Source organism: Diabrotica undecimpunctata, chromosome 9, assembly GCF_040954645.1.
Source record: "Diabrotica undecimpunctata isolate CICGRU chromosome 9, icDiaUnde3, whole genome shotgun sequence".
Classification (NCBI taxonomy): domain Eukaryota; kingdom Metazoa; phylum Arthropoda; class Insecta; order Coleoptera; family Chrysomelidae; genus Diabrotica; species Diabrotica undecimpunctata.
Genome location: NC_092811.1, coordinates 99,352,986 through 99,425,074, shown reverse-complemented (window position 1 = coordinate 99,425,074; position 72,089 = coordinate 99,352,986). Strand labels below are relative to the sequence as shown.

General features: G+C 34.5%; 2 long non-coding RNA genes across 2 annotated transcripts in view; both read left to right on the top strand.

The window, feature by feature from the left end:
• Nucleotides 1-11,539, top strand: part of LOC140449800 (uncharacterized) — an 18,558-nt gene extending 7,019 nt beyond the window's left edge. Inside the window, exon 2 of the long non-coding RNA XR_011951888.1 lies at nt 11,123-11,539. This is a non-coding gene — a long non-coding RNA (uncharacterized lncRNA). The remainder of the gene's footprint in view (nt 1-11,122) is intronic.
• A 27,889-nt stretch (nt 11,540-39,428) lies between these two features.
• Nucleotides 39,429-71,564, top strand: LOC140449798 (uncharacterized). The gene is made up of 2 exons (XR_011951886.1): nt 39,429-39,732; nt 71,238-71,564. It is a non-coding gene; the product is annotated as an uncharacterized lncRNA (long non-coding RNA).
• The last annotated feature ends 525 nt before the right edge of the window (nt 71,565-72,089 follow it).

Genomic DNA, 72,089 nt, shown 5'->3' with positions numbered 1-72,089 from the left:
AAGGACACACTATATCTGATCCGCAACAATACTAATTAATTTTCCTTCTTCTTATTGCACCGTCTCTTTTTGAAGGTTGGTGATCCAAATGGTAATTGTAGCTTTGGAAACTGCTGCACGAAAGATTTTTGTGGATAAGCGGTCAAACAATTTACTTAGGTCTTTTAGCCACAAGTTCTGGCGTCTTTCAACTGATCTTTTGCACTGTACTTTACCTTCCAATATGATTTGGAGTAATTCATATCTTTCGCCTCTCAACAGATGGCTCAAGTATTGTATTTTCTCCTAGTCACTATTACAATATCGTCTCCGAAACACTTGACCCAGATTCCTTGGTTGCGAAGCCCATGAGCGAGACCACCAATGACTATATTCCATAATTTTGGTGACAATACATCCCCCTGGGGGAGCTCAGGTTTATGGCACGTTCATACGTATCTGTGGATATTATTCTGTTCTGAAGGATCTGAATAATATACTTACATGTTGTGTTGTTGATTTTCTTCCCCACCATTGCACTATGATTGACTCGATAAAGGTGTTATTAAACTCACCTTACATATATGTCTAAAAATACAACAAGGGCGGCTTCTTTCTGGTGTAAACTTTTGAGTTCCGAAACCTGATTATGCAGGTCAGCTTCAACTGATTTTTCTGCTTAATACGCCCGTTGTTGCTGGTCCAGTGGTTTTTCCTTACGATTTGTTTTACTTGTATTTATTTAAAAATTTTTTCTACGTTTTTCCACATAAATAAAAGTCAGAATTACATGCCTATATGACTTTGCGAGTGTAATCTGGTTTTCCTGGTTTGGGAATAAACGTCACGCTCGTTCTTCACCAGGCTTTGAGAATGTATACCAAAGCATAGCTAGCTCTAAACCAGAGAATTAATAAATATTTTTAGTCTTTCTTAAAGTAGCCTAGGAAATATGCGATCCGGTCCCACAGTTTTATATGGTTTAAAAGTTTCAATAGTCCATCTGATATTGTCAAAAAAAAAAGATAACTTTGCCATTGGGCAATATAACTGACTTTTTTTGAGGATTCTATTAACCCTGGCACTTTCAGATACACTTTTAATGTTTTGACTATTAGACTGTTACTTAATTGACAAAATTTTAATTTTAAGTATAACTAGAACGTGGTACAGATATATTTTTAATGTAGTAATTGAAAATTATTGATAATTAAAGAGCGGATAAAATGCAAAGAAAATCTTCCAAAAATGCGCATTATAATGCACATATTTTTGTAAAAAAAGATAATCTTTATAGAATAAGCAAATATAGAGATGATGCAAATTTTTTTTTTTTAAATATTTGAACCATATTTAAAATATTTAAACACTAAAACTACTTTTTGAGGATTTTAAATTTTATTTATTTATAATCAATCATAAATCAAAAAATCAATTATTTCTACAACAAAAAAGGAGATATACTTATATAATTTTACTATATAATAAAGTAGATACTATATTAGAAAAAAACTAGAAATTTGTGTAATAAAAATGTTCACTCTTTAATTAATTACTTTTATTAATATAAAATGAGTTCACTATAATATGTTTTTTAAAATTTTATTCAAGAAATAATAATAGTCTCTTGATCTGTTAATTATATGTTTATATAAGGAAAAGCTTGGTTCCAGGACAACTGAAGTAATGGGAGCAAATTTTAAATGCGGCAATACATTTTCTTTAATTTTATGCAATTCAGAAAATACACCCAAAAAAGTTTTTGAAATATTTTGCAGTATTTCAAATCCTACATTATTTTTAATAACATTTTCATTTTTTTTTAAGTTTGTACATTTTAACAATTTGTGTAAAACTTGATCAAAAGTACATAATTGTTTATCTTCAAATAATTTCTGTGCTTTTAAAGTTGCCCGAAAAGAATAACTGAGTATATATATATATATATATATATATATATATATATATATATATATATATATATATATATATATATTAAAAGTGGTGCTAAGATTAATACTATTACCAAAAATTAATATTAAACTCACCAGTCTTTCGGGTTGACTGCGTTGATTATCATTGCGCCGAGCTTTCGACCTCTTCTCTGATGTCTTCTTCAAGGCTTCCGAGGTCTTAGTCTCCCGAGCACACAGACACTACTACACTGATGTCATCTTACTTTTTAACGACTGCTAATGACAATTAATCTGGAACAACAGAGAATGAAAATTATTTTTAGGAAAGCACTGCTTTCTATATAATTTCCGAATATACGATTTAATAATGAAGTTCCTCCTCCTCATTCCTTGAGCCCTTGTCAGGGTGTGGTGACACTTTGAATATTATTGGCTTGCTGCCTTCATTGGCTGCTATCCTACCTTTCCTTCTACTATCAATAGTTCCATGGTCCCCGTTCTTCTAACTCTGTGACCAAAGTAAATTAGGTATGCTCGTTTAACTTTTTTTAATAGCCTGCTGTTAATAGAATAGAATAGAAATATGCTTTATTGTCACCGAAAATTGTTCAATTTCGAAAAATAACAATAACAATTAAAATTTAACAATTCATTGCAAAATTTAAATAAATTGCAAATTGTAAAATAAAACCTTACGAACTAATAATTTTAAGTTGCTGCATAAGATACCTGTTTAGAGTGCCGTCTCCCTACGGAGGTTGGCAATCATAATGGCTATTTTTGTTTTTGAGCTTGCTGCTCTAAACAAATCAATCGATCTGCATTCATACCAATCACGTAGATTCTTCAACCATGAGTTCTGCCTTGGGCCAACAGATCTTCTTCCTTGAATCTTTCTCTGTATGATGAGTCTCAAAATTTCATATTTTGGTCCCCTTATCACGTGGCCTAGATATTCCAGTTTTCTGGTTTGTATGGTGGTGATTAATTCTGTTTCTTTACCAACCCTCTCCAGTACTTCTTTATTTGTAATTCTATCAGTTTACGATATTTTTAATACTCTGCTGTATAACCAGAGTTCGAAAGCCTCGATTCTTTTTAAATTGCATTTTTTTAATGTCCAAGTCTCAGCTTCATATAATAATATTGAAAATATATAACAGCTAATGGTACGTAGTCTGATCTCCAAATTTAGATTTTTGCACCTTAGGAGTGGCTTCATTTGTATAAATGAATCTGGCAATCTCTATTCGCCTGTTTATTTCTGCATTATGATGTGTATAGGTTATTCCACGAATATACGACTGTTTTGGATTACTTCGACAACGAATATTTTACTGTGCAAGTAGAAGTATGAAGGTAAATTGGTCTAATCATTATTCCAATAAAAAGGATCTACTAGTATGACATCTAAACTAAAATTATATCAGTTAATAGATGTTCAGATAGACCCAAAATTTATTGTGAAATTTAATCCGGAAATAACAAAAATTTTTACACAAACGCTACTATAAATGACAGACATTTGGGTAAGCTTTCCGTGAAATGTAAACACCAAAGAGGCGTGGCGGGTTTCTGTGATATTACACTATTTTATTACTTTATTAGGTACTACAACTGTAATTAAAATAAATATACTATTTTTAATATAAATGAAAAGAAATTGGCAGATCGATGGTTCAGAAACCAGAAAAAGAATCTAATATTTCACTTTGTTATTTTTAAATATTTGTTTGCTTTGAGTGGATGCACTCTTAAAAGTTCCGAAAGTAACGGGTATAACATACCGGCTATTGATAGTTAAAGTAACAAGTCGTTACAGATATTAAAAAGTAACGAAAATTTATTTACAGTTTCATATATCGCCGACTGATTATGGCTGTGAATCTGATCGTTGATGATAGTTTTAGGAGGTTAGGAGAATAAGAAAATAAGTAAGTTTTTTTGTTTTTTTAATACTAATTAATTATTCGACTAAATAAATTACACTATTTGATCACTTAAGTATTGTTACACTTCGTTTAAATAACTTAATTCAAAAACCAACTTGTTTACAATGATATTCAATGATAGTAATTATATACTTCAAAATCTGAATTACTGTTCTATAAACTATTAACTTTATATTTATATTATAACTTCATATTTAAATCCAAGGTTTAAATCTTTCATAACAGTATTTTAAAAATGCGGAGAATTTACTATTGTACAATTCAGCACATTGGACCATTTAAATCGATACCTTAAAGCGAATTTAAAACAGTCATATATTCGTGGAATGGAGTATATGTGATACCTAAATATATATAAAAACACACTCATGGACAAAAATATCGAATATTTTGGAATTTTCCAATTTTTTTTTGTAGTCACTATTACTTCAAAATAATTTTAGATTACTGATAATACTCATATAGTAGATTGATGTACTTAACTGGTTTGAAATATTTTGATGTTTATTTTGACGTTTATTCAGTGGTTAATGTCATTCGTACATTTTATCATAAAAATCCTTCTTCACGTAAAGGAAAAATCATACTAATTCGGTTATTTTTAGTTTAATTTATTAAGTTTAATTAAATATTGTTTTGATTTAACTAAGTTTAAAACAAGTATCCCACCAATACGGCACTGCGATGAAGTCCAAGTAGCACATATTGTAATTTTGTACGAGGAAGGATATGCACAAAAAGGTATTGCACAACGTCTCAGCAGAACTGAATCTATAGTTTCAAATACTCTAAAAAAGTACCGCGAAACAGGAAATTTTGAACGAAGGCCGGGTCAAGGACGCCCAAGGTGCACAACCGCAACTGATGACCGATTTTTGGTTCTTAATTCTACACGAAATCATTCATTGACATCAATACACTTCAGAAATGAGCTATTAAATTAAATGTTAGACAAGTTAATGTGAGTTCACAAACAGTTCGTTAGACGAAGATCGAAAGAAGCAAACTTAAAGCCCAGACGCCTCACCAAAGTTCCACGTCTTCTCCAAAATCATAAAGCTCGTCGTTTGGAATTTGCAAGAACACATATTTAGTGGAATATCGACAACTGGAAAAACGTTCTTTTCACCTATCCCTAGATTATCTTCATTATTGACGAAATGCCCCTGAAGATGATCTAGGGATCGAAAGTACTTGGGCAAGATTAAATTAAACTGTGCTCGATATATGCCTTTTATCTGATCAAAGTTCCTTGTAATTGTTCAATCTTTCCATATCTTAATCAGTTAAGCTGTTGTGGTTCAGGCCATTGCTAGTCTACGCTTGGTATCTGAGGAGCAATCACCATTGTTGGTTATCAGGGAGCCCAAGTATACAAATCTTTCTACCACTTCGAAATTCGTCACTTGGTGTATGTACGGTAGATTATTATTTGCTATATCTACGATGATTATTTTTGTTTTTTCGGTGTTGATTTAAAGTTCCAATTCTTCGCTTATCCGGCTTAGTCGTTCTGTGATGGTAATCACTTCAACTTCATTCGCTGCTAGTATAAGTATATCATCTGCGTAATAATGAAATTAGATTAATCTTAGTTAAAGAGGATACACAAAAGAAATAAACGAAACCACCTAAATACTGAACCTCGAAAGTTAACCTCGACAGCAAAGAATTCAAGGTGACCATAAGACAATGCTGAAGTCAGAATGGCGACTTATTAACAGCAAGGACAGATGTATTGAGTAGATGGGTGGAATACTTTAACCAGGCACTTAATATTGAGGAAGAAGAAGAAAACCTGGAAGACGAAAGAGATGAGGTAAGGAAAGCAGACGAAAGGGAAGAGGAACCACCAACGATTCTTGAAATTAAAGATGCAGTTGAAAAACTAGCCAGAAACAACTCACCCGAAAGAGATAATCTCCCAGCTGAACTATATAAAGAAAATGGCCATGATACCATTATGGCATTACAGCAGCTTATAAAAGAAATATGGACACAGAAATCCCTTCCCAATGATTGGAATATTGGAATACATTGCACCATACACGAAAAATGAGATATCTTTGAATGATCTAACCACAGAGGAATTATGTTTCTAAATGCAGCGTATAAAATATTTTCCACAATACTATGTCACCGTATGGCACCATATGCAAAACGTTTTCCGTTTCAGAAAATACCAGGCTGGGTTCAAAGGTGGTAAATCTACAATTCATCAGATTGCAACTGTGAAACAAATTTTGGAAAAAACACTGAAATATGGCATTGATTATCATCATCATCATCATCATCAACTAGCCTCTTACGTCCACTGCTGAACATAGGCCTCTCGCATACTTTTCCACTTAGTCCGATTTTGCGCCATCTCAATCCAATTTGTAGTCACTCTTTTTATGTCATCTGTCCATCTCGTTGGGGGGAGGGTCAAACTCTATTTTTGTTAGCTTGATACTCATGGCATTGATACTCATCACATATTTATAGACTACAAAACTATCACTCTGTGAATAGAAGAGAAATGTTGAAAACAGTGAAAGAGCTAGGAATACCAAATCAGTTGGTAAATTTATCAAAACTAACTCTTAAAAAAGTTGAATGTAGAGTACGAATTCAGGGGGAACTGTCTGAACCTTTTAAAACAAATAATGGGCTGCGCCAGGGAAACCCTATCTCCTGTATACTGTTCAATATGGCCTAGAAAAAGTAATATGTATGTCACAAATCACAACCACTGGTTCAATATTTAATAAACCAGTGCAAATCCTGGCTTATGCTGATGATATCAATATTGTTGGGAGAGCGGAAAACGCTGTACGAGAGGCGTATGTAGCATTAAAAGAATCAGCTACAAAAATGGGTTTAATAATAAACACCAACAAAACGAAGCACATGAAAATAAGCATGCAACCACAAATCCTACGACCACTCGTCATAGGAAACAACGTCATCGAAACAGTGAACGAATTTGTATATCTGGGAGCGCTCCTTAACACTGAAAATAATACTACCGTAGAGATAAACCGCAGAATTTGCACGGCCAACAGATGCTATTTTGGGCTCAATCTCCTCCTTAAATTCACAATTATATCGAGAAATAGAAAAATAAAACTCTGCAAAACAATAATACGCCCAGTCCTAACATATGGGTCAGAGACCTGGACTCTAACAAAAAATTATGAAAACGTGTTAGGATGTTTCAAAAGAAAAGTACTATGGAGCAAGGAATGACAATGGAGTGTGGAGAAGACGATACAACTTCGAACATTATAGAATATATATACCATGACCCTGATATCGTAAAACATATTAAGACAGGACATGTAAGGTGGATAGGACATGTAATGCGGATGGAATAAAATGACTCAGCTAGAAAAACGCTCCTTGTTAGACCCATTGGTCAGAAAAGAAGAGGAAGGCTCAGAACAAGGTTCCTTGATAACATCAATGAAGACATTAGAAATATGGGAACAACGCAGGGTTGTAAAGCCAGAATAGTGATGATGATGATTAATCTTAATTAACAGGGCCAATAAGAGAGAGTCTCTTTTCTAAAAGGGAAAAATAAAAAATTACAAGAAAAATGATGAAAAGATAAGGGATTGAACGCACGTCCTTCATTAATTCATTAATATTTTCGTTAAAGTTTGTCACTTTTTGTATTTAAATGCATATAATTTACAACAATTTAGAAATAGATATTTTAAGCTTATTTATGACACTTCTCTTGTTTTTATTATTTATCTTACCTGCATATATATGTAAAAAACATTACTAGTTTCGTGTACACGGTGCAAACAAATGTTCTCCTTCTACTCTCCGTTCTGAATACCTTTTGATCCACATTGGGTTACACTTCACTTTTGACATATTTAACAAACACAAGTGACTGCCTCTACATTACTGCTGGAAATAATGATTTTACAGCTTTTAATATTTAAGGAACTTTTATGATTTATTAAAATAGTATAACATTAAATGTTTTCGAAGATAAAAATACTAATCCCTTAATGACCTCCAGATATTGGATTGTAGGTACATATTTCGAAGAAATTCTAAGAATGAAATTATAGATAAAGTATGCATTATTAATTGAAAAGTCGTAAAAGCGATTTCGAAAATGCAAGCAAGCAATAGTTTAATCCAGTCTGAGAGACTTGCACATTAGGAGAATACAATTCATTATAGCGAAGAGGATTATCTCTCGTAAACAAGAATCACTCTACCCCGCTCCAATGCTCTAGACCATTCACTTCCCTACCCCGATAACGTTCTGATGCGCTATAGAGGCTCTCCGATCAGCAAAGTGTAGAGCACAATCCTGGGTACAAGGCATCCCTCCCGAAATCCTACCCCGAACAATGCAGGCCAGCGTAAGCCGCTCTATTCCCACTATCTCTAGTGACTTATCATCGATCTGTCTTGCTTGCTCGGGCCCCGAGTCTCCACTCTGACTCTCACAGGCCTAAATACGAGTGACTGATAGACAGACGACACGAGAGAGATGGCAACCTCGGTAAGGCAGGGGGGTTCAAAGTCTTTGGTGGTTCGTGTGGGTGAACGTGTGGAAGAAAGAATGGGAAACGAGTGATAGCAGGGCATCAGGAGAGATGTTTCCCTTAACCAACCACTCCGGTGACTCGACGCTCGAGGATGTATACTCCTTTTGCACGTATTTTAAGTTTTGTTAATGAGCTTGCGCCTTTTGTTAGCATTTTATTAATTTTTTCGTAGCCGAAGCCGTTTCTTTTGTTTTTTTCTAGATTTTTTTAAGCTGTTTAAAACTTTTAAAATCAAAATTAGTAAATACAGTGCCATGCCAAAGGTAAGCTCGTTTTCTTTATTGGATAGAGCTTCGATTATCTAATTATCTAGACTGTATTATCTGTTTGCTAATATTTGCTGTTTGGATCTTCTGTTTCCATCTATGGTACACATCATACCTTAATATCTCTCGTAGGAACTGGTTTGTGTGGTCGTCTAACTCAGCGAATTTTGTTCTTGCTTTTTTCTCCTTCTTGTCCAGTACCCTGATTTGTTTTAGTTTTCTGACTATGAACCGTTTAGTGATATATCTGGGCACAGTTGCAGCTTCTCTAAGGCAGTTGTTTTGTGCAGATTGAAGCTTCTTTTTGTTGCTGTGACTTGTGAGCCCCCATGCAAGAGATTCATATGTAATTATTGGTAGTATGATGCTGTTTATCAGTCTTAATTTTCTTTTCATAGCTAATTTCCTTTTTCTTCCTGCAAGTCATCTTATTGCGGCTCTGGCCGTTGCTGTTTCCTGGACTCCCGCGTTAACATGGGGTGTGATTGTTGGACCTTGGTCCATTGTCACTCCTTGGTATTTAGCTTCGTTTGGCATTCGATGGGTCTCTCTTGCAATGTTAGCTGTTCTTCTGGTTTATCTCTTCTCTTTTTCAAGATAACCGCTTGGGTCTTTGCTGGATTTATTGCTATTTTCCATTGGATACTCTTACAGCCATATCCAGATTCCTATGTTTTGCCGCGATTGCAGTGTCGTCTGCATAAAGGCTGATTAGTGTTCCAGGTGTTCTTGGAACATCCGCTGTGTATATGCTATACAGGAGGGTGATAAGACTGCCCCTGTGGTACTTCAGCTTCTGAGATTTCATGTTTAAATAGAACTCTTCCTATCTGGACCCTAAATCTCCAGTGGCTTGGGTACGAGGAGATAAGGTTCGTCATGGTCCCGCTGTATTCATAATATTTCATTTTGTATGTTAGTCCTTTAAGCCACACTCTGGCTGCTCCTGTGTATTGCTTGTCATTGAATCCAGTGGCTATATATTCTGTAAGTCTGAGTATTTGTAGTTTGCTGGAATGTTGAGCTCTGAATCGGAATTGTGCTTTTGCGTTTAACCCCAGTCTGTCTGTCTCTGATTAGAGTCTGGTTTGGAAATCTCGGTCTACTATCTTACTGACTGGTGGAAGTAAGCTAATTGGCCTGTAATTTTGCGGAAATATGTGGTTCTTTCCAGGCTTTGGTATCATGATTACATGAGCTTTCTTCCATCGCCTTGGGAAGAACCTATATCTTAGTATTGCGTTTGTTATATTTGCCAGATACACAATTGCTTTCGAAGGAAGATACTTCAGTACTTTGTTGATGATTTCGTTTGGACCAGGTGCTTTCTTTGGTGAACTTTTTTTGATCAGTTCACTTATTTCTCTTGGTGATGTGGGATTTATTATTTCTTCTTGTTCTTTGAGCGTTTTTAGTTTTGTTTCTTCAAATTCTTCGATAAAGTCTATGTCTTCATATTGGTTTTAATTCAATGTGCAATCTCTTTCAAGAGTCCTTCTCATCACCTCGGCCTTCTTTTCTACTGAGTAGACGATTCCGTTTTCTCCGTGTAGTGTTTGTTCTATGTTCTATTAGTGCCTGTTTGACTTGTCGATTCATTTGGTTTACCTATTTTTATCTTCCTGATTTTCTATTCATCTGGCGTTCTTTTTGGCTTTATTCTTTTCCTTTATCATTTTTTTTATAGCCTGACTAATGGGTCTAAATCTTCCTACCTGAATTTCATATTCTTCTTCAGTAGTGCTATTCCTTAGTGCTTGTTTTATTATGTTTTCTAGCTCTAGGACTTTTTCGTTTATTTCTTGTGGATTGTCAGTTGTAACAACGTTTCCAATTCCTATACTCACTAGTCGTTTGAAGTTAGAAAACTTCGTTTTCTTTCTTTTCCTCGTTGTTTTGTCATCTTCTTCTTATGTGCCTATTTCTAGGAGTATAATGTTGTGGTCTCCTGATACTTCGCCAAGGTTCGGATGTCTGTTTGTGTTTAGCCACTAGTATTATTATTATAAATCCAAATGGGTTGATAGAGCATTTTCTGGAAAGTAAGTTGGTTCCATAGACCCAATTGTCATGGTGTCTTCGTTGTTGATTTTAAAAATCTTTATTGTGCCATCATTAAAGACGTAAATATATTCTCCATGTAGAAATATCGTAAATATTTTCAATTGAAAATGTATAGTCTTTAAACGAATAACAAGGCAATGCATAGGTAAATTTGATAAAAAATGCAAAAAATACACTAAAATGCAAGTTATTATATGCAAGATAATATGTATATTATCTGCCCTTTAATAAAAATGTTAAGAAAAATAAATTTAGCCCACTAATAAACTGGAGCACCCACTTATGAATAGTGGGAGAAATGTTAAAAATATTTTCCTTTTTTCCTAAACAGTTTTTTATATATTTTTAATTTTTAAATTTAATTTAATAATATGCATTTTTAGCAAAAAAATAACAGACATTATGAATCTCCAGAAGAGGAAGGCAAGAGATTCGAAACATTCCAAGAGAATTTGCGACGACTAGAAGAATGCCTTAAAAAGTACAAAGGAGTAGGGAGCGTAGAAGATACGAAAAAATTAGATCATCCTTGTGGTATATATTCCTTTCCAGAGGATGTGACAGATGCTGAATTTGATGCTCAATATATTAAGAGACCAACACATAAATCGCACAAATTGTTTAAATGATTTACTATTAAAAATAAACTGTAGTTTTAAAATTAATTACTAGTACTGATAAAAATAATCAAAATATGTATCTTATTTTTAACTTTGTTTTGTAAATTTTAAATGTTTAAAATGACATTTTCTGTTTCAACGCAATAAAAACCAATAATATATATAAGTTTAAACTATGAATACTCGATTATTAGTTTACTCGTCCTCGGTACTCCTTTTTCTGTTTTATATACAATAGATGTAGCTGGTGCCAAGGACAGATAAAAGAGGAAGGATAGGGTAAGTAGTAATTCTATAAAAACAAGAATAGGTTAACCCAGCCCTGTAACAATTGTCAAATAACTGTCAAAGTGTGGTAACACATTTTAAAGTTTCTCCACATTTTAAAGTTTAATTCAAGTATTATTTGAACCTTCAAACGATTAGGACAAGCGATAGTGTGGTCAGTGAACAAGTTTTTACACCTTTTACACCTAAACTTTTAATTTTTATTGAAAAGACAATTAATAGCTATACACTTATAATTAATACAAATAATATTGGTCACCGATGGGGGACACAAATAAGCAAGGGACGTCTTTTGCGACGACAGATAGTGATATGCATATCAGTAATTCGAGTATAAGTGTTAATAATAATAACCTAAGTGATAGTAACCTCCAGAAAACAGCAAAGCAGTTAGAACCCAAAACATTCAATCTTTTCTCAGATAAGTATAATATGCAAAACATTTAGATATACAAAGAAAGTACCGACAATAACAATTTAGGGAGATTACATTACATTAAACTTTAAGCATTTAATAAATTAAAAGTATAGACCGAAACCGGATCAAGGTTTTATTAAAATCACTACTAGAGGCAAATAATTTATTAAAACATACTCTACTGAAATCAGAAAATTTAAGAGCATTTATACCGAACTATTTACTTGAAATTAAAGGATTAATAGAAGATGTTGATATGCGTCTTGATGTAAACTATCTCATGGAAAATATTGAATCATCTCACGTTACTAACATTCTTCTTAGGGTGCCTGTCCGTTCCGAACGTTGGCGATCAAGTAACTGTGTCTGAGGTCTTCATATACCATGCTCTCAGGTCATGCAAAAACATCTCTACATTTCTGAAATAATACCTACACGCCAAAGAAAGCTTCCCTCGTCACAGCTTAAGCAGATGTCACATTAGGCTTATGGTCCTACAGCCTTCACAAACTTTTGCTCCTGGTTTTTTGGACAATGGTACGAACTCAGATTTGAGCCACTCTACTGGTATTTTTCCTGCTTTGTATATTTCATTAAATATTTCAGTTATTACTTTTATTTGTTCTGCATCTAATAGCTTCAGCAGTCCTGCAGGAATTTCATCAAGTCCCAGTGCCTTTCTATCCTTCGTTTATCTGACGGCTGCCATTATTTCTTCTGGTAGGATTTTGAGACCTGAATTTTCTTCAATGGTGAGTTCTTGTATTGTTCTAAGGTCGTGGAAAAGTTTCTCCAAGTTATCTTTTCATACTTTCCTTTTATCTTCTTTGGTTATGGCAAGATTGCCTTCATCATCTGTTATTTTTCAGCTGTTGCGTTTTTGGAACTTTCCAGCAATTTCCTACACCTTTCGATGGACATTGAAGTTTTCATATCGACTCTGATATTATACTCCTCTATTTCTTGACATTGTTCTGTTTTTTGTTTCTCTTTAGCTTCTCTTCTCTTTATTCTAGCGGTGGTATGTATTCTCTTATATTCTTGGAGATTTTCTTTGTCTTTTTTTCTCTGATTCATAAGTTCAAGTAATTTCATCGGTTATCCACGATTTCAGTTTTTCTGTATCTTTCTTCAGGTGTTGTTCTTTTATTTTTCTCACTGTTTCTTGTATAATAGTCATACTTTCCTCTATAGTTCCTGCATTTCTGCATTTTAGCACCTTCGTATTGAGGTTTTCACTCACCTTTAGTCGAACATTAGGATCTTTCAGTTTTTTAACATTATACTTTTTCATCGACTTACTTGTAACCTTCTTGATTCTAACTTTGAAATTACCTACAACTGGCACATGATCAGAATTTATGTCTACCCCCGGGTATGTTTTGACAGATGTACAGCTGTTTCTCTACTTCTTATTTACTAGCATGTAATCAATCTGTAATCTGATCTCTTACAATCCTTCCCACAGAATCCTGTAGAGATTTCCAGGTGTACAATTTCCTTAAGTGTAGCTTAAACCAAGTGTTTATTATGACTAATTGATTTGCTTCAGCAAAAATTTCCAATGTATCTCCCCGATCGTTCCGGTTTCCTAGTCCAAATGGTCCAACTGCAACGGAAGACAACTCTCTTGTCTTCCGTTGGTCTCCATTCATCGAGTTAGAATCTATGGAGAAGCTATGAGCATATTCACGTGTGTATTAAAAACGGCGTAGGTAGGCGTGGCTAACGATGATAGCAATATGGCGGTGGGATCATGGTGTAACAAAATTGTAACAAATTTATCTTGCTCCACTTTGGGCGCTACTGTAACAAATATAGTAGGCAGATCCCTTGGGACTATGTCCCTGATGTTATAAGATCTGTAGAGTAGTGTGAAGATAAGTTTGAAACTAAATTAAAATAAGAGTTGAAACTGAATGCAGTTAGGCTAGCTGGGTATGCTTGAGACTGGCCAGTTGATACTCAAGGTAGGGTTAGGCCTATTTGCATGCCCTGAGAAAACAGTAAAGAATAGAAAAGATGTATATTAACTAAGGAAATATAAGAATAACCAAAACGAACTAAGGGTAAGTACTGACAACAGGAATATATGAGAGAAGAATGATTTGGGCGCCAGGGAAGATGTTTACTGGACTCTTAGTCTAACAAACACTTCACCTAGTGACTTTATTGCTGCTGCTAACTATGTTTTCTGTAACTAGATATAACTTTATTAAAAAAAAAGGTTGTTTAATAAAACAGATTATTACTTATAACCCAATTTAATAATAATAAAATAGAAAAACCTGTAAACCGTAATATACAATTTAACTTAAATACCCTATCATACAAAAAACCTATTGATCCCTATTTACAATATATTTACACACTCTAATATGCTAGAAAAGTAGGAACTTTTATTATGAAGTTTTATTCATGAATTAAACAAAATTTACTACAACCAACCTATTTATATATATTAAAACAATTATTACCCTTCCCTATATTTAACACAATGTATCAGTTCGACAATTTCTAAGCTGATTCCAATCAGATAACCTGTAAATATATTTCAATTGGTCTGTTCAGAAAGGAACAGATCCAAGATGAATCAGTAGGGCTGTAAAAATACAAAATGGACCTTTGTGCACAAATGACCTTACAAAGTGTATTAAAATCCACCCCTACCCTGTTATTACTAATACATATATATATTTAAAATATTTAATGACACAAAAAAAATAAGCAAATGATGGTAAGAAAAAAAATTGAATGTAAGATATATAATGATACGCAAATATGATTTATGAAAATTGACTAGGATTATTTTTAAGTTTTGGTTCGTTCACTCACTAAAGTTTAAACAATATTTAAGTAACTTATTTTTACGATATTACCAAACAGTAAAAAAAACCTGTCTACTCTCAAGCCGAGAAGGTTCTTCTTCCGGACGCCTTACGCCGCCGGGACCCGTTCGGGTGAAAGCTGTAAGCCCACTGTTCTAGCACCAAACTGAACCGCTATTCCAATATTCGGGAAAAACCAAAAAAAACTCCAAACTAAACTCAACTGGAAGCTATTACCCCAAATCCAAAATAATGTTTATTGTATTGACTTAATATTCTTTCTTCCTCCAACGACTAAAATAAAATCAAAGAAGCTCTCATTAGCTTTATTCAGAGTTGATAAACAACAAGGCGGTTAGGACAAGAAAAACTAGTCAGAAGATGATAATTAGTGAAGGTTTCGTACACTTTTTGTGACCTTGGAAAATTAATCGAAAACTATGTATTTAAAAAAAATGTTGGGAATTTACTATGAATATTTCACTGAAGAACTAAAATTTAACTTATCACGAATATATTATAGGCAAATAGTAATGAAGGATCTCCTTACATTACCGAATTGCTTGGATCTTGATGAGAACGTGTACTTAGGAGAATTTCTAACAGAAAGAATTCTGAACGTGATTTGACTAATATAATTAAGGTAAAATTATTGAATAAATGATTTTAATATGAAACTAATAATGCTTAAAAAAAAATGATGTACTTTAATTAAAATGAAACTCACCCAACGCAACAATATTTCAACAATTGAACCAAAATCTTCTTTTTCCAAAACTTCTAATATAAAAAAAAACGCCTTCTTTAACTTAATATCACCTCTGAATAACTTAAATTTCTTTTCTGATAACTTGAGCCATGTGGCGTTGGTCGTTGAAAGATCACTCTTCTGACCCGTTCGAAGGTTGGATATAAAGTGAGCTCTTCCACTTTTAAAATCGTCGGCTTCCGTCAGTTCCAAGTTAAGCGGAAGCGGCGGTAAGCAGTTTGACCAATTGATAAACAATTGATAATACGATTACATGTATAGTTGGTTGCATACCTTACAGGCAGAATTAAGTTATTTTAAATTTCTCAGTAACGATAACGTAATCTTATCGTTACATTCCCCCTTTACTTGGAGAAAAAAAATTGACCTAAGAACAATTTTTTTTTTTCTGTGTAACTATAGATATTCAAGACCAATCATATACTGTGGGATCCATCACAGACGTGAACAAAATAGCCAATAATATAGCGTGTCCAGGACACCACACTAGCTAACATATGAAATGCACAGAATCTTCCATCCGTGACTGACATTCTAAAAACCAAAATTGTGTTCAAGTTGATTAAGTAGATTTAAATAAACCCCAAATTATTGTCAACAAGAACACTATACCAATCATATACATGAATACAAAACTTGCTAATATATAACCGAATATACCAAATAACTTCCACACATTTGCATTTAACTCGACCGATTATACTTAACCACAGATTATGAGTCATGCAAGAGGGGTAGTTCTAATATACAATATACTAAATATGACACAAGCACTCATGCCCACAAGTTATAGTATGTTTATTAAAACCTTATACTAAATAACTAATAAAAATACAAATCTTCAAAATAATTGACGAATGGGATGAACGATACAAAATTGATCCATCCATGGACATCAGATTTATTTTAGAGCATATCCAAGGTGAAGCAATCAGTAGATTTCGTAACCAATTCGCAATAAACCAAAATATGGACCGTAATATAAAACCACACTAGATATAAGAGTTACTGAGGAAAAATGATCGTAGCATGCATTTTATCCTAAATTGATCCGACAATGGACAACAGATTTATATTGGCATATCCAATGTGAAACAATCAGGCAAATTCATGGGTCATCACCACAACCTAATAATCATTATACTCTATAGATGCTAAATATTTGGTACCATGAAACTGAACCATTGGAACGAAATAACAGACTAAGTGTCTGCAGCATATGTGAATTGATCTGATTCCAGTCATGAGTAGATAGGTATAATAAGGGATACTTAGTCAGTATACAACATAATCAAGAATCTACTAACGACTCAACCTGACTAGGCCGAACATCCGGAAGAATCCCAAATCATCTTCCTAGGACTCCCTTTCGTGTCATTGAAGGTTACCAAATTCCAGACCACATTGTATCCCTATCAAGTTCCACAACCTACGATGGATTACACCCCAAATTAAGCTCATCATCTGTTATGCATCAGATTCAAGATAAGATCTACACAAGAATGACAAACTTATTGGAGTAAGGTATTCCAACACAAATATTAGTAATATATGAACTAATAGATGAACAGTTGAGTTTCACATATAAGAGTAATACAACAGGAAGAAAGTGTACCAAATTAAAGAACTGACATAACGAAATGGAGTTAACTAATTCTGGAATTCTCTAACTATAGCTGTAGCTACAACAGATTTATAAGAATAGCCAGAAAAAGCCAACCAAATATCACTAAATCATCGCTAATACAATACCTTAAGACATCATAAATGGATAACTCTTATAAACATTCAATCAAAGAAGTACTAGAGAACAAGAAAGTCAATTTCTTAAGAAACTGCAGATTAGGGTATGTTCACTAGTTACTTGTATCTATATAACAGAACATTGATCCTGACTCCTAATTACATATAAAAACAAAATGAGTTCCCAGGAAAGCTGATGCTAAACACAATATTCAATTGTTGAATACAAAAGATATATTCTAATAAGGCTGAGATCTAAGAGGTTACCATTTGTATCAGCACAACTAGATAATAAAGCTAAAAAGGGTAGACAATATATGTATAATAGAAGTGAGATTCAAATTAAGACTATGTTTCAACAGAATAATATTTCTGAATACTAGAATGTTTAGTACATCCTTCAATAATGATGACGATGATTAAACATTCTATCATAGAGATTCAGCATTTAAATTGATTAAGGTCTGATAGATATAACCAGGCAATTGTGAGCCCTGAAATCTGCTTCCTATCAGGTGCGCACTATTGATAGTAACACAAGTTTCGAACCCACGTATTTGCATAGCCATGCGAGGCAAACCAATTTCATAAGAAATGTTAGATACAAAAAAAAAATAACAAAAGGTTACATAATAATTCGGCGTAACTTTTATCTCAACTAACTTCATTGAATTTTTAACGAATGAAGTCTAACTTAGGAATCACACTGTATACTAAAATTGTATTATCTAAAACAAATGACGCGATAACTTCTTTAGACCAAATGCTAACTAATGTATCAAAGAATATTACTAAGTATTTTAATAATTTTCCTGTAGGAACTACCAAAAACAACCTCAGGATCAAATAAACAAAATCTAAACATATACATGTATTTATGTATACCAATATGCAGCAATGACACATATAAACATAATAAGGTACGAAGAGTTGACAGTTCTACACCAGTTTGATTTACCAAAAAAAAATTTGCTGTACCTACTTCAATATTATAACTAATAACAACAAAGCTAAATTTAGTATGGGAAGCTAAAACTATTATATAATAGATAAACCATATTGTCTATCTGGTGACTAAAATCAAAATCCAATCATTTACCTATTCATTAAAAAATCAAGTATTACCAAAATTTAGAAAGAGGAATTAACCTAATCAATCCTGTCAGGTTAATCTTCTTCTGACGATGAAGAGTCTAAGTCATTGACAGTGTTATCTGGTAATAAGTCCTTTATATGAAATCGACCAAGACGTTTGTTGGACAAACTATCTTTCAATTCATATATTAAAGGAGATATTACTTTACTGACAATACATGGGACGTATTTTTGACAAAATTTGGCAGAAACAGCATCACCTTTACTAGACTTAACAAAATTACGTTTTAATACCCGATCACCAACAAAGAATCGCAAATCTCTTTTCCTCAAGTTATACTGACCCTGTGACTTAAGGTAAGAAGTTTTTAATTTCTTCCTGATGTCTGCAAATATTGGAGGTAGAGTCTGTATATCATCTAAACGATGAAGTTTATCTGATATTTGAGGTAGATTTGTGGAATTTCCTGAAACTAAACCAAAATAATCACCAGATAAGGCAACATTTCGACCAAAATTTAAATAAGCTGGGGAACACTGCGTAACTTCATGGACAGAAGTTCTTATGGCTTGAGCTATGGAGTGAATATATTGATCCCAAGCTCTGTGGTCTTGGTATGTATATGATCTTAGGGCTGTAACAATACTGCGGTTTACACGCTCACTATGATTAGCTTGCGGATGGTACGCAGCGTTATAAAAGATCTTCTGAACTTTGTATTTAGTTAGAAGGTCTTTAAAAGCCTTAGCTACAAATTGAGGACCATTGTCACAAGAGACAATTTGGGGAACACCAAATAACAAAAAGACTTGCTCCTCCAAATATTTCACAATGGCAGGAACTGTGGCATTACGAAGAGGAAAAACTAATGGAAATTTAGTGAAGTAATCCACGACCACCAAACAATAGGTATTGCCCTTATAACTACGAGGGTATGGTCCAATTAAATCCATAGATACCATCTGCCATGGGAAGTCAATGTTCCTAAAAGAACCCATTAATCCAGCTTGTGGCTTATTACTTGGCTTGCATGTAGCGCAAACTTTGCATCTAGAAATATATTTCTTAATACAGTTGCGCATACCAGGCCAATAATATAGCTCCGCTATCCTACTAAATGTTTTAAAGGAACCAAAGTGACCAGATGTCACATTATCATGAAAAGTACGAAGAATTTCATCCCTATTTGCGGTTGGGACGACAATTTTCCAATCCGACATATTAGTCAAGGCTTCAATTGGACTAACAACATGTTTATAAAGGATATTATGTTCCACTTTAAAATCAGGGTACTGACCAGGATTCTGAGTAACATTCTCCAACATTTTATGGTACCACGCATCCGGAACTAAAGTGGATACGTCAAGAAGATTGACATCAAATGTTCGAGACAAAGCATCAGCTACTACAACACCATTTGCCTTACGGTGGACAATGTTATAGTCAAACGCTGATAACTTACAAATCCAGCGGGACAACCGTTGGGATGGGTTACGCATAGAATGCATCCACAACAACGAACTATGGTCAGTGATCAAAGTACACTTACGACCTTCTAAATAATACCTGAAGGCCTCCAAGCCATGAATTATAGCAAGGAGTTCCCGCTCAGTAGTGGAGTAATTTTTCTGGGCCTTATTGAGCTTCTTACTAGTGTACGCTATGGGGTGCTCAGAACCATCTTTCATCTGAAAGAGGACACCACCTGAAGCAGTATTAGAACAATCTGTCATGAGGTAAAAGTGTTCACTGAAATCAGGAGAAGTCATGACAGGAGCACTGGTAAGAGCTTCTTTAATACGATGAAAAGCATCATCAGCCTCAGGATTCCAGGTAATAGTCTGACCCTTTTTCCTATTCTTAAGGAGGTCAGTAAGAGGTGATAATAAAGTGGAATAAGAACGTACAAACCTTCGATAGTACCCACACATACCCAAGATCCTACGTAACTGAGTAGTTGTTTTAGGTATGGGGAAGTCCTTGATAGCGGTTACCTTGTCAGGATCTGTCCTCAAACCTTGACTATCAACAACATATCCCAGGAATTTGAGATTAGGACGACAAAAATTACATTTATCCAAGTTGACAGTGATATTAGCCTCTTTAAGGCGTGAAAATAACTTCTCTAATATTTCAATATGCGAAGTAAAATCAGGAGTAACAACTAAAATATCATCTAAATAATAAAATACAAATGGTTCAAGTTGTGGACCAATAACTAAGTCCATTAAACGACACATCGTCTGAGGAGCTGAAACTAGACCAAAAGGCATCGTGACAAATTGAAATAATCCTTTACCACTAACAGCGAAAGCAGTATATTTCTTACTCTCTTCACTCAAAGGAATTTGTAAGAAGGCCTTGGATAAGTCAATGGAAGAGATGTATTTCGCATTCTGGAGTTTGCTTAATATAACATCTATTCGAGGGATAGGATAAGCGTCCCTATTCGATGTGATACTGTTTAATTTACGACCATCAAAACAAATTCTGAATGATCCATCCTTCTTCTTTGTAAGCCACAGAGGACTACAATATGAAGAGGTAGAAGGTTCGATAATGTTTAAGGAGAGCATTGAATCGATTTCTTTACCTAAATCTGCTTGCCATGCTTGAGGTATGGGATATTGATACTGTCTGAAAGGAGTTGAAGTTTTCACTTCAATAGTATGAGACATTAAATGTGTACGGCCTAATTTATCTTTAGACGAAATAGATGAAAATTTAGAGATAATATCCTCTAACTGTTTTTGTTCCATTCCAGACAAACTAGAAAATTCACGAATAACACTTACAGTTGATAAATTAAAGGAAGAAATAGAGAACGAAAAGTCCGAACAATTTAATGTGCTATTAAATGCATTTAAAAAATCCATGCCAAGAATTATAGAATTTTGCACGGAAGGTATAATATAAAAGGTAATAGTTTTGCGAATATTTGCAACTAAAATTTCAGTTTCAAATTTACCTGTGATCGACTGAATGGTACCATCTGCAGTAGAGACTTGCAGGGAAGAAATAGGTATAATATTAATATTAGTGTTTTCTAACAATTGTAATGAATAGGAACCTATTAAAGAAATGTTAGAGCCACTATCTAATAGAGCCAAACAAGAATGTCCTAATATCTTAATTTCAAGATAAGGTCGGTTATCATTATGTTTTCTGACTAATAAAGAATTAATATCAAAATCTAAAATATTATATTGGCCATCCAAATTATAAAATGGTACTAACTTAGACATATTATCATTGCCAACAAATTTACAAACTGGTGTAGAAAATGGAACTGTTTCCCTGTGCTGATTATGTTCATTACTAAAATTATGACTTACGACTGGTGGAGATAATCTAAGGTCAAGCAAACAGCTCGAGTTAACCGCAGTGTGGTTGACAGTTACTTTTTTGCTTGCTTTGGTTTTTGTTTGTTGTGCTTTGGTTGGTGAGTGTTTTTCTTTTCTTGAGTGGGTGATTTCGAAGTGCTGGGGAGTATTGGACCTGTGGTTTCGTTTACTGTTGTGTTTGTAGTCCCTGATGGGGTTGTAGACTGAGGAACGCTCAGGGGACGAGCCTCTGTCCGCTCGTTTCCCGAACACTTAAAACAGTTACGTTTGAGTGTGTTGTCTCTACCACAACCGTGACAGAAAACACGTGTACGAGGTGTCACGCACTCATAAAATGCATGGCCAGGCTCACGACAATTCCAACAAGTCAAAGACGAATTCACCACAGACACATTCTGTGTATGAGTTTTGGGTTGCCAAGAACGATTTCTAGAGAAACTTAAGTTAAATGAAGGACCAGAAGTAGGTCGAGACGTCCTTGCAGAAGAAGAAGACCAAGATAGAGTTTCCTCTAAACGTTTACACTTCTCCGTGATATCCTCGATACTCTGAATGTCCATTAAAGCTAATTGCTGATGGTAAAAAGGCAACAGACACTTAAGAATGATCTTTATTTTGGCAAAGTCGGATAGAGGAGTCTCAAGTCGACTACACATGCCCAAAATGGTGTTAATAAACATAGTGACAGGTTCGTTTGGCTTTTGTTTACGGTTTTTGATTTCGTCTAGGAGATCATCTTGGAAAGAATAAGGCAGAAAATCAGATTTTAATTTCTGAGCCAACTCAGACCAAGTGGAAAAGCTATGACGGTTGTTCATAAACCAAGTAAACGCAGGACCTGTAAATAATTCAGCAGAAGCTGCAAAAAGATCATCCTCACTCACACCTCTTGAAATACGAAGACATTCCACTCTCTCCAAAAAGGTAATGACTTCATCGTGATGACCTTGACCAGAAAACAAAATTCCCCACTTATGTACCTGAATTGGTTTAGGGTGTGAAAACGAATTAGCTGCATGAACAGAAGAGATAGGAGTGGAAGTGGCTGCCGGATTTACTCGAGAATCAAGTTCACCTTCTAAACTAAGAATTCTAATGGAAATAGAGCGCTTGAAAATTTGTTGCTCCTCATCTGAGCAAGATAGTAAATGTGCACGACCAGAGATATGAGTAAGACGAGAAATTAACCTGGAATACATGCTATCATGGACAGTCCCTCTAAAATCGGATATCCTCTGAGCCAGGTCCTCCAACGTCTGGTTTATCTCCTGTTGTTGTTCCAGAAAAGGAATATCTACAGAAGAAATTTGTCGAAAGCTCCTATTTCCTTGCTCTTGTTTCAAGGCACCGCGCAATAATTGGTGTTTTTTCTCAACCTTGGTAGACTCTTCAAAGGGAATTCCCCTTATCCTCAGCTCATAATCCACTTCCTTAACTAATAAATGCTCAGCCTTAAAGGTACACATGATGAAAGAGAGGAAGAAAAAAAAATATCACCAACAAACCAAAATCAACAATGTTTTTAACCAAATGTAATTAATAAAGGTGTACCTATACCTTTAAATATAAATATATTTAAAATAATTTAAAGTTGGTTTGAGAGATCAAATGACAATAAGTAAATTGAACTTATTTTTATATATAGTATGCAATAATTGACCAAAAAAAAAAATATATATTATATAGTGTGATCGCACCTAAACAAAACCACTATTGGCAAATAACAATGTAAATAGTAATACAATAAATTATTCAATATTTCTCAACAAATGTACAGGTATCACTAACCCGATCAAACCAGAAATGTCAAACCAATATAATTATGAAAAATATTATACTAAATGAAGGTTTACAATTAGTTATTAATTTAAAGTTAACAAAACCACCAACACAGCAATATAAGACACTATTCAATATTTCTGAGATACTGTAGCAAAGAACACTGGATCTAAATAACTATAAAATATGCAAAAATAGACAAACAAACTAGAAACAGTTTAAAAAAGAGACAAATGAATTAAGGAATACTATCTTACTGAAAATCTGGGCCCCACGTTGGACTACGCCACTGTAACAAAATTGTAACAAATTTATCTTGCTCCACTTTGGGCGCTACTGTAACAAATATAGTAGGCAGATCCCTTGGGACTATGTCCCTGATGTTATAAGATCTGTAGAGTAGTGTGAAGATAAGTTTGAAACTAAATTAAAATAAGAGTTGAAACTGAATGCAGTTAGGCTAGCTGGGTATGCTTGAGACTGGCCAGTTGATACTCAAGGTAGGGTTAGGCCTATTTGCATGCCCTGAGAAAACAGTAAAGAATAGAAAAGATGTATATTAACTAAGGAAATATAAGAATAACCAAAACGAACTAAGGGTAAGTACTGACAACAGGAATATATGAGAGAAGAATGATTTGGGCGCCAGGGAAGATGTTTACTGGACTCTTAGTCTAACAAACACTTCACCTAGTGACTTTATTGCTGCTGCTAACTATGTTTTCTGTAACTAGATATAACTTTATTAAAAAAAAAGGTTGTTTAATAAAACAGATTATTACTTATAACCCAATTTAATAATAATAAAATAGAAAAACCTGTAAACCGTAATATACAATTTAACTTAAATACCCTATCATACAAAAAACCTATTGATCCCTATTTACAATATATTTACACACTCTAATATGCTAGAAAAGTAGGAACTTTTATTATGAAGTTTTATTCATGAATTAAACAAAATTTACTACAACCAACCTATTTATATATATTAAAACAATTATTACCCTTCCCTATATTTAACACAATGTATCAGTTCGACAATTTCTAAGCTGATTCCAATCAGATAACCTGTAAATATATTTCAATTGGTCTGTTCAGAAAGGAACAGATCCAAGATGAATCAGTGACGTTAGCAGTAGGGCTGTAAAAATACAAAATGGACCTTTGTGCACAAATGACCTTACAAAGTGTATTAAAATCCACCCCTACCCTGTTATTACTAATACATATATATATTTAAAATATTTAATGACACAAAAAAAATAAGCAAATGATGGTAAGAAAAAAAATTGAATGTAAGATATATAATGATACGCAAATATGATTTATGAAAATTGACTAGGATTATTTTTAAGTTTTGGTTCGTTCACTCACTAAAGTTTAAACAATATTTAAGTAACTTATTTTTACGATATTACCAAACAGTAAAAAAAAACCTGTCTACTCTCAAGCCGAGAAGGTTCTTCTTCCGGACGCCTTACGCCGCCGGGACCCGTTCGGGTGAAAGCTGTAAGCCCACTGTTCTAGCACCAAACTGAACCGCTATTCCAATATTCGGGAAAAACCAAAAAAAACTCCAAACTAAACTCAACTGGAAGCTATTACCCCAAATCCAAAATAATGTTTATTGTATTGACTTTATATTCTTTCTTCCTCCAACGACTAAAATAAAATCAAAGAAGCTCTCATTAGCTTTATTCAGAGTTGATAAACAACAAGGCGGTTAGGACAAGAAAAACTAGTCAGAAGATGATAATTAGTGAAGGTTTCGTACACTTTTTGTGACCTTGGAAAATTAATCGAAAACTATGTATTTAAAAAAAATGTTGGGAATTTACTATGAATATTTCACTGAAGAACTAAAATTTAACTTATCACGAATATATTATAGGCAAATAGTAATGAAGGATCTCCTTACATTACCGAATTGCTTGGATCTTGATGAGAACGTGTACTTAGGAGAATTTCTAACAGAAAGAATTCTGAACGTGATTTGACTAATATAATTAAGGTAAAATTATTGAATAAATGATTTTAATATGAAACTAATAATGGTTAAAAAAAAATGATGTACTTTAATTAAAATGAAACTCACCCAACGCAACAATATTTCAACAATTGAACCAAAATCTTCTTTTTCCAAAACTTCTAATATAAAAAAAAACGCCTTCTTTAACTTAATATCACCTCTGAATAACTTAAATTTCTTTTCTGATAACTTGAGCCATGTGGCGTTGGTCGTTGAAAGATCACTCTTCTGACCCGTTCGAAGGTTGGATATAAAGTGAGCTCTTCCACTTTTAAAATCGTCGGCTTCCGTCAGTTCCAAGTTAAGCGGAAGCGGCGGTAAGCAGTTTGACCAATTGATAAACAATTGATAATACGATTACATGTATAGTTGGTTGCATACCTTACAGGCAGAATTAAGTTATTTTAAATTTCTCAGTAACGATAACGTAATCTTATCGTTACAATGGCCGCACTCAATAATATTAAAAGTACTATAAAAATATGACTAGTTATTCAGAAGAATTAAACATAATCTAAAAAAGTGCAATACATTTTTAATAAACTATGATTTATTTATCCTGTGGTTAACACTAAAAACACGATATATTATACATAAAGATAAATTAATACAGTCAAATACTATTAATTTATTCTCTGAAGTACGGGTCATTACTTTGTTTACATATTTGTATACTAACCTGTAGAACGTTATTCCTAAAGATTTTTTATTAACATTGCTTCTGCTACTGCAACTACGTTGAGAAAAAGAAACCATTATTATGCACTATCACAATATATTATTACAGTTTCTATAAAAGTATTATAAAACTAAAAATATTCGAAAAACAACAAACGTAAACAAACATATACAATCTGTCGAAAAGTGTCAAAACAATCTTAACAACATGGCCGAAGTGAGGTCGATTTTAGCCACGTGATGCCCTCTCCATAGATTCTCACTCGATGTCTCCATTACAATAACCTCTTTGTCAATCGTCCATGTGTCATTCTAGCTATGTGTCCTGCCATCTCTATTTTAGTCTGACTATCATTTTGATGTTGTCAGTGACCTTGGTTCTTCAACTGACCTCTTCGTTTTTTATTTTGTCTCGCAGAGTTATTCTTAATATGGATCGCTCCATTCTTCTCTGTGTGACTCTTAGTTTGGTAGCCGAGGCGTTGGTTAAAGTAAGTGTTTCTGCTCCGTATGTTAACACTGATAGGATGCATTGATCAAATACTTTTCTCCAGAAGCAGCATAAGGCATGGGCCACAGCTAACGGACTCGCGGTCCAAGGGGGCTTGCGCTATGGAGATTTATGTATTACTTAAACCTAAGCCATGAAAGCTCCAAAAAATCCGAGAGAAACGTCGCTATCTCTCGCGAGAAATCCCCGTTGAAATGTACGTCACCGCTGGCCTAAAATTGCGTTCCTATCGCTAGCGAAAAATTTTCGCAGCACGTCGCCGTCCAAAACAAAATAGAGTATTTCCCGTTCGTCAAACAACAGCCTTCCTCCGTACACCGCAACTTTTTGACGATTTTGTTTTCATGTTGTTGACCGTAAAAGTAAAGCGTATAGATACCTACTTGGGTTGACTTGTCGTGCATCGTGCATAAATGATAATATATTTTTTTTTAGTGTGTGACATTCTATTTAGGAAATTAAAACTGTGGTTCACTGTTTCAAAACCCTGTTTTGTAGCTATACCTACTTATAAAGTAATAGATACGTAGACTAGTACTTAATTATTGATTTATTGTTTGTGATGTGAAGAAAAACAGTTTTCAGGTTCCAGCAAACGCTGGGAGTTTGTCAAAGATAAATTAAAACTTACCATGAAGCCTTTATCGGAGACGATATACGAAAGCAGAATCGAGGCAGTTAAGTCCATACTATTTCAATTTGATGATGTTGTAGGATGCATAGAACGTAAAATCTAAAACATAAACATGTGAATAAAAACATGTTTACAGGTTAAAACTATGACTCATATTTTTACGTAACATTGCCCCCCTCTCAAAAGATGGTTCCTCCTGGAACCTTGTCGGGACTAGAACTGGAACGGTATGCTGGTATCGGCAACTGGACCCTCTTTTACAACTTCCAGTTGTATAAAAATGACAAGGGACGGTTTTCTTTCCGCACCAGTAACTATGCGGATTGCAACAGACTAACACCTGGACTTCGGTGTCTTTAAAGATCTCCTCCACCATATTTCGGATAACCCTCCAATCTAATTGGCGGCACTCCAACTTTGGCATGGCTAACTTTTGCACGTCGGACTCTAGTACGTGCTCTCTCAATTGAAGTAAGGCTTCCCATACATCTCGGTAGGTAGGTTGGTCACGGGCAGTGTCTTTTGTTACCACGTAGAAAAGGTAACGTGATGCATCTTGGAGTTTCAAGGTTTTACCGGGAGCTGGCACCTGGCATTGAAGTTCTGCAACTCGACCAAACTTCCTTCGAAAGACGGATGCCAACCCTGGTGCGTCTTTGATACTGGCCGGGATGGTAAGGGCCAGCGAGTAGTCATCGGGGAGCGCGAGTAGATCTTGCTTTTCTTCAGTGGTAACACCATGTCTCGCTTTACCGGTACCTCCATAGGCACCCATGAATTCCTCAAACGTGAGGTCAGACACATCTTGGACTTGGTTTACTTCCACTTCTTCATCTACGTCGTGGTCACCTTCGAAAGACGCCAGCCGGTTATGGTGTACTATCATCGGCTTTCCCCTCGGAATCTTTCTTATTCGGTAGATGACATCGTTGATCTTCTCCATGATGAGGTATGGACCTTCCCAAAACTGCTGCAATTTGGGAGAACAACCTTTTCGCTTCTTGGGATTATACAGCCAGACTTTGTCGTTCTTCTTAAAGCAACCCTTTTCGGCTTGTGTATCGTACCGTTTCTTCATTCGGTCGCTAGCGATCTGAAGGTGGGAACGGACCAACTCATGTACATCGTCCATTCTTCTTCGTAATTCGATCACATAATCTTCACCTGCTACATCTTCTCCAGGTCGACACCCAAACTCTAGATCACAAGGTAGTCGCATTTCGCGTCCGAATAGGACTTTGGCTGGTGTCTGGCCTGTTGATTCGTTAACAGCAGATCTGTAGACCATTGTGAAGAACGGAAGGTATTGGTCCCAGTCTCGCTGATGATCGGACACCATCTTTGTCAAATACTTGCCAACTGTCCTATTCATTCGTTCTACCATACCATCCGATTGCGGATGATACGCGGTAGTTCTTGTTTTCTTCACGCCTAGTCTATCACATATTCCTTGGAATAGATCGCTTTCGAAGTTCCTGCCTTGGTCACTATGGATCTCCAAAGGCACTCCAAATCGGCTGATATATTTTTGGATCAACTTATCTGCAACGGTGGCGGCCTTCTGGTCTGGAAGTGCGTAAATCTCGACCCACTTAGTGAAGGCTTTCTGGAAATGGCCCAGCGATGTCCAAAGCTATTCTTTCAAACGGGCTTCCAACATTATATTGTCTCATAGGAGCTCTCCTTTTTCGGTAAGGCCCGTTACTCGTGGCACAAATAGTACATTTCTTACACCAGTCTTTTACATCGTCGGAACTGTTCATCCAATAAAAACGTTCCCGAATTCGCTGAAGGGTTTTCCTTACACCAAAATGCCCTCCCGATGGACTGTAGTGTAACTGACGAAGTACTTCGGCTATTCTGCTCTCTGGGATCACCAACTGTCTTCTCTTCTCTGAACCGTCATCATTTTCCAGGACTCGTTTGAGCAAGCCGTCTTCCATGATAAATGAGTCCCACTGGGCCCAATACGTCTTAACTACTGAGCATAGGTTTGATATTTCCTGCCAAGGTGGTCGACGGTTTTCCTCTTTCCATTTTCGGATTTTCTGTATAACTGGATCTCTCTCTTGTTCTTCCCTTATCTTAGTAGGCGTCCAGTCGTCGTTGACAATCGTCGTTCTTAGCACTGCTGCTTCCTTGGATTCCGTTTTGTTGCAGTGGGAACACTCTGCTGGGCATGGCCTTCTGGAAAGAGAATCAGCGTTTCTGTGGCTAACTCCGGCCCGGTGCTCAATCTTAAAATCGTATTCTTGGAGTCGTTCGATCCACCTGGCTATCTGACCCTCTGGATTCTTAAACTGCATCAACCACTTAAGGGCGGCATGGTCGATTCGGATTAGAAACTTTCTGCCATAGAGGTATTAATAGAAGTGCTCTACTGATTTAACTACTGCTAGAAGTTCTCTTCTCGTGACGCAATAATTCCGCTCAGGTTTTGAAAGAACTTTACTAAAATATCCGAGGACTCGTTCCTGTCCTCCTTGAATCTGAGACAGCACTCCTCCAATTCCCACGTTACTTGCATCCGTATCTAAGATGAACTCTCCTTCTGGCAGTGGATACCCTAAAATTGGTGCTGTTATTGGATGTTTTTTGAAGGTCTCAAAGGCATTTTGGCAGTCTGTATCCCAGCGGTATTCTCTTGCTTCCTCTGTAAGTCGCGTTATTGGCTTAGCGATATCTGCAAACTTCTTAATAAACCACCGGTAGTAAGTACATAGTCCAAGAAAACTTCTCACTTGATGTTTGTCAGTTGGTTTTGGCCATTCCTTAATGGAATCGATTTTTCCCTTATCCACGGCCACTCCTTCTTTACTGACTATATGACCCAGATAATTGACTTTACCTTGAAATAGCTGGCACTTCTTGGGGTTTAGCATCAATTGGGCAGCTTTAAGTCGATTAAAAACGTTTTCTAAATTCCTCAAATGATCTTCGAATGTCTCCCCCAAGACGATTATGTCATCTAAATAAACCAGGCATGTTTTCCAAGATAACCCTCTCAACACATTTTCCATCAGCCTCGCAAATGTCGCAGGAGCATTACAGAGTCCAAATGGCATAACGTTGAATTGCCACAATCCAGATCCTGTGGTGAAGGCTGTCTTTTCTTTATCTACTGGCTCCATTTCTACCTGCCAGTATCCAGACTTCAAATCCAAAGTAGAAAACAATTTACTTCCAGCCAATGTGTCCAATGTGTCATCGATCCGAGGCAGAGGATAACTGTCTTTCTTGGTAACGTTGTTCAGCAAACGGTAATCCACACAGAACCTCGTCGTTCCGTCTTTCTTCTTAACCAGGACCACCGGAGAGACCCATGGGCTCGTAGAAGGTTCTATCACCCCGTCTTTCTTCATTCCCTGAACAATCGTTTCAGCTTCCTCTCTTTTCACCTGTGGTAATCGTCGAGCTGTTTGACGAATTGGCTTAGCATTACCAGTATCAATTTTATGCTTAACAACGGTAGTTCTTCCCGTGTTTCCTCCTTTCGGTACGAAAATATTACGATACTGCCGAAGAAATTCCCTTAATTTCAAATCATGAATGTGTTGCTTGTGTGAGTAATGAATATAAATATTTATTTATTTATTTATTTATTTATTCATTGTCTTACAACTGTCACCTTCCAAAACAAAACATAAAAATCTCAATAAATAACACACATTTCATAAATATATCTCCAGAATAAATATAAATAACTTTAAAGAACATAATGGTATAGAACATTACTTTCATCAAACAAACAATACATTTCACCTATCTCTACTTCATTGGATAAAATCTGTCTCCTCAAGAACTTCCCCGTTTACTGTTAAACAATTACAATAGTTGACCTGAGTTCTCCAATCAACAATACAAGATAGTTTGAACCATGTTCTTTCAACCATCAATTAATAGAGTACCGGCATGTAAGTAATGTTTATTTATTTGTTTATTTATTAATTCATTACAGTTTAATAGACTATGTTACCAATTTGTGGGTCTTACCTTGTCTGCTTAAACATTTTATTCATTTATAAAACCACAGACATCTAATATTGGCATAATTACTGTAATTTATATAATTTATATCACCTACCTTTATTTTATCTTTATTAAACAACACCCTAATATGGGATTATTATTATGGGAAAGCGAAACCGGTCGTCCGATTAGTTAAATTAAATTGATTGTGAGTAAGTCTAACTTATTATTTCTTTTACCTTCCCTTAATTTCCTTTTCTCCATCTGATTTAGAGACTGTCCTGCAACTGCAACCATTTGGTCGAATTTGTCGTTCGAATTATCAGATGTTGTCGCCTGACGGATTATGGATCTCACAGGTACACAAGTTCCTACCTTTGTCTCTTTCTTGATGGTCACTGGGTAGTCGTTGACATTGATAAGTCTCACAGGAATTTCTTTAGCCGAAGTCACCAATTCCTTTCCAATTATGATTCCACGGCCAACCTCATCGTCGTGGTTCCAAGGCTCCATCATAACAGGTGTCCCTTCGTCTACAATTCCCTGTAGTCGCGCTACTATGATCGTTTCGCTTCTCGCAGGCACGACTGTATCTTCTGTAATGGCTGCTTGCACAGTGTTGTCATTATGTGGATGAAGAAATACCTCCTCGTTGCCAACTTTGATTACCTTATTCTTAAAATCCAATTGGAATCCATGCATATTCATTACGTCCATTATTAATATAACATCCTCTTCGATGTCAGCAACTATAACAGTATGGACGAACTTTTCTGCCCCAATTCCCAATTGTACCTGGATTTCTCCATGAATGTTGGCATTTTCACCTGTAGCGGTCCGAAGTCGCAACCTCGTTGGTAACAGTTTCTTTCGGCTGTTTATACCTGTCGGGCGTATAATGGTTCTGGTCGCTCCGGTATCCACCAACAACGTATGCTTTTTACCATTTATGTCTCCATCTACATAGACACTATCTTCACGACATTTCAAAGAAGCTATTAGTATGAGAGGGTCTTTGGAAAAGTTCTGGGTCGAAGCTGCCCCCCTAAGGCTGACCCGTTCTTGTTTTCCTGATGGTGAGTTTCTTGATTTGCGTCGTACCTAGGGTGCTTACAGGAGCTTCGTACGTGTCCTATTTCGCCACAATTCCAGCATCTGATGGTCTTCGTTTTCTTGTATGTCATGCTTTTTATCATATTAACGAGCTGGTCAAGTTTATCTTCATCTCCTTCCTCTTTTACAGTCCTAACTTTACTGTAACCGCCAGAGGCCTGCGTAGCTGACTCATATTCGAGGGCGGCGGATAAGACATCAACCAGCGTCTTGTGACGAGCTAATCGCAGTGTTCTCTGCATTTCATGATCTCGAAGACCATCAATAAACGTTTGAACGGCCAATTTTTCCATCATGTCTTCGGGAGCTGTTGGATAAGCGTATCGTACTAATCTGGCAATATCTACCTCGTATTCTTGAAGAACCTCATCTTTCTTCTGTCTACGATTTTTAAGCTGTGACTGATATACATGCTCCAAATGTTCGTGGCCATATCGCATATTTAGCCTCTTCTTGAGTTGTTCGAAATCATCGGTCTCCTCTACGGCTATGGTCTGCAGCACATCTAAGGCATCTCCTCGAAGAGCAATAGTCAGGTTTACAGCCTTTTCTTTTTCAGACCATCCATTCGCTCTTGCGGCTAATTCGAACTGTTTCATGTAGTTGTTCCATGACGATTTTCCGTCGAAAGTTGGGACTTTCACATGGACAGAACCTCCACTTCCTTCAAATTTCGGCCGTATTTCCAACTTACATTTCGTCTCGTCTTCTTTTGTCTCTACTGTAATTGGATTGTTTCCTCTCTCTGCCGTCCCTGTTTCCTCCAGCTTCTTTTCCATCTCTTTCCATATCTTTTCTTCGAAGGCCAACATATCGGCAGCAACTTTGTTTTTTAACGAAGACATTCTATCGTCAAGAGCAGATATCTCAGAAGTGACTTTAGAGATGTTAGCAGAAACTTTGCTTTCCAGAGAAGAAATCTCGTTAGAAACTTTGCTTTCTAAAGAAGCGATGTCGCCGGATACTTTGTTCTCCAATGATGCGATGTCGCCGGAAACTTTGGCTTGGCTACATCAGAAGATACCTTCGAAATATCGTCAGAAACTTTGTTCTCTAATTTCGAAATCGACGAGATGACAGCATCTTCAAATATATAAGTCTCTGGATCTAGTCCTTCTTCTAGAAAAGCGTTCTTTAGTCGTTGGACTAACTCAGCCTTTTTTCCGGTAGAAGCTAATTCCGCTGTCTTCGAGATGTCTTCTTAAATTAGTCACTGTCAGCTCATAAATCGTCGTCATTTTCACAATTTACAAATATTCACTTGTATTATTATTATAAGTCTAATTTATGTTCGATCCCACTTCTTACACCACTGTGATGCTATTAATTTAACTGTTGTCTTTATTCAATTTATAATGTCTTTATTAAAAGGTTCTTATTTTAATTTATTAAAAAGCACGATAACTTATATTAATTTATTTATCACTAAAAATACATAATTTATTTAAAGACGAACGTGACAATTAAAAATCGCGGGCGCGGTCTTCAGATCTTCACTGTCCCTTCCAAATAAAAGGTCCTGTTAATATATGCCAGTGCCGTTAGCTAGAACCATCGGCAGCCTTCTCGACTAGCGGCGAAATTATAACGGTAAAGGCAAACGGGTATTTTCACATCGGTTCGACCGTTTTTCTGGAAGGTCCCTTCAGGTAAATAGAAGCCTCTCGTAAAATCTAAAACATAAACATGTGAATAAAAACATGTTTACAGGTTAAAACTATGACTTATATTTTTACGTAACAGTACATTTACATGTATGGTATAAGTTGCTATCGCTTCTTAATGTAATAAACAAACTACGGCAATCTGAACAAGTCCATTTGAGCATTGCCCTTAAACATTTGCATACATTTTGTGACTGGATCAAAGAATATCGGTAAACTGGATTTGAAAAATGGCTTCAATACATTACATATAATAACTTAAAACATTACATCGTCATTAGACTATTATTAAAAATACCAATGAGTACAACCTCCGCAGAAAGAAGTTTCTAAAAATTAAAACTCATTAAGAATTATTTTTTAAGAAGTACGATGTCACAGAAACGACTTTCTGCGATCGCAATTTTGTCTATCGAGGCTGATATACCATCTAAGCTAGATTACAAGTACGTAATTAAACAATTCAGCAGTGTAAAAAATTTCCTGTAATATTTAGATTAAATTCTTTTTTAACGTTGATAGGTCTTAGTATCTTAAATAGTTTTAGGTTAAAAGGAAAAAGACAGTTAAGATTTGATTTCACGTATAGTGCGTCTATGTATCCGCTTATACGTATTTCGCCCTAAAAGGGCTTGTCAGAACAGCTATTCACAGTTGCTCTGAAGGTGAAAATAAATCTCTTCTGTCTTAGGAAGTAATTCTAACATGGCTTCGTATGGACGCAAATAGCGACATCTGATATTAAAATCCGTAAACTAATTTTCCGACTGTGAACAGCCGTTCTGAAGAGCCCTTTTAGAGCAAAATACGTATAAGCGGATACACAGACGCACTATACGTGAAATCAAATCTTAACTGTCTTTTTCCTTTTATTCCGATATACTCTGTACGAGTACTAGAAACCAATTCGCTAAGGATTTTTGCTAAGTTGAGAAGATAATGTTGTGGAATGCAATTTTTAGATTCCTCATGTCTCTAATAACATCTTTATCAACGTCTGTTTTGCCTTGCAATTCTTAGAAGGCACAGATGAAAGCAAAAATCTGAATTTGGTTTCGGCGTTTTAAGTTAGTTGTAAGTTTGACTAGATTTTGCATGAATAAAAGTTTAATAATGAAATGACACATGTTTTTTATTTTAAAAAATCTGTCTTTATGCGCGAGCAGAGAGGGCCTTGCAAAATATATCTCGCCCACATAAAATTATAATCTTGCGCCGCCATTGCTTTTCTCCTCAGGCATGTGGGCAGCTCACTTTTAAAAGTTTTCTTTCCGTATGGTGTCCACCCAAGATTGGGTATTTATATTTATCTACGAGTTGTATTTCTTGCCCACCAATACTGACGTTCTGGGTGGATACCAAATTTGTCATTATTTTTGTTTTCGAGATAGCCACAACGAGTTCCTGTACTATTTATCTTGCCATTCCTAAGTCCTTAGTTATTACGACTATATCATCGGCGGAACGAAAATTGTTTTTCTCCATCTATTTTTATTCCCTTTGTTGGCCAATCCAAATTTTTAAAAGCATGTTCCAGCACACTATTAAAAAGTTTAGGTGACATCAAATTATCAAGGCTATCATGGTTTTGTTGACTGTACTGCGAGGTCATCCCAAACCATTGTTGGAGGTTTTTTAAACACGAGATACGACGGCGTCCGGGTCCACTCCTGCCAAATACTTTACCCTGCATAACGAGTTGAAGAATTCAATATTTTTTTTCGTTCCGCATCACGTGTCAGAGGTACTCAAGCTTACGTTATTTCACGAAATTAAGCACTTCATTTTCTTTTGTCATGCGCTGTAGGACCTCAACGTTGATGACATGGTCCACATACGATATTTTTAGTATCCTCCAGGCATGTGTACGTTTACAAAACCACCGAATATACTTTTTTTAAATTTCACAATGAAAAAAGCAGGGAGATGGGCTGGCCTAAACTTTGTTTAACCTGGCACTGGAGTATGCGGTTAGGCAAATGCAAACTGGAAGAGGAAACCTACTGACCAACCAAACCAGTTTAACTGGCCGCTTATGTCGATGATATTAATATTATGAGTAGAACATCAACAGGAGCATGGGAAACATACGCAGAGTTGAAAACGCAAACAAAAATGCTAGGTCTGGAAATTAATACATAAAAAACCAAAATAATGATACAGACGAGAAGAAATATAGTCCCACAAAAGATGAAATTGAAACGGTTGGAAAGTTTACATACCTGGGAGTAGAAATATATGCCGACGGATCAGAAGATGGAGAAATACGGAGAAGAGAATAACCCAGCCAAACAGAGCTTATTTTGCCCTCTCCCATATATTTCGGTCTAAAAATATCCACCGAAATACAAAGGTGAAAATCTATAAAACCTTAATTTGACCAATAGGCAGTGAAGCATCGGTCCTGAAAGAAACTTTCAAAAGCAAACTCAATACATTTGAAAGGAAAGTACTGAGGAGAATACTAGGACCTGTGAGGGAAAACGGAATCTTCAGAAGTCGATACAACAACGAGCTTTATCAACTTTATAAGGAAGCACGACTGTCAGACTTCATTAGAATTCAAAGATTGCAATGGGCCGGACATGTGATAAGAATGGGAGAGGATAGGCTACCAAAAAGAGCACTGAATCCTAGAATGCAGGGAAAGAGACCGGTTGCAAAGCCAAAAAAGCGCTGGGAAGACACAGTAAACAGCGACGCACAAGCCCTTTTAGGAGTCCGTGTATGGAGAAGATCAGCCACAAACAAGCAAGGGTGGAGCCAAAAAATAAAGGAGGCCAAGGCTCAATTTGGGCTGTAGTGCCGTGGAAGAAGAAGAAGAAGACTTTGGGTCTTATTGTCTGACCTCCCGCACTATTTTTATGCAATTACTATTAGTATGTAATTTGACAGTGGTTTTTGCCTGTAGGTATATATTGTATAATTATTTTTTGTATACCTATATTCTAGCCTGCATTCGTTAAGCGCCTATAGTATTTTACTTAGCACAACTGTGTCAAAGGCTTTGTAAAAATCGACAAATATTAGCACTAGAGTTTTATTGTATTCCACTACTAGCTCTGCAGCTCATTAGCTCCGTAACTTTTTTTGGATTCCTACCTGTTCTCTTGATTGATAAGTCTCTAATTTTCTTTTAATTTTTTTAACTATTATTTGCGTAAACAACTTATATATCTGACTGAGGAGGCTAATGGGTCTGTAATTCTATAAATTTACTTTGTATCCTGCTTTACGTAATAGACTCATAGTAGCGTTGTTCCAGTCTGTTGGAATATTGGCGTTGCGAAGGCAGATATTGAAAAGTAGTTTAAGTTTTTGAAGCAACAGATCCCCTCCAATTTTTATTGCTTCTGACCCTATTGTATCTTCACCTGCGGTTTGATTTTATTTTTTCAAGGCCTCTTTGATATCTAATTTTGTTATATCAGGCATTAAATCTGATCCTTAGTTAAGTACCCCAGTTTTTACTGTAGTTGGAGGTTGCGTATTGCTATCTTTTCTCTTGATCTATATAGATAGCTCGGTGTAAAACTCTTCGACTATTGTTAATATTTCATCTATGTTCGTAGTTTCTTCTCTAGCTCTAGTTCTTTTATCTTCGCATTTCTACTTTGATGATTTATTCTCAGATATTACTATAGCTTCCACATTGAAGCCATTTTATTGTTGCTTCTCTCGACAGAAAAGATCTGATTTCACGTTTAGACCTTTGCACGCGTGGCAAAGATATAATCAATGAACGGCTTAAGAACTTTCTATTTACAGAGATAACCGAAGAACAATGCGAATTCGTTTCAAAAAAAGGAACGCATAAGCAGATATTAAATACCAGACAGATAACACAAAAAGCAAGGAAACACAATATTCCAATACCGCTCTGTTTCGTAGATTACACAAAGGGTTTATCATGAAAATATAGGAATACCTATCCACCTAGTTAACCTAATAAGAAATTTGTATAATAAAAACTCAGCCAAAATTAAAATACACGGAATATATTCCAATGCGTTCAAAACAAAGCAAGAAACTACACAGAGCTGAATAATATCACCATTATCATACAACATATATATTCTGAATATACTTATAATGAGAAAAGTACTAGACGAACGGGATGGAGTAATCACTATATAAGGCAGAAAAATAAGAAGAAATGATCATCACCGAATGGCTAAGCCAGATAAGCGAAGAATTCAAACTTTGGATCAACACCGAAAAAACAAAAATAATGATACACCAAGTAGCGAATTTCGAAGCAGTAGACAGATTTGTATGCTTAAGCTCACTGATAACCAACAATGGCGATTTTATCTTAAAAATCAAGCATTTCATTAAAATATGAAAAGACCGAACAGCAACAAGAAATATTATTCTCAGATTTGCCTATCCCTTATTTTCCCCATTGCTACATACACAGCTCAATTATGGACTCTTAAAAAAATCGATAGAAGAAAAATAAGATCAAAGCCTTCAAAATGTGGGTCTAATGAAGAATTCTACGCGTGTCCTGAACAGAACACAGAAACAGCCTGTCAATTCTGAAAGAACTTCATATAAAAGACAGGTCATTTTCGGCCAAATACCTAGAACAACGAGGACCATTGAACTATTGGTAGTAGAAGGCCAAAAACCAAGAAAAAAGTCGGACAGACCAAATAGACTGGTGGGATAATCCCTACATAAAACCGTCCATCCGGCACAGGATCGCAGCCAATGGAGACATGAAAGTAACAATGTTTAGAGTGCCACCACGCTCTAACAAGGGTTCAAGGATTGATCAGGAGAAACCTATGGAAATGAGACCTGGGTAACGACAAAAAAAGATGAAGAGCAACTCAAGACATTCCAGAGAAAGATAATGAGAAACGTATATGATTAGGTGCAAGAGAAGTACGGAACTTTAAAAATCAGAAGAAACAGCGGGATTAATGAATTAAATGAAGGTCACAAAAACTATAAATGTAATACAATGGAGGAAAATGACACCGAGGTCAAAATGGAACGACATCGTTAAACAGGCAAAGACCTATTCAGGGTCATAAAGCCAAAAGAAGAACAAAGGAGAATTCACAGTGAATTAAAAATCACGAATATTATATCACAAAATTATAGTAGTATATCGGCACTATACTGTAAGTAAGTACCTAACAGCAGAGTTGTATACTCAATAACTGTAAACATTAAAAAAATATATACAAAATCGTGTGTGTGAATCCGGCTGGATGTACACGATCCAATTGATTTCAAAATAAAATAATTTAAAAACGTAATCAACGTTATTTTGACAAAAAAATCAAATAAAAATTAAATATATAAAGTTCAATGAAGATTAATAGTTTAATTATTACTTTATCTTTATCTCAATATACACATAATATTTTCCTCATTATTAAATTTACACTAAATTGACAACGATGTTTAAATACTTGCTTCTTATATTTGCTGTTTACGTAGTGACAGCTGTCATTGCTAAGACCGACGAAGAAAAGTTTGCTGACTATAAAGTAAGTAATTTTATTTCTACCACAATATTAACAATTGTTCTAAAATATTGGCACGTTTGTTATTATAACCAGTTGGAATGCAGACAATTGGTTTATTGTATATCTTTCATTGTAATCTTCTAACTCAGGTCTTAGTGTGAATTACTACTACCGACGTAGCCGGGATCGACGAGTTTACGTGCATTCCAAAGCACGGTATGGCTCAGGTCAATTAGAAACTGAAAAATGTCTGGTGTTTATGCCAAGATCGAACCTGTGTCGTCCGGCTTGGTAAGCCAGTACCTAGTCATTGAGCTATGGCAGCAACTTTGTAATCCGTAATTTCTTAAAATCTTGTTCTCTCTCATCTTTTCTGTGTGATAACTTTTGAAGGAAAAATTCTAACTTTTTGATACTGGGAACATTAGAGTATTAGAGTACACTTGTCCTGCTAAGTACAGTTAGGTCACTGACAATTGGCTTTCATTCAGAAAATCATAGACATTATATTTATTGTAATGCCCGTCAGCCGTAAATTAGTAAACACACATTTATTATGTGATCTTTTTTCCATTTCTCTATTTACTTTCTCTTTTCTAATTCTTCTCAATATCTAGACATTCGTGACCTTATCCACCCAACTTATTCGTAATATTCTTCTAAAGGTCAGTAATTCGAAGGCTTTCGATTTTGCCTGAAACGCCTTTCTTTGATATCCTAGCCTTCAACCCATAAAATAATAACAGAGAACACATTTCAGAAGTTTTGTCTTTGGCGAAATTGTAACATCCCCGTTTTAGAATACTTTTTCAGTTTGTTGAAAGCATTTCTTGTCTGTTTTTTTCTTGATTTAATTCTGTGTACTGTAATAATTATTTTAATTTATTTATAGTTTTCTAACATTAACACTAAAAACACAATTAATTTATAATATTTATTTAGTAAACGATAAAAATTTATATTATCAACTAACTCTAAAATCTAAATTGTTCTTTTTATACAACACACCTATTTTTCCACAGTTTTTTAGATGCCGTTAAGTCTTGCTTGGCCAGATGTTTATATTTTAAAACATTTTTAATTTGTTCCCCTTACATTATTATTGTAAGATAGGGCTTTTGTAATCACCATAAATTGCGTTCTTTTTGTGTTTAAAATCAATCTATTTTCTTCACTGACTTCTCATCAACATCATCATCCAGCCTCAAAAGTCCACTGCTGAATATAGGCCTCTTCCTTGTGTTTCCAACCTAGTATATATTGCGCCACTCTCATCCAGTTTTAATTTGTTCTTCTTAAATCGTCAGCCCATCATGTTGACCGACGCTTCTCTTGTCCTCTCTTAGTCCCCATTCCAATAACCTCTTTCTCCATCGCTCATCCGTCATTCTAGATATGTGTCCTGTTCATCTCTATTTTAGTGTGGCTATCCTTTCGATGATATCAGTCACCTTGGTTCTTCTCCTGACCTATTTGTTTTTTATTTTGTCTCGCAGAGTTACTCCTACCATGGATTGCACTTTTACCACCCTGTAAATCCTTAAGCCATTTTACTATTAGAATAGTGTTATTTGCAAATTGTATATTATTGATTGGTAGACCATTTACTTTTATTCCCATAGTTAGTTCTTCTAGTGCTTCCTGGTTTATTTCCTCTAAGTATACATTAACAAGACATAAACAGGATACAACACTGCCTGACACCCCTTTCAATCAGTATTTCTTCTGAAAAAATATTGTTCTCCTTCATCACAACTATCTGATTCTAATAAAGAGGGCCAATGAACTCAATATCTCCTATGACTAAATTTTCTTTTGAAGTAATTTGATAAGGCAATTATGTCTGACCATATCAAAGGTTTCGTTGTAATCCAAAAACACTGGCTGATGTACCTTTGCATAAGTATATTTACAAATGCAAATAGGGCTTCTTTCATTCCAAGTGCATTTCTAAATCCAAATTGTGTGTTCCTAATATCTTGCTTAAGTTTGTTGTGTATTATCTGATATATAATTTTTTTAAATATTTGAGCACATGACATATTGAACTTGTCGAGTGGTCTTGGCTTTTTTTGCATTTGGTGTTTTTAGCAGTGGTATGAATGTAGACATCAGAAAATCTCTGGAATTGTTTTCTGCATTGTATATTATATTATTATATATAAGTCCATTACTGTTTGCGCTTTTCTTGAATGACCTACACGAAGCATTGAGAGGCGGTTTGGAGATAAATGGTTTGATTATAAGACTTTTATTATATGCAGATGATTTGGTTTTGATGGCAATCAATCCGAAGATGCTACAGCGGATGATTATTGAACTGGAAGAATACTGCAGGATGTGGAATCTAAAAATAAATTTAGATAAATCCAAAATTCTTGTATTCAGAAGAGGAGGTGGTGTGATCAGGGAATCTTGAAAACTGAATGATCGAGTATTAGAGGTAGTAAATAACTAGAATTATTTGGGAATGATACTAACACCCAAGTTGTCGTTTAAAGCTCATCTAAAAAAGCGCCAGAGTTTGGCAAAAGTGGCGATTCACACGGCTTGAAGTAGTTTAGTGTCTAAGGCTGATATACCCTTTTTGGCAAAAGTAACAGTGTATGAGTCGGTGGTAAGATGAATTTTGACTTATGGGTCTCAGGTATGGGGTCTTTTTAAGTACGATGAGGTGGAAATAATCAGAAGATTTTATATAAAAAAAATTTTTTCTTGTCCAAGGTATTGTCCTAACTTTATGTTAGATTTGGAGACAGGTATTGCTAGAGTCAGCCTATATACGATGAATTTATCTATAAATATGTTAAAAAAATACTAGGATATTTGAATGATAGGTTGCTAAAATTTCTTTTGAAAGAAATGATGAGAGCAAGGAGTGGCTGGTGGAAAGATTGAATGAGCATGGGAGAAAAATTTGGTATTAAGGTAAGGTGTGAACGGGAATGGAGAGATAGCTGGCCTAGTATGATTTAGAATATGATAGAACAAAAGAAGGAGGAGATACAGTGTCACGCTGAGAATAGGGCACTTGAATCAAATTTTTGAGGACACTACAGAGAACTGCGGGAAAAAGGAGTAAACATGCATTATTTACAGGAAATAGAAAATTTTGGGGACATTCGATGGCTGTTCAAATGAGGATGTGGAGTTCTTTGAATGATCGACCTGGCAGAAATGATGAAAGAAGGCTTTGCTCAATGTGTAACACGAAGGAAAGGGAAGGTGTGACACATTTTTTGGGAAAATGTTCGGTGTTGAGACAGATTAGGTTAAAGTGGTTGGGTAGAAATGAACTTAGTAGAGTGAAAGTAGTTACTATGATGCGATAGGGATAGGCTGAGTTAGCAGGTTATTGTAGGGAGGCATGGCCGTATAGGTATGAGTTAGTGAGTCTATTTAATTACTAAATCTATTAGCATAGTGTTAGTTCAATAGGATGAAAATATTAAAATTAGCATTAATAATTTGTTTGCGTATAGCTATTTTTTTATCTGTCTTGTTTATCTCGACTATCTTGTTATTATTGTTGTCTAGATTTAGCCATACGGCTCACACTCCCTCTAAGGGAAAAATTCACTCATCCCAGATACCTACGGTATTAAAAGGATTGAGCTCTGGTGGGACTCTTTCCGTGTTGTCGAGCCCTAGGTGACTTGGTATGCTGCAGTATCTCCCAAAAATTGTCGTACACATCTGGATGTTGAGAGAAGTACAGCTTTCTGCATGGTCTTGTAGAGATGTTCATTCAGACCTAGCTTTCTTATGTTTTCTAGGAGGTTCTTCGTGACTCCAGTAGTAGAGAGAATAATAGGTATTGTCTGGTTACTTTCCATTCTCCACTGTCTTCGTATTTGAATTTCCAGATCCCTGTACTTGGCGATATTTTCGTTTTGTTTAACACGAAGATTATTGTTGTTGGGTATCGCCACATCAATTAGTGTTGTTTGTCTCTTTAGTTTATTAACTAGTATGAGATCTGGCCTATTATGTGCCACTGTTTGGTCTGTGAGCACAGTGCGGCCCCAGTATAGCTTGTAGTTATCATTCTTAAGTATACTTTGCATATTATCTTTCTCAAGTATACAAGCCTGCACCTGAAGATAAGTTCTTAAATTAGTAATATGTTTTTCTAGTTGCTCACTTATATCCATAAGTCCTGGTCCTCCTAAATATTGCGGTAATGTCGTTCTTTCTACTGCACTTCGAGGATGGTGTTTTTGTGCCTTTGTGAGGTGTGTTCGTACTTTTCGCTGAAAATTTTCTATATCCGTTTTTGTCCACTTAACAATACCAAATGAGTAGGTAAGCGCAGAGCATGCATAGGTGTTTAGTGCCTTAAACAAATTTTTACTATTAAGGTGTGAACGAAGCAGCTGTTTTACCCTTCGTATAAACTCAGTAGTTATCTCAGTTTTCATTTGCTTATGGTCAATCTTCCGCGCTTGCGTTATTCCGAGGTATTTATACATATCATATTCACCCATGGCCTCGATGTTCTGGCCGTTTTACATGTCGAATCCACCGGGCTGAACCTTTTCTTTGATTATATTTAAGAAACAACATTTGTCAAGGCCGAAGTGCATACTAATGTCATTAGAGAAATTTTCCACTGTTTTCAGCATCTGATCCAGGTGGAATCGAGTAGAAGCCAATAGTTTTAAATCATCCATTTACAATAGATGATTAAGCTTTGCCACAACAGTAGTGTTATTTTTTATGCTAAAACCTGTGTCAGTTGAGTTCAGTAGCTGGGATAGGGGGTTCATCGCTAGACAAAACCACAGTGGGCTCAGCGAGTCTCCTTAAAATAGGATATTCTGTTTTCTCCAGGCATTTGGAGGTGAATTTTTGTCTTCCAATCTGACATTATATATTTTAAAAAGGTCACTATGTTATCATCGACTTTATATATTTTTAATATATCTACAAGCCATTCATGCGGCACAGAATCAAACGCTTTCTTGTAGTCGATGAAAGCAGTAAAGAGATTACTTTTTTTGCTAAATACTTGGTCGATGGTAAGTTGTTCTTTGCAGCCCATGGAATCCTTCATTGTTATTATTATTATTACATAAACAGCTTTTACTCCCTCTAAGGGACCAATTCAATAACTTCAAATGCAAGCTATACCTTACCTTACCTATACATTGTTATTATTGTTTAGTCTAGTGCGAAGTGTTACTCAGTAGGATATACACATTTAGTTTATTACTATAAAATTTATATGAATATTTACTTAATTTATTTTTATTAATTTTAATGACCTTGTTAGATATAATGAGCCTAAGAGTAATTTTTTGTATATTAGAGAATAATATTTGTTTGCCAACCCTCCTGATGGCATGTGCCAAGGAGAACAAATGGTACTAAAAGAGAATATTATGTTGTATTTTTTTTAATGAGAAATAAAAAGGCATTATTGATGGATTGATATAAGTCGATCAATATTTCAATCTGCTCTTCCTCTGTTAAATTTATTATTTCTACCCGTACTAAATCAGGACTTGTGGCTTTATTGCACTTTAATCGTTTTATCGCTTCCAATGTCTCATCTTTTGTTATGTTTTAACCGGTATAGATATTTTTTTTTCTAGTACTATATCCGTTCTTTCTTGTTTAAACAGCTCTTGGATATACTTGTCCCATCTTTTAAGCCCTCCTCAACGTCTAGAATTATTTTTCTGTTTTTATCTAGCAGCATGTTTGATTTTTTTTATTATTCCTACTTGTTATTTCTCTACCGTCTACTCAATCTCTTCGCATTTGTAACTATACAATCTTTTCTTTGACTCTTTGATCTTTTTTCTTATTTCTGTATGTATAATGTTATACATGGTTCCGTTTGTGGTTTTAGAACACCTCCTTTCTTCCATGGTCATCTACTCGATCATCAATTTATTTTTACTGTTAGTTGGTTTAGGTATTAGTAGTGCCCATATATACATATAAGAGCATATTTTAATAGATACCATTGACTGTTCACATCCTCAGTAGAAATAGTTTTGATTTTGGAGAGCTTTTCTTTCAATCATTCGCTTAATCGAATAGATTGTATTCTGTCTAATTTAGTTTTAGCTGCGTGCATCTTTAGTTTAATTCTAAACCTCACCACGAGTGGGTTGTGATCTGATCTCACCTTAGCTCCAGGATATATTTTAACTCATTTTTAACCGTACGACCATGAGAAGGTCAAATAAATTTTCGATGACGTTATGTTAATTATCTTCTGGAGATTTCCATGTGTAGAGTCTTATACCGAAAGATCATACTAAGTATTCTTAACAAAATCGTTGTCTTGGCAAAATTAAGCCAATCTTTCTCCCCACTCAATATGAGTGCTCAGCCCATAATCTCCTTCATTTCCTCATGTTTTCTTTTTACATTTAGATCTACCATTAGTATTGTAACGTACCTCAATTTGGTTACTTATAACGCTTGCTGTTTGTATTTGTACTTGTACTTATGGAACCACCTTTTCACGACTTGGCACCTACATTAAAGATATTTTATTAGCTTTTGCCAGGTTGTTGAGAATATCTTTGCAGTTCTTCACCAGTTTTGAATAGTCGCTTGGCTATCTGTATAAATGTTGATTTTCTTTGCGTTTTTCATCCCTGACTGTACAGTCATGTATTGACCTAGGATGTTTGCCCAAAGACAAAGATCCAGTACCATGGGCTGTTATAGATCCATCAGTGAACCATGTTCCAGTCCCCATTAATATTTGGAATTTTTTGTTCTCTAGATGGTATAATTATGTTAATCTTCTCAGTGAAGATTAGTTCTCATGTCCTCATATTTGAGTTCATCATAAAGATGTGTTCCTCAAGTATAGTACGAGTAGTATTTGTCTGAGAAATAATAATAATACAATACAATAATACAATATATAATTAAGCCTATAAGTATTGTTTGCTTTAAATCTACAATGACTATAAAGGCTATCGCCAAAATATATATTCCATTCCAAAGCTGTCTTTTTCCACCAAAGTACTGAACCATAAGTAACTGTCGCTCGTATTACTGATGTATATAACCAACAGATTACTTTTTGTTTTAACCCCATGACTTAGTAAGTTGGTTAGTTACAGTTGGTTATATAGTTATTATGACCGCTCCAATTGAGTTTATAATCCAGGGTTATCTCTAGATACCTAATCTCATTGGTTTTTTCTAGTTCCTTCCCAAATAATTTTAGCTCACCCAGTCCAGTAAGATTCCTCTTGCTAGTAACAGCTACTAATCTAGTTTTGGAATAATTCACAGAGAAATTTACTTTCAGATACCTCCCTATTTAATTCTCTATATAATGAAGGACACATTGTATCTGATCCGCAACAATACTTATTAATTTTCCTTCTTCTTATTGCGCCCTCTGCTTTCGAAGGTTGACGATCCAAACGGTAATTGTAGCTTTGAAAACTGCTGCACGAAAGATTTCTGTGGATGAGCGGTCAAACAATCTCCTTAGGTTATTTAGCCACGAGTTCTGGCGTCTTCCAACTGATCTTTTGCACTGTACTTTACCATCCAATTAGATTTGGATTATATCTTTCACTTCTCAATACATGACCCAAGTATTGTATTTTCCCCTAGTCACTATCACAATGTCGTCTCGGAAACACTTGACCCAGATTCCTTGGAGAAGGATAGGATTCTATTTCTATCCTTCTTTCTTATTAAAAAAAAATGAATCCTTTAAAAAAAAAGGCCGGTCCCTTTTCGTTTACTAATTCCCTCAATAATCGTATCTCCCTGCATTCCAAATAAACATATGTACGAAAACAAGCCACATGTGAAATTATGACATCCTACAACAAATAGAAAACAATCAAAAAGATTAGTGTGGTTTGACCCTTGAAACCTGAACGAGCTTAAACCAACATTCAAATGAAGCCATCGAACAAAATTTACACAATAGTGCTCTTTTACAGTTTTTCTTGTGTTTTTTGTTTCTTTTTTTCTCGTTTAGTTAGTAAGTTTTAATGTTAAGGTATCGTAGAGTTTTTATAACATCTAGAAAAAACCTACCTTACAATTGTTTTTAATCCGGTTCGTTGTTTACTTATATTCTAAGATCTTTTCTATTTGTAGTGAACTGATGATGCTTTTAAAAATAAAAGCGAAACGTATTTAAATAAATCAATGAAGTAGTTGACGACTTTTATTTGCCAATTATTGACCGATTAAACCTCTGCTATTCAACTATTGAATATAATTTAAATTTAATCAACGGTCGTATCTTTTGCTATATATATATATATATATATATATATATATATATATATATATATATATATATATATATATATATAGATCTAGCGGTTAATGTGGGCCCCGTACTAAAACGGTATTATACTAACTCCAGGAGAATATACACCGTGTATATTATTATCTGGGTAGCGCTTTATGTAGACTCCGATCAACACGTAGGATTAAATGAACTCCGTAATAGGGTAAAACACTTTTGGGATCCGTATGTATTCTTCCCCGTACACAACTAAACTCCTCCGATGTTGCCAATAATTTGATTAGTCGTAGATTTTTAAATTTTACAGCAGGTACGTTTTGGAACTTGAAATTTATTTAAATATCAATCAATTTATTCATCCCGAAATTTCACAAATACTTGGTTAATGTAGTTAAATATTTTATGGTGGTAATTTATATTACTTGCTTTAATTATTTTTAAACTTAAGTTAGTGTCTGTTATAAGCTTGGAAAAGGCAATTTTTATGTATTAGTATTTTTTTAATGCATTGACACTGAAAAATTTATTATATAAATGTACGTTCCGATGTTTCGATTGCTACGTTTTATGATGTACAATATTTGTTTCATAAAGTAGTAAAATTTAAATTATAATAATTTGTAAATCAATCTTAAAATTATAATTTTTTACTGTCTAATTTCAATATTTCAATTTTTAAATGTAGGGAATTCAATATCTTACTATAATACTTTAGTATGTAACTTGTAACAGATACTAAAATAATAAGTAGGCATAACACCTAATTTCGCTTTAACTATAAATGTATCGTATAACGTAACGTAGCAATCAGTAGTGAATCATTACTCAGATAAAATATTTCGGTGACTTTATGGTAATTTGATTATAGCCAACATATCTATTACAATTATTACATATAATATGTTCGGTTGTTTTAAAAAATACTTTGTCGCTTGTAAATTTTGTATCTTTCGTGATCAGGCATAAGAGTATTTTATTTTTAATTTAGAAGTAAATGTATATATAATATTCTTTTTTCTGTCACTTATTTTAAATATGGTTCACTTATATTCTTTTTGCTTATTTATTTTTATTCGTAATACTTATAACGTACGTAATAACGTACCCGTTGTTGCAAAAAGCAACAACGGGTACGAAAGATATCAGGTATCAGGGGTGGTATTTGTCAATCTAAATGCCGCCTACGACACATTAAATTAGAGGACATTTCTCCAAAAACTGTATGACAAACTGTAAACATCGTTTTATCCGCGTATATCTACAGAACAGAAGATTTTTCGTATCATTCAATGGTAATATGGAGAACGCAGACAAACGGTCTCGCTTGGGGTAGCGTAATGGCACCTACACTGTATTACATTTACACAAATGATCAACAGATACCAGTAGATACTAGGATTTTCATGTAGACCATACATTGCACAACCAAAAACTTTTGTTGCTGGAGTGGAGAAAAATCTAATAGATGCCTTAAATATAATAAAAATGAACTACGATTTAATTTTAAGCCAAACCCCGAAAATCTTAGGAACGCTCCTTCAATTTTCCCAACACAGGCGCTTTCACAAAACTGAACATCCAATAGTGTGATGAAATCCTTGAACTCTGAATTTCCTATAAATACCTTGTAGATAGTTTATATCGCACGTTGTCAATCACAGAATCTTGTTTAAAACTAAAAGGCAAACTAAGGACCAGAAATAGTATGCTCCGCAAGCTTGTCAGCTAAAAATGGGGCGCATATCCTTTTACCCTTAAAACGTAAATGCTTGCACTTTTCTTCTTGCTTAACTGTCTTTTTTATTTTATTCCGATATACTCTGTACAAGTACTAGAAACCAATTCGTTAAGGATTTTTGCTTAGTTGAGGAGATATGTTGTGGAATGCAATTTTTAGATTCCCCATGTCTCTAATAACAGTTTTATCAACGTCTGTTTTTCCTTGCAATTCTTAGAAGGCACAGATTAAAGCAAAATACTGAATTTGGTTTCAAAAATTAGTTTACGTTTTTTAACCAAGTTTGACATCTTGGCGTCTATGCATGTGTCCGATCTACCTTAAGCGATTTATTTTCCTAAACAATATATTTATAAGAGCTTTCTTTATTTAGTATGTGTTCTTATTCTATACGGATTTGTAGCAATATTATAATGAGGTTAAAAAAGTTTTCTTATTATTTTTCTTTCAAATATTCGGAGTTCTTCCTTATTTGTTTTAGTCATTGTCCATGATTCGCATTCATGTATTAAAATAGGTCTTAAGTGAATTATGCTCTGTATTGAATTGCTTTCTTCTGTTGATTCGCTTGTATTTGGTTTTTATTTTGTTGATTTTAAGTAAAACATTTTTCGTGCTCTCTTCACTTTGTTGAAGATGTCGTTTGCGGAGAGAGTTTCTTATAAGATCAATATTATTAGCAGATGCTAGGACTGCTTTGTACCTTGAGCCATTAATGAATTGCATTTTAAATAGACGTTATTTCTATTTTAGTAAGCTGTTCATTAAATTTTTGAATATTTGAATCGAGAATCTGTATTTTATTCAACTGTTTTATAACACAGAGTTTCTTGGCGCCTATCTTCATCCCTGTTTTTTTTTTTGTTTAGCGTATCATTATTTTTCTTCCTATGCCGTCCCCATTAACGGAGGTTGGCGACCACATTTCTAAAAGTATCTCTGTCTTTTGCAACGTGGAATAATTCGTCTACAGTCATCTTTGTCCAGTCACGAATATTTCGCAGCAATGACTTCCTCTTTCTACCTATTCCCTTTTTGCCATCGACTCTACCCTGGATGATGGTCTGCAGAAGACTTTATATTCCTTAGTATGTGTTCCAGGTATGCAGTCCTGCGTACTTTTATTGTTCTCAACAATTTTTTGTCTCGACCCATTCTTCTCAGCACTTCCTCATTGGTGACCCTGGCAGTCCATGGAATTCTCAACATTCTCCGGTATATCTAAAATTCAAAGGCTTGAAGCTTCCTAACTATTTGCGCTTTTACCGTCCATATTTCTACTCCGTACAATAGTTGAGACCAGACGTAACATTCAATAAACCTCAGTCTCAGCGCAGTATTAAGATTTTTGTCACAGAACAATTGCCTGAATTTTAAGAACGCTGCCCTTGCCATTTCTATTCGTACCCTGATTTCTTAGTCTGAATCTAATTCTTTGTTGATGTAAGCTCCCAGATATTTATATTTTTACTCCCGCATCATTATTAAAAGAATTTTGCTAAATGTCGATCTAGGGAATCCGGTGGTATGTACATGATGTTTCCATAACCAACGTTCGAAAATTTGTCTTACTGTAAAGTCATGAGGATTTTACTAGGAAATATAGTGCTGTTTAATAATAATAAAGTTCAAGCAACAATTCCTATATGCACTAACTTGGTACTGATATCTCTGCTCCCCGATACCAGGTAGCAGTCCCGAAAACATTATAACTGCTACACTCATGCTTCCAATTATCCAACGATTAGCCAGTCCAGGACTATACGCCTTATTATGGTACTGATATTGCTGCTGTCCCTCATAAGTAAATATAATATGCAAGAAAGGTTTTGGCAATTTAATAGGATTTTGTATGTTAGAATATTATTTCTCCGAGAAAGTGAAAAATATCTATTTGCTATCCGGATTTAATTCATAGATTAAATATTAGAATGCTACAAAATAATGCTATTAGCAGCAAAAAACGGTCTGATAGTAAGTAATAAGAAAACTAAATAAATTTCTTTAACATACAAGAGAGAGGACGTAGAGTAGGGCATAACGTAACAATAAACCCATATAATTTTGAAAGATTGCAGCGTTTTAGGTATCGTAGATAACGCTGTCACATAAGAAATAAAATGGAATATTCAGGTAGCTAACTGATGTAAATATAACCCACATAACACTTTTAAACCCAGAAGTCTAATACAAATACCTAAAATCAGGATACATAAAACAGTGATTAAACCAGTGCTATTGACTTAAATGTGACGAGAACGCTGACAAAACAATGTAAGTAAAACTTAGGTATTAATTAAATCAGGATTACTAGAAAAGCCATCAGAATTATTTTCCAACTTACAAAGGTCCTAACCAATACCGAACCGGAACTAATTTCAACAAGTTAAACTGGGAGAATGCCCCGAGAGAAAAAATGCCCTTAGGACGTCCACGAATCAACAGGGGAGGTAACATATGGTCAGATTTAGGAATAATGGAACTACCTACCGACCCATCATATTTATTAACACATGCCTGTACAACCAACTGCTATCCAACCTACAATCAATACTTATCTGTTGGGAACTATCAAATCCATTACATGTAGTCAAACGAAGTAGGCTTAAAAAAGTTATCTTAGGAAAGGCACTAAAGAAATATTGATACATATTTTTAAAACGTTATTTACGTGGCTAAGTTTTCAATAGGAATGATTAGACAAAAAGCAGAAAAGCCAATAGAACCTTGTTGCGTTCTGACTATACTATGACGATAACCTTTACAATATACACAATACTTGAGGCAACTGTTTGTCTCAATTTTGTCATTCAGAATAATTATGTCTGTATTTTTTAATTTGCTAATTTCCATATATTTTAATTTCCATAGAATCTAAATATATCTTAAGGCCTTTATTTTAAATATACTTTTTTAGTAATGAAAATACGTAGATAGAACCTGGAATATACATTTAACCTTTAATCTCTGGGATAAATCCATCTCCTAAACAATGGCGCCGATATATTTAGTTAAAATTCTGTGCACTTATTTTAACCGTTTATGTCCTTATCATTCATATATGAGTTGTGATATGATATGATATTACAAACTCATTTACTTTTCACAAAGAGACTTCATATTAACTATACTTATTACTATACAAATCTGATTCGAAATATCGTCAAAAAGTAACAGTGTGTAAAATTATTTTTAATGAAAAGTTAATTAGCCATTTCTTATGGGGTTCAAAAGAAAAGCCTTTACGAAAATTTGAGTACAAATAAGACCACCGTAATCAGTTGTACCCTGGGTAATGAATAATTAATTAATCGGCTAATCAGAATCACCATTCGGTCCTTTTTAGGACCAACTATTCTAATTATGTCTATAAATATTAAGGACATATCTACAGATAAAGACACTCTACTTTACTTAAGCTTATCAGACATATGCGCTTAACACAAATGTGACGTATTTCTACTGCAAGAAGCAAATAGAGGGCTAAACCTAGGGTATTTGGTATTAAGCTGATCGCTGAAAATAACGAAATAAACATAATAAATGCCGGCAAAGAAAAACATAAAATGAGAGAGGACAAACAAGTCAGCTGAGGAAACTTTTCAACGATGTTGAGTTTGGATCCACTATCCACGTATATTATGAACAATACTACGGCTCCTGACTGAGGATCTAAGCACAAAACTAATTATAAAATTTGGACAAAAATAATACAACAATGGCTAATATACAAAGTGTGTAGACAAGCAAAGCAAAGACAAAGTTGTGGCCTTGCTTAAACCTGACAAAAACCCCAACGACCACAAAAGCTATCGGCCAATATATCTATTTATTTTTTCAGCTATACAAAATACTGCTACATATGATCCTTAATATAAACCGATATTAGAAGAAAAACTTCAATTTAAAGATAAAAGTGGCTATATATGACAGGATAGATCATGTTCGTTACACATACTAAATCTTGCCCAACACAGCGAAGACGCATATGAAAAATATCAGACATGAGGAGTGGTATTTGTCAATCTAAATTCTGCTTACGACACCTTAAATTAAAGCACATTTCTCCAAAATCTATGTGATATCCCCTTAGGTAATAAACTCACTTGTATTATCCGCGTATGCCTACACAACAGAAAATTTTCCGTATCACTCAATGATAAGAATAGAAGATGAAGATGGAGAACGTAGTAGAACGGTCTCCTTTGGAGTACCGTAATGGCACCTACACTGTATAATATTTACACAACCCATACCAGTAAATACTAGGACTTTTATTTTGTAGATGATACATCTATTGTTGCACAACCAAAAAAATTTTGTTGCTGAAGTGGAGAAAAATCTAAATATCATATCTTAAACACAATAAAAATAGATTATAAATTAATTTTAAGCCAAACCCTGGAAAAAGTCAGGCGGGCTCCTTCAATGTCCCTAACAGAGACGCTTTCACAAATTTGAACATATACCTGAACCAATAGTGTCATGAAATCCTTAAACACACTTTGTAATTCACAGAACTTTGTTTAAAACTAAATGGAAAACTAGAACCAGAAAAATAATATTCTTCGCGAACTTGTCAGCTAAAAATGGGAAGCACATCCTTCCACTCTTAAAACGTAGACGCTTGAACTCTATGCTTCTGCTGCCGAATATACCTTGCTTGTATGGGTGATATCAATACATACTTAACACGTAGATTTAGCTATAAATTAGTCAGCCAAATTCAGCGGATATTAAGACTCACATCCATACATAAGCTCTACAATATCGTAGTTATCAATCCACATAATATCCGAAGATAAGTAGCTAGAGAACAAAAGAAACAATGTCTAGATTCGTAACATCCACTCCACGAATAACAACCCATTTTATGACTAGAATCGAGGAAAAACTAGCTAGACCAACACATCTGCAAGACATACAAAAAAAAATAAGCTGCTTCTCGCCATCTCAACCCTCGAAAGGAACTTCCTTATGGTAGTTATCTTCATTAAATCTGCGGAAATGAGGACTCTTGCCTTCAAACACCGGTTAACCTGTGTGAATCTTGGGTGATACAAGATTCATTACACTTTCTTAGTTGACTTTGCCATTCCAATCGCTCTTTTTTGAAGGGACAAGGTTTATTTATTTGAACTAAACATGTAAAGTACAGTCAGTAAGCTATTACTTATATTGATCATTGCAAATTTGACACTAACTACAATTATATTGACTACATATTACCCCTAAATAGGAGATAAAACATTCAGTATGTAATATAGGTGTAAGTATGTAATATGGGTGAAGTGGTATAATTGTTGTTAGATAAATTAAGCATTCTTCTTTTTTTTTGTGCACTACTATCCATTTTTACAAAAAAATATTTATTTTAGCACTTCAATATTTATTTTGAGATAACTTTCTATCCAGAATTATCTGTAGTACACAGATAAAACAAGAAATAAAATAATAAAAAATCTGTATAAAAAATATCATAAAACAATGGATAAAATAAAAGAAGTTCTTATCTATCGAATTCTTAAATAAAACATATGAAGACATACTCACGTTAACAAAATACATTAGGAAATTTCCGCATGTGAAAAAAATCCAATTTGGTAACAAAATCCTTTTGTATCTATAAAGCTATTTTTAGAAAAGCACGTACCTACCAAAAACAGGTAGTTAATAGTATTCATATCTGTTACACAATGTAATGCGTTTGAATGATAACAAAAATAAGGAGTCCATATAAACCGTTCAGACTATACGCGAGAAGTATACAGCTTAATGGCAGAGTTGCCAAACTATCAGAGCTTACTTAAACCGATATACCTATGGTTCCAGTATACAATGAAAAAGATCTGTACGACCCCTATAAGATATACACGTGAACTAAGCAATATACATTCATGATACAGGGGTACTTAAGGGCTCCACAAAATTTTTAAAAATTATGAAACTATACATGTTGACGAATCGACAGAGCCAATATTATGGAATGGTCAAGTGAGCTCCGTATATCGGTGTCGACTTGACCACGGAGCTCACTTAAACCTGAATTTTAACATGGGCAGAGTCCACTTTATGCCGTAGATATATATATATATATATATATTTCTATATATATATATATATTAAAAGTAGTGCTAAGGTTAATAAAATTACAAAAATTAATATTAAACTCACCAGTCTTCCGGGTTGAACTGCGTTGATTTTCATTACGCCCAGCTTTCTACATCTTCTCTGATGTCTTCTTCAGGGCTTCCGAGGTCTCAGTCTCGCGAGGTCTCAGTCTCACAGACACTACTACACTGATGTCCTCTTACTTTTTAACGACTGCTAATGACAGTTAATCTGGAACAACAGAGAATGCAAATTATTCTTAGGAAAGCACTACTTTCTATATAATTTTTAAATATACGATTTATTAATGAAATTCCTCCTCCTCATTCCTTGAGCCCTTGTCAGGGCGTGGTGACACTTTGAATATTATTGGCTTGCTGCCTTCATTGGCTACTATCCTACCTTTCCTTCTACTATCAATAGTTTCATGGTTCCCGTTCTTCTAACTCTGTGGCCGAAGTAAATTAGGTATGCTCGTTTTATTTTTTTAATAGCCTGTTTTTTATAGAATAAAATAGAAATATGCTTTATTGTCACCGAAAATTGTACAATTTCGAAAAATAACAATAACAATTAAAATTTAACAATCGATTGCAAAATTTAAATAAATTGCAAATTGTAAAATAAAACCTTACGAACTAATAAGTTTAAGTTGCTGCATGTGATACCTAAATATACGAGGCATGTTGTTTAAGTAAGAACCGTTTTGCGATTCCGCCGCCGCAGCGCTACGGTCGGCGTTCCGCGCATGAGCGCTGGTTACCTGCATCTCTTGTATATGCACTGACGCCATTACAGTCTAATTCTTCATTGTATACTTGTTTACTTCAGTGTTTAAGATGCCTCCAACAATCGTGAGTCACGCTGATTGTGAAGTACGGGCTGTTATACGATTTCTTAGTGCTAAAGGCGTAAAACCGATCGATATTCATCGTGAGATCGTTGAAGTTTACGGACAAAACATTATGAGTGATGGAATGGTAAGGAAATGGGTGAGAGCATTTAAAGATGGCCGCACAAATGTGCATGATGAAGAACGGAATGGGCGTCCTTCGGTCGTTAATGAAAATTTGGTGCAGAAAGTGGACGAAAAGGTGAGAGAAAACAGACGCTTTACAATTTCATCATTGTCCGACTGCTTTCTTCAGTATTCTCGTAGTGTTTTGTATCGCATTGTTACCGAGAATTTGAATTACTGGAAATTGTGTTCACGTTGGGTTCAAAAAATGTTGACGGATTTGCACAAAACCCAACGTTTAGGCAGTGCATTGACTTTCCTTGAGCGGTACCACAGTGAAGGTGAAGATTTTTTAGACCAAATTGTTACTGGTGACGAAACGTGGGTGGCCTACGTCACACCAGAATCGAAACAACAATCCATGGAATGGCGACATTCATCATCACCCAAAAGAGTGAAGTTTAAGCAAACAATTTCTGCCCGGAAAATCATGTGCACAGTTTTTTGGGACAGAAAAGGAGTATTGCTAGTGGAGTTTCTGCCTCGTAATGAGACAATAAATGCAGCGTCTTATTGTGAGACATTGAAAAATCTGCGTCGTGCAATCCAGAACAAAAGACGTGGCAAGTTGAGTAAGGGTATCGTTTTGCTGCATGACAATGCCCGTCCACATGTGGCTAATCAGACCAACGATCTCATCAAATCATTTAAATGGGAAACTCTAGATCATCCTCTATACAGCCCTGATCTGGCGCCCAGCGACTACCATTTGTTCCAGCACTTGAAGAAACACCTGGGCGGTCAGCATCTTCAAGACGATAACGAAGTCGAAACATTTGTGATGCAGTGGTTAACAAGTCAGGCGGCAGAATTTTATCAGGAGGGTATTCAAAAACTGGTGCCACGTTATGACAAGTGCCTCAATATTCACGTAAATTATGTAGAAAAGTAGATTAAGGTACAGGCTTTCATGTAAAAATAAAATTATTGCCATATCTTTGCACGTCCGTTTTAAATTCCAAAACGGTACTTACTTAAAAAACACGCCTCATATAAAAATACTTTAGTTATTTGTACATAAACGTACCGTAATTTCTTAGCTATTCGTTAAGAAACTTCTACTGAATAATATGGTTTTTCATATAGATAGGATTGTGTCTTTTTACGGAACTTAAGGAAAGAAGTGGCATATGTAAGTTGCAAAGGGAGAGGGTTGTATAATTTGTTTGTCAAATATAATATAGATTTCTTTACTAACTTATTGGACGGGATCGGTAAATACACAGCAAAGGTTGAATTTCTGGTGGAATAGTCATGATTAGGTTTTGATAGAAAACATGTAGGTGTTTACTAATTAAGCAAAACAGTTTTTAAAATACAAATATAAAGAGGGAAGAGTTAAATTCACGTGAATTTTAAAGTAGCTTCTGCAATGTGTTATTCTATTGACACCAAAAAGATACCATTGCTCTTTTTTATAATTTAAAAATAACATCAGATTGGGCAGCTAAACTAGAACTCGAAAAAGAAAGACCATATCGAAGATGAGACACAACCAAAAAAAAATATGTTATTTTGGAAGGTGCTAAATTGATTTCCTTCGAAACAGATCTTATTGCATAGCATGCTGAGGCTAGTTTCTAACTTAAATCAGTATGACCAATATAAGTGACCATTAAGGTTGCTGTCTATAAAAATACCAAGAAATTTTACAGAATCGACGATACTCTGGTTGTTATTAAGAAGCAAGGATTAAAGAGCCCTTTTATAGAATAGTGCTGCTGTCTTATCCACGGTAAAAGAGAATAAATTAGGTTCGCACCTAGTTTTTAATTTTAGTAGTTCACAAGGTATAGTTGCATGAAGAGTTCCTTCAAGGAAACTAGAGTAACTAGAGTTCCTCCAAAACAAAGAGAAAAATTTGTCCATTGATTTTTAAGTAAGTGATGTCATTTATAAAGATAAGGACAAGTAAACGACCCAATACTGAACCTTGTGGTACTCCATATACAATGCTTTTGTGACTAGAGTCAGTATCATTTGCTCTAGTTAGTTGTTTCCTATTCCCCAAGTAAGATTGGAACCAATTCAAAGATATACCTTGAATTCCGTAGAAATTTTGTTTTTTTATTAGAATGTCCTGATTTACAGAATCAAAAGCTTTAGCATAGTCACAGAAAATAGTGGCAGTGTAAAAATTATTGTTGAGTGCTTATAGACCTCATTTAGTACAGAAAACATAGCATCACTAATACATTTATTAGATAAAAAGCCAAACTGACCGAGATAAAATGTTGTTTTCAACGAGAAAAGACATAGCTGGGGGTTTTATAAGTCTCTAAATATTTTGGATAGGACCGGTAGTAAGGCAATAGGTCTATAGTTGCAGGCATTCAATTGTTCATCACCCCTTTAGGCGCTCTGGACCTTTTTCAAAAGAATCATAAAATAGTGATACCAGAACTTATCATACATTTTTTGGGAGATTTAAGAAAATTTTTATGGATAGTCCATCAGTAGTACATGAAGATTTGCTTTTGATAGTATTGATTGTTTGGATCAATTCAGATTTATCAACTGGTCTTATTTTGAAGAATGAATGTGAGATCTTTTTTGAATTGGTGATATAGGAAATAGGCTCTTGTTGTGGCAAAATAATTGTTATTATTATATTTTTACTCACATTAACGAAGTATTCATTTAGATTTTCTGGGTTTGGAAGAGAAAATGTTTGAGCTGTTAGTTTTATTTCAAAGATCATCTATTATGGAACAAGTTTCTTTTGCAACATTTTTACAGCTTCCCAGACGTTTTAATAGTACATTTTTTAGCTGTTCTGATAAGTTTTACAGGTTCCTCTGTAATTGGTAATATATTCAATGACAAAGACGTTGGTAGAAAATTTTTTGATGTATAGTAGTGAACGCATATTCTTGGCTGATATGCGGATACCTTTGGTATTCCAGGGTTTGTGACGTTTTAATTTAATTGTAATTAAAGAAAATACCTTATTAAAAATACAGACAAGCCTATCTAAAAAATTACTGAAATTATAATCCGTTCACACAGGAAAAGTGTCACCCAGAAGTCAAGCACAAATTTTTGAATTTACGAAAGTTCTAAGCGGAAAAAATCCTACCTATACCTACTTTCATTAAGCGATGCAGGGCGTATAAACAAAGATAAATTTAACAGATGATTGTTAAAGATGTTCCAAATGAGTCTACTCGTTCCGATAAGTAACAGTATAATTATGACACTTTATTAATTTTTTTATTTTCTCAACTATTAGTGTTTATTGCATAGTATATAAATTATTTTTATCACTGAATACATAGTAAGTAAAAAAATAATCCGATTTATAAAATTAATGAATATTTTATGCATACATGCAAGTAACAGTTCTTCGGGAATATTTAAAAATTAACCGAAATGTCCATCTTTATTTCGTTATTGCCGACGTCGTCGGAACTCATACAGGTTCGGACACGATTTAATTTCGGTAAGTATTATATTTCGGTATCGAAATTTTGTTATTTGAATCGATTTGTGAGTATATTTTTAGTCATCTTGATGGTTAAAGGACAATAAATTATATTTATGCTGTTAATGTTGAATTAGCAATTATTTGTTGTGCGATTTAAAACTATTTAAGTATATATTTTTATTTGTATAACGACCCTATCTATATGTGATTGTGATTACTGTAACAATAACCACGTATTTCAATAACTGATATTGAAACCAAAAATGTCCTCCACTGATTCTGCTGATGAATTGGTTGAAAATACATGGAGTCCTCCTCGAAAACGAAGTAAAAGAAGCCCTCTTAGCGTTGAAGTTAAAGAAATCATTTTAAATGTTTTTAAATGTGAACGACAAGATAATTCCGAGTTAGTGGTTAAAGATATTGTGAAAAAAGTGGCTAATAAAGTTGGAGTTTGTGATAGAAGTGTATTTACGGTGATAAAGGAATACAAAACGAATCATCAATTCGCTGGACCAAAATATGTCTGACCCGGAAAAAGAAGATTGACAAAATTGATGATTTTGACAAAAATGCCATTAGAAGACTGGTTCATAATTTTTTTATGAGCAACGAAATACCCACCGTTGATAAGGTTTTAAAGAAGGTGAACGATGACCCTGATTTGCCAATCTTTTCGAAAACCACATTTTACCGAATATTGAAAAAACTTAATTTTCAATATAAACGTAGGGGAAGAAACGCTCTTTTACTAGATAAAGACGACATTATGATGTGGCGAAGAGAATATCTTCAAAAGATAAAAGCTTATAGAGAGGAGAAGCGGAAAATATATTATCTGGATGAGACATGGTTGAACGCTGGCCATACAAAGTCTAAAATATGGGTAGACACTACAGTAAAAATATCAAGACAAGCTTTTTTGGATATATTAACAATGGATTTAAAAAATCCTTCAGGTAATTTATTACATTATTCAGTGCTCATAAAGTTTTTTTGACATACATTTTTGCTTATAATTTTTTATAAATTTATATAATATATATATATATATATATATATATATATATATATATATATATATATATATATATATATATATATATATATATATATATATATATATATATATATATATATATATATATATATATATAAATGTTTTTGATAGGTTGGAGTCAATAAAAGGGGCCATTGGTTAACTATTTAATATTTAATATCTCGAGCTTTCAATTGTGTTATCAAGAGCTGCTAAAAAAGACAAAATATCTTACAAAGTTGAACTATAAAGAAAAACATTTTTTGTTAACTCACCAAATAAAATTAGTTTCGTTAATAAAAATTGCTGCAAATACATGTCAAAAAGAATTAATACTAAAATGCCCTTATCTAATAAATTCTTCCCTGAAATTTTAATAATTTTGAAAACATTTTCTTAACAAAAAAATAATTGAATTTATAAATAGTTTAAAGTAGCAACCAATTACAAATAAGCCTCAATGTCATAAATACCAACTAAAAAATGTTTACCTTTGACAATTATATTGTCAAAAATAAAATTTTGTTTAAAAATTCTTTTTTGTTTAGTAACAAAAAAGAAGAAGATTTATTCACCATTGATAGATGTCTGAAAAAATGTAACAGATATAATATATAATATATAATATATGGAAAATTAAATAAAAATGTGATATTTTTCAAGTTTTATATATAAATTATTATTATTTTATATATAATATAATTATAAATTTTGCTTAGGTTTTGAATTTCTGATCTTTTGTTTAAACTATTATCACTTTTGCTAATACAAACCATTTCCAAAAAAGTCCTTTTGAATTTATTACTTTCACTACATAAAATTTTAATATTATATTCTTACTCTTATATATATATATATATATATATATATATATATATATATATATATATATTATATATTATTTCAACATTATTGAGTAATGAGTTTTTTTTTGTTATTATTATTATGAAACTTTTTAGAATTGTACAAACAACTAAGTATAGTAAAAATTAAAAATAAAACTTATATTTTTTGTAGGAACTCTGTACATAAAATTGTTGGCAAAAAAAATAAATTCCTGGGTTTTTCGCCCTATATAAATGGTTTCTATTATCGGATATCAACTAAAACAATCAGGTTCTTTGTCGAGCACTTTTGCAAAATTAAAATGTAAATTTCGTATTTTATAAGATAATATATTATTCTGATTAAACAAAAAGATAATCCCAAATGCGGCCCTGTTGCAGGCCTACACGTGGTAATGTTTACATCTCCCTGCATCGGTTAATGAATTTTACTATAGACGTTGGCTTTTCGAGGATGGTTTGTTGAGAGTATTAAACTTGGTATATACTGATTCATGATCAGATAGTTCTGCATTAATAATTGTAAAGCGTACATTACGGTGTGAGAAATCTGAGACAATATTATCAATTATGGTGGATGTTGTTTTAGTAATTCTTGTAGGAGAATTAACGTGCATTGTAAAACTATACGATTTGAATATATTGACCAAGGATAATTGGGTAGCACAAGCAACAGCTTAATTAATATTTAAGTCACCGCATAGAATTTTTCTGCTTTTATTGGGCAGATCGTCTAATAAATTTAGCAGGTTCTGAAAACATATTTCCGTAGAAGAATGAGGTGATCTATAAATGCAAAGAATGTATAGATTAAGATTCTTGTTATAAACCAATGAAAACTCAAAAAAAGCTTCATTCAACAGAATGTCATATTTTGTTATAGGAGAGAAATCATTATTTATAGAAATAATTAGGGTACCACCATGAGCTAAACTTAGACGATCATACCTAGAAATTGTGGTATATTTTTCTACAAAAAAGGCTCGTTGACTTCAAGCCAGTGCTCAGTAAACGAAACTATCGGGGGAAACCCTAATTTTTCTAGAAACAAAATCAATTCATCTGTTTTAAATTTTATAGAACGAATTTTAATCAGAACTATGCTAAAGTTGTCATCACTAAAATAATTTGAGGTTTCTAGTCCCACACAACTTGTCATATTATGTTTTGGAAAGACAAACGAATAGTAATTTCGGTGACTTTACCTTGACTTTTGCAGATGAATAATTCTTTCCGAAGTGAGAAAAGATCTAAAAGCGAATGGATTTAGTGTCCGCAGTTATATAAATAAAAACCAAAAGAAGACCTAAAAGCAGCAAGATCAGCTTCCACCTCAGTTGGACCAATTACATAGTCATCGTTAAATTTTCAAAGGATTTCTCGTAGATCTTCAGTCTTAGTGGGAATTCCTTCGGAAGTTAAAAGAGTTTAATGTTTGTGTTGATGTATCTTTCGTAACATACGAAGAAAGTTGGTCGTGTAAAAAAGCCAAATGTAGCTTAATTGCTTTCAAGATATCCGGTTCGCTTAATCTTGCTAGAAGATATCGACTGTTCGACTTATTGGTATCTAACTCTTGATGGAGTCAAAGGATCCAGATTTATCGAAGCTTTTAAAGTATCCTTTTTAATGAAGTTAATATAAGAATGGAAAGCATTCTTAGATTTGCAAATTTTGACGGCCTGCTTGTCTGTTAGTATTTTTGTGTTTTCCACTTCATTTTTGTTGTTGCATAAAATAGTAATTGGATTTTACAAGCTAACAGGGCTTCTAAGGTTCTTCGGACTCATATTTGACTCAGATGAAGGCGTTGGTTTGGAATATGAAGATTCTCTAGACCATTTAATGTTTCCACTAGGTGGCCAAATTTCCTTATTATATAATAAGTCAATGGAGATTTCAGATTCTATGCCTATTTTGAATCAGGAACCACTCACTGTGTTGGCATCTAAAGGAGGGCTAACATTAATAATATATTCCCTCATACCTAGCTTCTCTTTAATAAAGTGACCAACTTGTATAGGGGTGTAAATTGGGGTAAGTTGGTAATACCTACATAATGGTATTTATCTTCTGTAATGTTTGGCTTTTTCTCTGCACTTAATGCGAAATATTGAGGGACTGTTGGGTACCTGAGGTGACATAAAATGTATTTTCCTTCAATACTTCTTTGTTATATGAAGCTCTTCCAGAATTGACAGGTTGGTTCTATGTTTTATCTAGGACAAGCCCAGAATTCTATAGACCCACATTTTAAAGGCTTCAATCTTATTCCTATAGATTTTTTTAAGTATCTATGTTTCAGCTGCGTATATAGCAATGGGAAAAATAAAAGCATTGACCAACCAGAGCTTAGTAATTCTTGTAATTGTTTAATCTTTCCATATCTTAATCAGTTAAGCTGCTGCGGTTCGGGCCATTACTAGTCTACGCTTGATTTCTGAGGAGCAATCGCCATTGTTGGTTATCAGGGAGCTCAAGTATACAAATCTTTCTACCACTTTGAAATTCGCCACTTGTTGTATGTACGGTAGAATATTATTTGCTATATATACGATAATTATTTTTGTTTTTCCAGTGTTGATTTGAATTTCGAATTCTTCGCTTTGAATGAAATTAGATAATTCTTAACCCATCAAAGCCTGAATTATTTTTTTTTTGTAAAACTGGTGGTCTTTGCTAAGTTTAGTTTAGGAAAAATACAAATAAGCACAAAAACGTATTAAATTTTATTTGTTTATCGAACATATGGCATTACAAACTTTGACCATATGGTAACACTATGTCAAAATACTATAAAAATATTATCAGATTAACTCTTTATGAAATATGGCAAAGCATTCAATGCAGAGTCCAATAGCGCATTTCTCGCACTGCGTACGTCCTACTCAGCAGTAGACGAGCAGTGTTTGCTCGTCTTCCATCTCATTAAAAACACTAGTCTTTTCTGGTGTATTATCAAAATAATCCAGCTCGGCTTCTGCTAATAATTGTCTTCGAGACAGGTTATCCACAAAGCCACCATTATCCTCGTCAGCTGAATCTTCATCAGTCAAAACATTTGGATCAGGGGGATATATATATATATATATATATATATATATATATATGTCAGTTGTATCATTGTCATCGTTATAAACCATTCCTGGAGCGTCAAACCTCTCCTGTAAATAAACAAATAATTAGATCTCTTATTAACCTAGTGTGACCATTTTGTAGCAGTTTGATTCAGTCTCATGTAAATTTTTTGTTAATGAGCCAGGTTGCCTGCAATATTTTTTATGTTTTTATTTTCTTCTATACTATTATTTTTCTAACTATATCAATAATTATTTAAATTGCCGGAAAGTCTTAATAGTAAACTAATAAAACTACTTACTCAAATCTCGGTTCCATAATTTGCACATTCGTTAATACGCATGAATTCACACAACTATATTATTCTTTCGCTCCAAACTGTGGAATGCCACACTGTAACAAATTGAATACACTGACATCTAGTAACGAAAAATTAAACTGCGGATAGATTTCTGGCGTTAACTTGAGCTACAATTAACATTCAATGATGGCGTGTTTTCGTAACCAAGTGGTCACACAAGGCTTTGATGGGTTAATTAAAGAGAATACACAAAATAAATAAACGGAACCATCTAAATACTGAACTTAAATATATAGAAAACCTCAACAGAGAGAAAAAATTCAGAGCATTCTATAAGAAAGTTAACATCAACAGAAAATAATTCAAGGCAACCACAAGACAATTCAGAAGTCAGAATGGCGACCTATTAATAACAAGGACAGATGTATTGAGTAGATGAGTGGAATACTTTAACCAGGCACTTAATATTGAGGAGAAAGAACACCTGGAAGACGAAAGAGATGAGGTAAGGGGAGCAGACGAAAGGGAAGAGGAACCGCCAAAGATTCTTGAAATTAAAGATGCAGTTAAAAAACTAGCCAGAAACAACTCACCCGGAACAGATAATCTCCCAGCTGAACTATATAAAGAAAATGGCCATGATACCATTATGGCATTACAGCAGCTTATAAAAGAAATATGGACACAGAAATCCCTCCCCAATGATTGGAATATTAGAATACATTGCACCATACACGAAAAATGAGATATCTTTGAATGCTCTAACCTCAGACGAATTATGCTTCTAAATGCAGCGTATAAAATATTTTGCACAATACTATGTGACGGTATGGAACCATATGCAGAACGGATAGTGGAAAAATACCAGGCTGGTTTCAAAGGTGGTAAATCTACAATTCATCAGATTGCAACTCTGAAACAAATTTTGGAAAAAACACTGGAATATGGCATTGATACTCATCACATATTTATAGACTACAAAGCTACCACTCTGTGAATAGAAGAGAAATGTTCAAGGCAATGAAAGAGCTAAGAATACCAAATCTGTTGGTACATTTACCAATACTAACTCTTGAAAAAGTTGAATGTAGAGTAGGAATTCAGGGAGAACTGCCTGAACCTTTTAAAACAAATAATGGGCTGTGCCAGGGAGACCCTCTCTCCTGTATACTGTTCGATATGGCTCTGGAAAAAGTAATACGTATGTCACAAATCGCAACCACTGATTCAATATATAATAAATCAGTGCAAATTCTGGCTTATGCTGATAATATCAATATTGTTGGGAGAACGGAAAACGCTGGACGAGAGGCGTATGTAGCATTAAAAGAATCAGCTACAAAAATGGGTGTAATAATAAACACCTTCAAAACGAAGTATATGAAAATAAGTATGCAACCATAAATTCTACGACCACTCGTTATAGGAAACGACGTCATCGACACAGTGAAAGAATTTGTATACCTGGGAGCGCTCCTTAACACTGAAAATAATACTACCGCAGAGATAAATCGCAGAATTTGCACGGCCAACAGATGCTATTTTGGGCTCAATCTCCTCCTTAAATCCACAATTATATCGAGACATAGAAAAATAAAACTCTGCAAAACAATAATACGTGCAGTCCATAACATATGGGTCAGAGACCTGGACTCTAACAAAAAATAATGAAAACGTGTTAGGATATTTCGAAAGAAAAGTACTAAGGCGAATCTATGGAGCAAGGAATGACAATGGAGTGTGGAGAAGACGATACAACTTCGAACTTTATTGAATATACCAGGAACCTGATATCGTAAAACATATTAAGATAGGACGTCTGAGATGGATAGGACATGTAATGCGGATGGAACAAAATAACTTAGCTAGAAAAACGCTCCTTGATAGACCCATTGGTCAGAAAAGAAGAGGAACACCCAGAACAAAGTTCCTTGATAAAATCAATGAAGACATGAGAAATATGGGAACAACGCAGGGTTGTAAAGCCAGAATGATGATGATGATGATTAATCTTAATTAACAGGGCTAATAAGAGAAAGAGTATCTTTTCTAATAGGAAAAAATAAAAAATTACAAGAAAAATGATTTTTAATGAAAAGATGAGGGATTGAACCCACGTCCTTCATTATTATTTTCGTTAAAGTTTGTCACTTTTTGTATTTAAATGCATACAATTTACAACGATTTAGAAATAGATATTTCAAGCTTATTTATGACACTTCTCTTCTTTTTATTATTCATTTTACCTGCATATATATGTAAAAAAAATTCTAGTTTCATGCACATGGTGCAAAAAAATGTTCTCCTTCTAGTCTCAGTTCTGGATACCTTTTGATCCACGTTAGGTTACACTTCACTTTTAACATATTTAACAAACACAACTGACTGCCTCGACTTTACTGCTGGAACTAATGGTTTTACAGCTATTAATATTTAAGAATTATTAAAATAGTATAACATTCAATGTTTTCGAAGATAAAAATATTAATCCCTTAATGACCTCCAGACATTGGATTGTAGGTACATATTTCGAATAAATTCTAGGAATGAAATTATAGATAAAGTGTATGCATTCTTAATCGAAAAATCGTAAAAGCGATTTTGAAAATGCAAACCAGCAATAGTTTAACCCAGTCTGAGACTTGCACATTAGGAGGATACAATTCATTGGAGCGAAGAGACTTATCTCTCGTAAACAAGAATCACTCTACCCCGCTCCAATGCTCTAGACCATTCACTTCCCCACCCCGATAGCGCTCTGATACGCTATAGAGGATCTCTGATCAGCAAAGTGCTTGTTATGCGGGAGTCTTGGTACAACGCATCCCACCCGAAATCCTACCCCGAACAATGCAGACCAGCGTAAGGCGCTCTATTCCCACTATCTCTAGTGACTTATCATCGATCTGTCTTGCATGCTTGGGCCCCGAGTCCCCGCTCTGACTCTAACAGGTCAAACTAGGAGTGACTGAGAGACAGACGACACGAGAGAGATGGCAACCTCGGTAAGGCAGGGGGGTTCAAAGTCTGTGGTGGTTCGTGTGGGTGAAAGTATGGAAGAAAGAATGGGAATCGGATGATAGCAGGGCATCAGGAGAGATGTTTGCCTTAACCAGCCCTTCCGGTGACTCGGCGCTCGAGGATGTGGGCTCCTTTTGCACATATTTTAAGTTTTGTTAATGAGCTTGCGCCTTTTGTTAGTGTTTTATTAATTTTTTGGTAGCCCAATCCGTTTCTTATGTTTTTTCTAGATTTTTTTTTATGCTGTCTTAAACTTATAAAATCAACATTAGTAAATACAGTGCCATGCCAAAGGTGAGCTTGTTTTCTTCTTTGGATAGAGCTACGATTATCTAATTATCTAGACTGTATTAAATGTTTGCTAATGTTTGCTTTTTGGATCTTCTGTTTCCATTTATGGTACACATCATACCCTAATATCTCTCGTAGGATCTGGTGTGGGTGGTCTTCTAAATCAGCGAATTTTGTTTTTACTTTTTCCTCCATCTTGTCCAGTACCCTGATTTGTTTTAGTTCTCTGAGTATAAACCGTTTAGCGATATATCTGGGCACAGTTGCAGCTTCTCTAAGGCAGTTGTTGTGTGCTGATTGAAGCTTCTTTTTGTTGCTGTGACTTGTGTGCCCCCATGCAAGAGATTTATATGTAATTATTGGTAGTATAATGCTGTTTATCAGTCTTAATTTTGTTTTCATAGCTAATTTGCTTCTTCTTCCTGTTAGTCCTCTTATTGCGGCTCTGGCCGTTGCTGTTTCCTGGACTCTCGCGTTAACATGGGGTGTGATTGTTAGACCTTGGTCCATTGTGACTCATTGGTATTTAGCTTCGTTTGGAATTCGATGGGTCTCTCCTGAAATGTTAGCTGTTCTTCTGGTTTATCTCGTCTCTTTTTGAAGATAACCGCTTGGGTCTTTGCTGGATTTACTGCTATTTTCCATTGGATACTCTTACAGGTTCCTATGTTTTGCCGCGATTGCAGTGTCGTCTGCATAAAGGCTGATTAGTGTTCCAGGTGTACTTGGAACGTCTGCTGTGTATATGCTATACAGGAGGGGTGATAAGACTGCCCCTGTGGTACTTCAGCTTCTGAGATTCCATGTTTAAATAGAACTCTTCCTATCTGGACCCTAAATTTTCAGTGGCTTGGGTACGAGGAGATGAGGTTCGTCATGGCCCCGCTGTATTCATAATCTTTCATTTTGTATATTAGTCCTTTAAGCTCTGTCTAAGGTTTTGCTTAGATCCAAGAAGGCTGCTCCTGTGTATTGCTTGTTATTAAATTCTAGTGGCTATATATTCTGTAAGTCTGAGTATTTGTAGTTTGCTGGAATGTTGAGCTCTGAATCGGAATTGTGCTTTTGCGTTTAACCCCAGTCTGTCTGTCTCTGATTAGAGTCTGGTTTGGAAATCTCGGTCTACTACCTAACTGACTGCTGAAAGTAAGCTAATTGGCCTGTAATTTTGCGGAAATATGTGGTTCTTTCCCGGCTTTGGTATCATGATTACATGGGCTTTCTTCCATCGCCTTGGGAAGAACCTGTATCTTAGTAATGCGTTTATTATGTTTGCCAGATACACAATTGATTTCGAAGGAAGATACTTCAGTACTTTGTTGATGATTTCGTTTGGACCAGGTGCTTTTTTTGGTGAACTTTTTTTGATCAGTTCACTTATTTCTCTTGGTGATGTGGGATTTATTATTTCTTCTTGTTCTTTGAGTTTTTAGTTCTGTTTCTTCAAATTCTTCGATAAAGTCTATGTTTTCATCTTGGTTTTAATTCAATGTGCACTCTCTTTCAAGAGTCCTTCTCATCACGTCGGCTTTCTTTTCTACTGAGTAGACGATTCCGTTTTCTCCGTGTAGTGTTTGTTCTATGTTCTATTAGTGCCTGTTTGACTTGTCGATTCATTCGGTTTGCCCTATTTTTATCTTCCTGATTTCCTATTCATCTGGCGTTCTTTTTGGCTTTGTTCTTTTCCTTTATCATTTTTTTATGGCCTGATTAATGGCTCTAAATTTTCCTACGTGAATTTCATATTCTTCTTCAGTAGTGCTATTACTTAGTGCTTTTTGTATTGTTTTCTAGCTCTAGGATTTTTTCGTTTATTTCTTGTGGATTGTCAATTGTAGCAACGTTTCCAATTCCTATGCTCACTAGTCGTTGTTTTGTCATCTTCTTCTTATGTGCCTATTTCTAGTAGTATAGTGTTGTGGTCTCCTGATACTTCGCTTAAGGTTCGAATGTTTGTTTGTAGCCACTATTATTATTATTAAAAATCCAAATGGGTTGCTAGAGCATTTTCTGGAAAGTAAGTTGGTTCGATAGGCCCAATTGCCATGGTGTCTTCGTTGTTGATTTTAAAAATGTTTATTGTGCCATCATTAAAAACGTAAATATATTCTCCATGTAGAAATATCGTAAATATTTTCAATTGAAAATGTATAGTCTTTAAACGAATAACAAGGCAATGCACAGGCAAATTTGATAAAAAATGCAAACAATACATTAAAATGCAAGTTGCATATTATTTGCCCTTTAATAATAATATTAAGAAAAATAAATTTATCCCACTAATAAACTGGAGCAACCACTTATGAATAGTGGGAGAAATGTTAAAAATATTTTCCTTTTTTCCTCAACAGTTTTTTATATATTTTTAATTTTTAAATTTAATTTAATAATATGCATTTTTAGCAAAAACATAACAAACATTATGAATCTCCAGAAGAGGAAGGCAAGAGATTCCAAACATTCCAAGAGAATTTGCGACAGCTAGAAGAATGCCTTAAAAAGTACGAAGGAGTGAGGAGCGTAGAAGAAACGATAAAAGTAGGTCATCCTTGTCGTATATATTCATTTCCACAGGATGTGACAGATGATGAACTTAACGCTCAATATATTAAGAGACCAGAACGTAAATCGCACAAATGGTTTAAATGATTTACTATTAAAAATAAATTGTAACTTTAAAATTAATTACTAGTACTAAAAAAATAATCAAAATATATATCTTATTTTTAATTTTGTTGTGTATATTTTAAAAATAATGTTTAAAATAACATTTTCTGTTTCAACGCAATAAAAACCATTAATATATATAAATTTAAATTATGAATACTCGATTATTAGTTTACTCGTCCTCGGTACTCTTTCTCCTTTTTCTGTTTTATATACAATAGATGTAGCTGGTGCCAAGGACAGATAAAAGAGGAAGGATAGGGTAAGTAGTAATTCTATGAAAACAAGGATAAGCGAACCCAGCCCTGTAACAATTGTCAAATAACTGTCAAAGTGTGGTAACACATTTTAAAGTTTCTCTGCATTTTAAACTTTAATTAAAGTATTATTTGAACCTTCAAACGATTAGGACAGGCGATAGTGTGGTCAGTGAACCAGTTTTTACACCTTTTACACCTAAACTTTTAATTTTTATTGAAAAGACAATTAATAACTATACACTTATAATTTATACAAATAATATAGGTCCCGATGGGGGACACAAATAAACAAGGTACGTCTTTTGCGACGACAGATAGTGATATGCAT